Source organism: Coregonus lavaretus (genome assembly GCF_964263955.1).
Source record: "Coregonus lavaretus genome assembly, chromosome: 27".
Classification (NCBI taxonomy): Eukaryota; Metazoa; Chordata; class Actinopteri; order Salmoniformes; family Salmonidae; genus Coregonus; species Coregonus lavaretus.
The window spans coordinates 4,514,129-4,570,478 of record NC_140014.1 but is presented as its reverse complement, the minus strand read 5'-3'; the positions used below and the strand labels follow the sequence as shown (position 1 = coordinate 4,570,478).

The window sequence follows — 56,350 nt, the reverse complement described above, 5'->3', positions numbered from 1 at the left end:
AATGGGTCTTGTTGTGAAATTGAATGAGGATTACGTGATTGTTTTCAGTCCAGGGTAGATGATATAGTGCTGCATGTTGTATGCTATATGCTCCCAATCTTACTAGGAAGTAAGAGACGGTCAAAGATGTTCTGAATCGAGGAGGAAGGAGAGAATGCTAACCAGTGATGTACACAGAGGACAGGAGAATCAGGAAGTAGTCATAGTGGATGTAAATGAGAAGGTTGCTGAGGAGGATTCCTTTCTCTCAAGCAGCATAGCAAAGTAGTTTTACTCCCCGAGATTGCTCTCTTTTTAGTACTTACCTCCACCTGGTGGCCAAAAGCAGTTAGAGACAACCAGGCACTTTGACCATCTGTTGATTTGAATTGGAATTAGGATTTTTGTACATTAATTTCTTGTTGTTTTTTTGTCTTAATATTTATCCTCTGTTTATTGTTGTCTGCATGACAGACTGTAAGGGTAGGTTCATGTTAAAATAAGCTCTTAAAAGTTTAGTTATAACAGTTTGGCTCTGTTATTAGCCGTTGTATCACTTTCATAAGTGGGGTTTTTGCGCATGGAAGGTCACGCTGAAGTTTTATGCCTGAATGGGCATCCTGGTTGGTTTTTCCCAAGTTGGAATCAATTTGGAGCGATTCAAAATGGTGTTTTGTGAGGGTTATTGATATTTTGTTCGTTTTTTATTCTTAAAAAGTGTCTTGTTTTCTTGTTCTGCACTTGGTGCCGGGATATTTTACTACAGCTAATCCATCAATAACAATGCCAATAGGTGCAGCAATAGAAATGCCAAGTATGTGCAATATACCTTTTATCAGTGGGGAGAGAAGCAAAGGGTTTGGAAAGGAAAAGTTAGGGGTTTTGCAGTTCAGAGAATGAGACTTGACTTATTGTGGAGGTGAACTCGAGTAGTGAGATGAAACCAGCTTCATGCCAAATGCACCCTTTCTCGGTGGTGGAGAACACCCCTTTCTCTGCCACAATAACTACAGCCCACTCCCCTAGTGCACATTGAACTGAAGCTCTTGGACTGAACCATATTGTCATAAGGTAGGGTTGACAACTGACAACCTAACCCAGTCTAACCTGTTATTGACAAAATGTCACTGATACCTGTAGTGACTTTTCAGAGTCAGCCAAACGTCACTGCTTCAGGAAGTGCGCTCACTAAACACGCATGGCCTTAACTGTGACGGTGAATCGTGCATAAAGCATGAATTGGCATGGACCCTTTTGTGGCATGGCTTGGCAAATATTTAGTGGCAGTATACAGTATGTATTGTTACACGATGCAACGTGCATCAGTGTATACACAGTACATGGGAGTTAGAGCCACTTGTCACTGCCATATGAATCAATATTATTAGCAGATTCAAATCATTATTTATTTTCTATTTTTTTCTATTACTGTTGCAGAGTTGATTATTGTATTCATTTAGATGTATTATTTAAAGTACCATATGTATTAACTTACTATGGCTGGTGACCATAAGTACATCTCAAATAATAACATAGTTATTTTTGTTTTGAACTACATTATAATCGCAAATTTGTGTTTTTGATAGTGGAGGAAAGAGCCACTACCGTGTCTTCTTGGGAATTGTGTGTTTTTTCTGACGCTTTGTGAATGCTTATTATATCCTGGTTGGCCAAATGACTGAATACTGTATGTGCTCTTTTATAGAAATGTTACCCCTCGATGCCCTGTTTTTGATTGCAAAGTTCACTTTTTGATCCAGCCACCAGCAAAACAAACTGGATAGAGGGTGACAACCCTTTTGAAACATTGCCAAATAGTACAGGCCACGTTAACTCTTGATAGACTGAAATGAAGAGTCATCTGGGGTTATTTGTGTGGGATAAGGCCCTTCCTACTTTGTCAGCTATTAGACTTTGGCTGTGAGCATTGAAGGTCCAGGGCTTGCCATATGGGAATGGTCAACCAGTGCCTACCAAGCTAACCACCACCTGCGTGGTTATTGATGACATCACAGTGGAAGGCTAAGCTAAGTAGCCCATTCATAAGACTAGCAACAACTGCAGGGCAGAGGATCGAGCATGCTAGGGTGGGATGTACACTACTGTATGTGCCTATGAGGCAGTAAACAGAGGCGGTAAATAGAAGGGTCATCAATGTCGTTCATATATTACTGCAGCCATGTGTGAGTAGTAGCCGGATGAGGAGTGGATCAGACTTTGACTCCTCCGGAAGCTGCTCAAAGGGTTTATTTTTTTATTTTCCAAAGTGCATCCAAACTCTATAGGGCTCCACCCCCCCCCCCCCCCCCCCCCTCTGAGATGAGAGAGAGCCGCTGTACACACTGCAGTATTAACAGTTAGATGATAACCTTGATATTCCAAATATATTCTTATTTGTGATTTTAGTGTAAATGAAGACTTTTGATGCTTCTTTTTTTTTACTCATTTTTTTTGGTGATAGACTCTGTTTATTAGTTAAATATTGCTTAATTATTTGATAGCGAGACATTCTTTTTTTTTTTGCAAACTCGAAAGCATCCATACTGTAACAAAAGTTATACCGCGTTACTGTGCTCTTTATTTGTTTTTGTTTTTTTGTTATCAAAGAGCCAATGTCCTGTATTGACTGCAGGCTTACATATATATTTAAAAAATAATAAAGTTTATGTTTAAGAATAAAAACTCAAAAGCCCCCCCAAAAAACACAAGAAAATAAAAATAAAGAGTGGGGGGGGGAGTAATTTTAGAAATGCATGCATAAGGCTGGGAAGTCATATTTTGAATAACAAATGGCAGTGCCTTTTTTGTACTCGAGACATTTGCCCCAAATGTAAATGATTTTATATGGACTTTAGAAAACTGTAATAATATTACATGAAGCAACCCAGTTAGAGCTGTGTTGACAGTTAAAATGGTGGCATCCTCCAAACTGAATTCAAGCTCCATTTTGAAACTTGTCTTGTTGGTGTCGCGTTTTCAGACAAAAACAATATGGAACACTTGTCTTCTTCTGGCTGGCCTTGTGTTGTCAGCATATTTTTTTGTTTCTGTACTCCGTAGGTACTTTTCAATGCTGATATGAAGTTAGGAATTGTACCTGTCTATACAACAAACAGATGTACAGTATATGTTGTGTGTGTGAGAAAGAGAGTGTGTGTGTGTTATGCTGTAACTGTAAAATACGTCTTCTCAAATGTACCAGAAATGCTGCGACATGGCATGGCCCGATCCAATGGAGGCTGTTGTTATTTGGGCTGATACCTGGCCAAAAGCCTGTCTCAGGTTCTGTGTTCCTGTAACTAGGTTACTTGCGTCGGGCAGGGTTTGGGTTTGGCAAGTGATGCTCATCTGTCCTGTTCTACATGGATCTATGGAGACTCCTCTGTGTAAATGTATGTGCGTGTTTGTTTTTGTCAGAATGGGAGAGTGGTTGCCATGTAGTCAGAATGGGAGAGCTGTTAACTGTGTGAGTGAAAGATCCTTAATGAGTCGACTGAATGTTTTGTTTTGTGGGGTCTGTGTTGAAATGCTTGACGTCTTTGTGATAACCACAGACAAAAAAAAAAGTATTAAAGAATAACTAGTAAAATTGTCTGTGGATTTCATAATTTTTTCTAATGAAAGCACATTCATATAACCTGTTGCCAATAGACGGGTTCCAGTCTTGTTTCACAACACCAGGTAAAAAAGCTGAATCATTCTCAAAAATAAATCCCTGCCCCTCCATGTTGTAGTTCCAAAGCAAGTGAACACAATGTTCAGTTATCTGAAATCACAGAGTTGTTCTCTGGGTGTTTTATGCTGCATTCTTAACCAAATGGGAGGTGGGAATTTACTAGTTGGATGCAGATGCGTGCTTTGAACCCGTTGAGAAACGCTGATTGGCTAATGGCCAACAAGCTGTGTAAACCATAAACTAAGGGCTCTATTCAATCAGATCCACTTTAACCGACATCTGCATAGCGGTTGTTTTGACAGTGTCTGAGTGGGAACTGAGAATTAGTGTTCAAAAACCATATGAATATACTGAACCAAAATATAAATGCAACATGCAACAATTTCAACGAGTTACAGTTCATATAAGGAACTCAAGTCAATTGAAATAAATAAATTAGGCCCTAATATATGGATTTCACATGACAGGGCAGGGTCGCAGCCATGGGTGGACCTGGGAGGGCATAGGTCCAACCACTTGAGAGCCAGGCCCACCCGCTGCGGAGCCAGGCCCAGCCAATCAGAATGAGTTTTTCCCCACAAAAGGGCTTTATTACAGACAGAAATAGACCTCATGCTGTTTAATCAGCTTCTTGATATCCCACACCTGTCAGGTGGATGGATTATCTTAAAGGAGAAATGCTCATTAACAGGGATGTAAACAAATGTGTGCACAAAATCTGAGAGAAATAAGCTTTTTGTGCATATGGAACATTTCTGGGATCTTTTATTTCAGCTCATGAAATATGGGACCAACACTTTACATGTTGCATTTATATTTTTGTTCAGTATATAGATTGCTTTTCATAAATGTTTTGTTGCATTTAACTGCCGAAAATGGCGTTAGAGGTAATTTCCTTAGTAGGTGATGACAGAGGTCACCATGTGGGACCACAGGATGATAGACGAGTTCCCCACTAGTAATTATCAGCTGGATGTCCGTTCAAGTGGATTTTTCCCATTCGTATGTTGTAAATTCCCACTTGGTTACGAACACAGCATTAAGCACCGGTTGTAACGATCTCGGTTCGACAGACGCTGGGAGACGGGAAGCAAGTACAGGGTGATGATTTAATAAATAAAAGACATGGAACAAAACACGGACAGCGTCTGGTCAGGGGAAACGAAACAACATCAATGCAGACACGGGGATCAAACTGGGGAACAGACAGATACAGAAGGGGCAATCAACAAAGTGAAGGAGTCCGGGTGAGTCCAATGAGCGCTGATGCGCGTAATGATGGTAACAGGTATGCGTAATGATGGGCAGCCTGGCGCCCTTGAGCGCCAGGGAGGGGGAGCGGGAGCAGGCGTGACAGTACCCCTTCCCTCTAGAGACGCCATCCGGCCTCCCACCTGAGCGAGCCTGACGAGCCAGCCGAGGCGTGGGAGCCTGACGAGCCGGCTGAGGCATGATGTGGGATGGGAGCCTGCCGAGCCAACCGAGGCTAGGAAACCTCTCGAGCAGGCTGAGGCATGGGATGTGAGCCTGATGAACCGGCTGAGGCATGGAAGCCCGGCGAGCCAGCTGAGGCACCCCCGGTTCCTTCGGCCGCGGCACCCGGAACAGTCAAATGTCACCAAAAAAAAAAAAAAAAAAAAAAAAACGTCCTGATGCTTCCAATATTGGTGTCTGCATTCTGTAACGATCTCAGTTCGACAGACGCTGAGAGACAGGACGCAAGTACAGGGTGATGATTTCATAAATAAAAGACATGGAACAAAACACGGACAGCGCCAGGGAGCGGGAGCAGGAGCAGGCGTGACACCGGTTATATTATGCTAGCATCCTGGGATCACAATCAGTTATTTTAATAATTTAGACCCGTCTAAAAATGTGGGCCCAATCAGAATGTGGACAAGATCAGGACAGGCATGTTAGCACCAGGTATAAACAGGGCTTTACAAAGAACAGCACAGTACCCAGGTTCATAGTTCTCACATACAGATTTATTTTCCTTTGTTGAAAACTCTTTCAAATGAACACAGTAAGAAGTGTAATGAAAACGACAGTAGTGAAGAACCCAAAGAACAGATCCTCCTAAAGAAGGTCACAGAGACGATGCAGGAGCTGTCTGACTGACAATAGCGCTCATCTTCTCCAACCCCCGACACACACTCACACCGAACCCCAATGACCAAATCACATTGGTTAAAACCTCCCCATTTAAATCTTAGAGTATTATATATTTCCAATAAATGTAAAAATATACCGCTCGTCAGCATATATGTTCTTTGCTACTATACCTATTTACCCTAACATCATTTTCATATAGGTTACTCTATTTTAATATCCCTAATTTGCTGAGATAATACATGAAATTGGAAATACTGCAGAGAATGCACTCAGACATCATATGCAGATAATGCATACATACAATATACGTGACGTAGCAAAGAGGGATGTACTGTAAAGTGCAGCATATTTTTTACATTTAAAAAAGGTAACAACAATTCTGAAGCATTCATACACCGAAATACAAAGATATTTAGAAGTGTAACAGAATTGACATTAGAAGGGTAAGAGAGTAAAACGGGTTTCTTTACCAAGAGATGAGGGGAGACAGCTGATTCCTTTGCCTCTAGTCTCTCCAAATTCATCAGTCGGAAGTGAACTCTACGTATCACGCGAAAAATCAGAAAGGCTGCTCGCAAATAGAGAGGTCAGCAGAATATATACTGGGCTGGCCATCAACGCACGTACACATATACCCACACACATAGGCCTACACAACTTACAGATAGATTTAAAGTGGTGCCCATTAGAAATCCTCTCTGAATGGTGAAATGCCCGTTTGGGGGATACAGAGAAAGCAGACTATATCAGCCACACGTTTGTGAATCTGAACTATTTGCACTATTGTGACATTTTCAACAAATAACTACAATAGTGTGAGACTATTAGAGAATAATGTAGGGTGTCCATATTAAGACAGCCGCTGACATCAACTCCTTGTGACTCTGAGGCTCCTAATATGGACACTTTTTAGTCCCATCTGATCATCCTTCATTGCACTATCCAGTTATCATCCAGTCACTTTAACTGCACCCTTAGAAACGTTCGTCCTTTAGTTATAGAAAAAATGCTAAACTAACAGCGACATTACCTCACATCATTTGAACACCACAGTTAACATATTCAGTAACCCTTAGAAAGCCATCGTTGGTTCCCCGAAGTTGCAGGGTGGAGTATACTGTTTTTAAAGCGGTAGCTAGCAAATTTGAAAGCGAGCATTTTGCTCTCCTACCTTTACTAGTTAAAGATAATTACAGTAGACCGGGACTGAGCCTTGTAATAGGCTGACAGATTTACCAAAATGTTGATTGTTTGACGAATGGGTTTGAAGCATTTGGCTTGAGCAGGAATACGATGCCATGTGAAAAGGGCACTTGGCACTTTTGAATAGGTTTGGCTCAAGGCAAGTTTAAATGCATACCATTAGTAAAACTGATATATGGTCCTACTGGGCCTAGCTTTGGATAAAGATATCTTGCAAAAATATATCAGGAAAAAAGTAGAGAATAAAACAACTTTTCTAAAACGTTGATTTTAATGTTAGGATGTTTCTACGTAGGTGTAAGTATCTTTACCGAGGGGTGGAGGGATTGACACAAACACACAACTCACATACACCCTGCAAGCCCGGACTCTAGGCTTCGTACCGAGACTGCTGTGTGGATGACTCTAGCTCCAGGCAGGCGACCGGGAGAGGGGTTTGCGCTGGGCTGGGCTGGGCAGCAGGTTTGTGGGCCAGCCGTCCCTCTCAGCTCCTGATTAGGGTGAGGAACTCGTCCCGTGTCTTGGGGTCCTCCCGGAACACCCCCAGCATGGTGCTGGTCACAGTTTTGCTGTTCATCTTCTGCACCCCCCTCATCACCATGCACATGTGACTGTATGCAGGAAGAAGGGAGGAAAAAAGCATAATTTCCATTACTGTTATAGTTATTAGATTTGGGTGTATGGGAAATGTTCTGTTAATGACGCATTGAAGATTGTCTATATATGGCCTCTCTGTCACACCCTGGCTCTGGGACTCATTATGTTGAGCCAGGGTGTGTTCATTCTATGTGTGTATTTCTATGTTGGTAATTCTGTTGTGTTTATTTCTATGTTTGCCTGAGTGACTCCAAATCAGAGGCAACGAGTGTCAGCTGTTGGCTGGTTGTCTCTGATTGGGAGCCATATTTAAACTGTATGTTTTCCCTTTGTGTTTGTGGGTTTTTGTTCCGTGTTCGGTCATTGATACCGTGGACGTCACGAGTCGTTTCTTGTTTTGTATTTGAGTTTAAACTTTAACTAATTAAAGTATGTTTGTTCATCACGCTGCGCCTTGGTCTGTTCCATATGACGATCGTGACACTCTCCCCATATCTTTGGTTTCATTTGTGCGTGTTTGTTTTTTTGACTGCCGTGATTGCGTCGTTTTAAAAAGGCAATAAGGTACTTTTACCTCTGGGGGTACACCTAAATGGACAGAAATATTGTCCAGAAACTACCTCATTGAACGGAATGGCCACAGCTTGTTAGCAAAAGCAAATTGTTTTCCTAAGGATTTGTGAGATAAGAAATGTATTAATATTAATGTATGTGTATGCACCATCCAGCCAACATTCCAGAAAAAAATTGACAGAAGATTAGAAACTAAAATGCCATAGTGTATCTTTAATGTCTGTCTGTATGGGGCTGTTAATATCAGTGGTGAGTGTAAAAACAAAAAAGGGAAAAAGAGACATACGTTGCCTCAATGACGACGCCCACCCCAGCAGGCTGCAGCGCTTCAGTGATTGCCACGGCGATTTGTTTGGTCAACCGCTCTTGAACTGAAAGAGAACACAGATAAACAAGGTCCAAGTCAGAGAAAGTCAAAGAGCAAAGTCAAACGTCTGACATAATCGCCCGTGACATAGTAGGTTCTAGGTTCCAACAACAACACTGTTATCAGTCAACCAACTGACAATCTCCAAGAATTATTCGAATTTTAATGGAATTACTCAAATATGTCGTTACTGTAGTAATTCCAGTGTAAGTGTACGGGTATAAGAACAACTTAATGTAAAGTGTTACCTAAAACAACAATAAAAATACACAAATACAGAAAAGCTCTAGGGGCACCTCACTTTATTGTCCGTCAACTCTTGAGAGTATAAATTGATTATTAAAACGTCTGGAAGTACCTTGCAGTCGACGGCTGTAGATTTCAACAATCCTGGGGAGAGATGAGGGGAAAAGACAGGGGGGAAAATACTTCCATTACATGGGAAAACCCAAGTGGCAGGATTTACAGTGAGCGGCACAGAGAGGCATTGACAAAGAGGGATTACACATTCTTCAGGGACAGAGTGGAGACTTGAGAGAGACATGGGAGCTCTTCACAACAGAGGTCACATTTTACAGTGTCAGTCAAATAGGTTGTTTTGTATAGGTTCGGACCGGTTAAAGTTTCTAAGAGATTACGTCTTTACAGGTGGTTTGGTATGCTGTTGTAATTTGTGTGTTTAAAGAGCATACAATCAAATCCATCACAGCAATGATTATTCAGAATTTGTGCATACACGATGACTTTGTGAAATTGGATGATCTATCTATAATAGGAGTTTATCTGCTACAGTGTTTGTTCAGAACCCATATTCTTCAGAACCGATAATAACTTTGTGATTTTTTATTTATATGGTGTTAAAAACGGTTATTTACATTTTATTGAGAACATTCTGCAATTAGTCTTTGATTTAAATAAGCCCCAAGTCAACATAAACACCACATCCCCTATCTACCCTCTCTTTCTGGTGCTTTTCTAGGAGACCGTGTGGTATTCTGTGGCAAGTAAGCAGGTTTCCATCAAACCTTTTTATAAAGTAGGCCTACAAAATGTAAAATATAAAGAATGTCACGACAGGGCTGTCGGTAAACTTTCCAAATGTCGACAAAACAAAATACGTTAGACAAGGTGGGATCTTTTTGTGTTTGTAAAATTATATTTATGAGCAAATATTGATATAATAACCATCATATCGAAGTAAACCTGGAGTTACGAGATGATATGTTTGTGTGGTCCTCATAGTATGACTCAGGAAAATATGCAGTTTATTAGGCTACAGATGAAATATTTCACTGGGGGTTGAAAGTGCACAGTGATGAGCTTGATGCTCCTTTCCAATAAATATCAAGGGTCTTATTCTGGTAACATGATGATTGAGGCTTGGCTGCCGTTTGACAAATACAAATAATCCATTTTGTCCATAATAATCTCATCATGTAGGCTATATCCGCACTATATCTGTTGGCTGGAGCGCACATGCCAAGACCAGAGTGGGCACAAAATCAGTAGAGTACCGAATATATTAGATTTTTTATTTATAGGAATTTAACAGCAAAAGTTATTATTATAATTTTTTACATTTTAGTCATTCACTTTTTATACTTTTTCCCTTTTATGTGCACTATGTCATCACACGCAACCTTTTATCTGCAACTTGATGGAATTTGATGGAAACATCTCTGGTGGGAAAATGCACATATTGCTTTTATGCAGATTTTTTAATATTTGCATGGAAATCTGTCACCAATTGGATCGAAATTTAGCTACTGACACTGACAACCAGTTGCAAGTTCCAACCGCCTGTGAGTCAACGTGAGTAGGAGAGCGGCGGGTAACGCTAGCCTCGTCATAGTCTGACATCCCTTCCCCTTTGACCCAATGCTCTTTTCCAAACATGACCTCTCCTATCGCTGCAGCTCCGTCACTCCGCGCAGCAAAATGCCACAGAACAAGAGGATTACGAAGACTTTCAAATAGGCGGATGCATCGATATGAAGGTATAAAGGTGTTGCATCCATCTCAAAGAAGCTAATTTGTTTTTTTGGGGATGCAACTCTGAGTTCACTTCATAGAGGCCTATACCTCAAGTGTACTCTACAAAATAAAAGTATTGCAGGTGTAGGACAGCCCAGCCCCAACGTGACTCTTTACACTGTATGCAATAAGTCCCTTGGTGTTGTCTTAGGAAGTCAATCTTCTCTGCATGATCTCACCAACCCCCTCTTGTCTCACCTCTGAGAAGCAGAGGTTCTGCTGTCTTTATACCCTGTAGGTCTGACATCTGATTAGAAGTTAACTCAACAGTAATTATACTGGCCAACTACTCAGATGTTATAAAGGGGTCTCAGATTCATTGTCTCTTTCTCTTTTTTTGTTCCAGACCTGCGCTGGTGAGATACACTGTCTCTTTCTTTCTCTCTCCACCCCAGGGACTTGGGGCATGGCCTTTCAGGCTATGACTTACTGTATCTCTCTCTCGCCCTCTCTGATCATGCCTAGAATAATGCTTTGTAATGCTTGTTAATGCTTTGTAACTTAAGCTTTATGCCTTGTATGTGATTTCAGTCATTTTACAAAGTAATTAAATACACTTGTATTTAGAATTTCATTCTCAGACATTTCTTGATTACCTATTACTATAACTCAACTTTAGTCTCTTGCATATTGCTAAATAATCTTTATGGAGTCAGATAAACATTTTAATAGGCTAATTACATAGTCTTATCATGGGTCGCATGTGAGGTATATATGATATACACATATCAAATATTACCCCACTACAGTGACTTCTGACTTGATATATCTTACGGATACTTTGGACTAAATTTGAGTTTATTCCATTAGAGTCCCCGATACTTAAGTGATAATGCCCGAGAAGCCAGTGTTTGGAGGATATATTGGTACAGGTGTTGTTAGGCCCGAGACGGCATTATCACTTTTATACAACGGGTTACCAACATATTCAAATAATATATACAGTGAGGGAAAAAAGTATTTGATCCCCTGCTGATTTTGTACGTTTGCCCACTGACAAATAAATGATCAGTCTATAATTTTAATGGTATGTATATTTGAACAGTGAGAGACAGAATAACAACTAAAAAATCCAGAAAAACGCATGTCAAAAATATTATACATTGATTTGCATTTTAATGAGGGAAATATGTATTTGACCCCCTCTCAATCAGAAAGATTTCTGGCTCCCAGGTGTCTTTTATATAGGTAACGAGCTGAGATTAGGAGCACACTCTTAAAGGGAGTGCTCCTAAATCTCAGCTTGTTACCTGTATAAACGACACCTGTCAATCAGATTCCATACTCTCCACCATGGCCAAGACCAAAGAGCTCTCCAAAATGTCAGGGACAAGATTGTAGACCTACACAAGGCTGGAATGGGCTACAAGACCATCGCCAAGCAGCTTGGTGAGAAGGTGACAACAGTTGGTGCGATTATTCACAAATGGAAGAAACACAAAAGAACTGTCAATCTCCCTCGGCCTGGGGCTCCATGCAAGATCTCACCTCGTGGAGTTGCAATGATCATGAGAACGGTGAGGAATCAGCCCAGAACTATACGGGAAGATCTTGTCAATGATCTCAAGGCAGCTGGGACCATAGGCACCAAGAAAACAATTGGTAACACACCATGCCATGAAGGACTGAAATCCTGCAGCGCCCGCAAGGTCCCCCTGTTCAAGAAAGCACATATACAGGCCCGTCTCAAGTTTGCCAATGAACATCTGAATGATTCAGAGGAGAACTGGGTGAAAGTGTTGTGGTCAGATGAGACCAAAATCGAGCTCTTTGGCATCAACTCAACTCGCCGTGTTTGGAGGAGGAGGAATGCTGCCTATGACCCCAAGAACACCATCCCCACCGTCAAACATGGAAGTGGAAACATTATGCTTTGGGGGTGTTTTTCTGCTAAGGGGACAGGACAATTTCACCGCATCAAAGGGACGATGGATGGCGCCATGTACCATTAAATCTTGGGTGAGAACCTCCTTCCCTCAGCCAGGGCATTGAAAATGGGTCGTGGATGGGTATTCCAGCATGACAATGACCCAAAACACACGGCCAAGGCAACAAAGGAGTGGTTCAAGAAGAGGCACATTAAGGTCTTGGAGTGGGCTAGCAAGTCTCCAGACCTTACATTTACATTTACATTTTAGTCATTTAGCAGACGCTCTTATCCAGAGCGACTTACAGGAGCAATTAGGGTTAAGTGCCTTGCTCAAGGGCACATTTACGTCATTTAGCAGACGCTCTTATCCAGAGCGACTCACCAATTGGTGCGTTCACCCTATAGCCAGTGGGATAATCACTTTACTTTACACTTTACCTTCATCCCATAGAAAATCTGTGGAGGGAGCTGAAGGTTCGAGTTGCCAAACGTCAGGCTCGAAACCTTAATGACTTGAAGAAGATCTGGAAAGAGGAGTGGGACAAAATCCCTCCTGAGATGTATGCAAACCTGGTGCCCAACTACAAGAAACATCTGACCTCTGTGATTGCCAACAATGGTTTTGCCACCAAGTACTAAGTCATGTTTTGTAGAGGAGTCAAATACTTATTTCCCTCATTAAAATGCAAATAAATTTATACAATTTTTGACATGCATTTTTCTGGATTTTTTTGTTGTTATTCTGTCTCTCATTGTTCAAATAAACCTACCATTAAAGTTATAGACTGATCATTTCTTTGTCAGTGGGCAAACGTACAAAATCAGCAGGGGATCAAATACTTTTTTCCCTCACTGTAGATGTGTGTGTGCTATGAGTAAAGTCATTGCCTTGTTTCTCACAGAATGGCCTTAGAACTTTCACCATCGGTATGTTAGATGTTACTTCAAGAATTGTTCTTGATTATTTCAAAATTCTGGTTCTTTTGTTTATTTTCTAATTTTCAAGGCAAATTCATTTTCTCTCAAGGGGAGGAGAGTTTTTGAGTTTTATTTTCAAATATACTGTCTTTATGATGCAGTGATCTTTCGTATATTTTGCTGTATATTCATCTGTCTGACTTGATAAAACCACATCTGAAGTTGCTATTGACCAATCCAATCAGATCAACAGACTATTTGATGTTCACTGAAATGTGAATTAATGTCTTCGTGTACCTTTTAGTTCTGTGTTTTGCTCTTACAGAAATGAATAGGAGCATTCCTTTCTAGCTTGCTTGCAGGAAGGTGTTACCTAAATACATTTGCATATCTAAAGAAGACAATGCTACCTGCCATAAGGACACTTCTGAAGTGATGCTGCTAGGACCATGAACCCCTGAGTTGAAGATTGTACTCTTCTGTCTGATGCAGAATTAGATATGTTCAAGGGAGGATTATGTAGAGAGGCCCCCAAAGTGACTCTTTACACTGTATGCAAAAAAGTCCTTTGTGTTGTTTTAGGAAGTCAGCCATTTCTGCATAATCTCAGCAACTCCCTCATCTCACCTCTGAGAAGCAGAGGTCCTTTTGTCTTTACATCCTGTAGGTCTGATATCTGATTAGAAGTTAACTCAACAGTAATTCTATTGGCCAACAACTCAGATAATAATAATAATAATAATATGCCATTTAGCAGACGCTTTTATCCAAAGCGACTTACAGTCATGTGCGCATACATTTTTACGTATGGGTGGTCCCGGGGATCGAACCCACTACCCTGGCGTTACAAGCGCCATGCTCTACCAATTGAGCTACAAATATGTTATAAAGGGTGTCAGATTAATTGTCTCTTTCTCTTTTTTGTTCCTGACATGCATTGGTAAAATACACTCTATCTTTCTTTCTCTCTCCGATAAACATTTTAATAGGCTAATTGCATAGTCTTATTATGGATCGCATGTGAGGTAAATACCCTCCTGTAGCTCAGTTGGTAGAGCATGGCGCTTGCAACGCCAGGGTTGTGGGTTCGTTTCCCACGGGGGGCCAGTATGAAAAATGTATGCACTCACTAACTGTAAGTCGCTCTGGATAAGAGCGTCTGCTAAATGACTAAAATGTAAAAAAATATACAGTGCCTTCAGAAAGTATTCACACCTCTTGAGTTATTCCACATTTTTTTTTGTGTTAAAATTGATTGAATTGTCATTTTTTGTCACCAATCTACACAAAATACTCTAATGTCAAAGTGTAAGAAAAATTATAACATTTGTAAAATAAAAAATAAAAAACAGTAATATATCTTGATTAGATAATTATTCAACCCCCTGAGTCAATACATGTTGGAACCACCTTTGGCAGCGATTACAGCTGTGAGACTTTTTCTGGGTAAGTCTCTAAAATCTTTGCACACCTGGATTGTACAACATTTGCCCATTATTATTTTTACAATTCTTCAAGCTCTGTCAAATTGGTTGCTGATCATTGCTAGACAACCATTTTCAGGTCTTGCCATATATTTTCAAACAAATTTAGGTCAAAACTGTAAATCGGCTACTCAGGAACATCCACTGTCTTCTTGGTAAGCAACTCCAGTTTAGATTTGGTCTTGTGTTTTAGGTTATTGTCCTGCTGAAAGGTGAATTCATTAATCTTCCAGTGTCTGGTGGAAAGCAGACTGAGCCAGTTTTTCCTCTAGGATTTTGCCTGTGCTTAGCTCCATTCCGTTTCTTTTTTATCCTGAACTCCCCAGTCCTTAAGGATTACAAGCATACCCATAACATGATGCAACCACCACTATGCTTGGAAATATGGAGAGTGGTACTCAGTAATGTGTTGTATTGGATTTGCCCAAACATAACACTTTGTATTCAGTACAAAAAGTAAATTGCTTTGCCAAAAATTTTTCAGTATTACTTTAGTGCCTTATTACAAACAGGATGCATGTTTTTGAATATTTTTATTCTGTACAGGCTTCCATCTTTTCACTCTGTCAATTAGGTTAGTATTGTGGAGTAACTACAATGTTGTTGATCCAACCTCAGTTTTCTCCTATCACAGTCAAATCCCTACGCGGTTTCCTTGCTCTCTGGCAACTGAGTTAGGAAGGACGCCTGTATCTTTGTAGTGACTGGTACCCTTTACAGACAGACTTTACGGTATTTTGCTTGGAGAAAAAAAATCTGCCAATGTTTTTTCGAGCTTAATTCATACAGTCCCATTTTTACCCCCTTCTTACCGGGATAAGCCTTTTGTATCTCCTGTGCACATGCCGGTAAGTTTAGGAGTGGGAGTAGAGAAAGAAATCCATTATTCATTTGTTTTAGGCAGGTCCTAAGAAACATTATAAGACTAATAAAATGTATTTTCAAAAGAATAGAATGGCATTTTGTGAGTTGAATTATGTTACTGGTCTGTGCAGCCTACATGCTACATGGCAGTGTCATGCACATGAAATCAATAGTTATTATGTTCATTAAAGAGACAAGACACACTTAGGCTACCCTGATCACAGTCAACACACATATATTTTATAGTAGGCTAAGAATGATGAAATATAACAGAATAAAATACAAATAATATTTTTCCCACACAACTTGCGTCACGGCAACGTGTGGAACCGCTGTCATATAAAAAGGTGATATTTTGAAACAAAGCCCAAGGCAAGCCCATACTTTTTAAATCCACGTTTCATCTCTTTCCTACCCTCACTCCGCTGTGTTAGGGAGCAGGCATAGACTGTAAGGTCTGACATTGAGAGTATCTTCATCATACCAATAGAAAATAGTATCGTGTTCACATTTCACAACCTCCGCAGGCTTTTGGAGTTGCCTTTACATGATCTAGCAAAATAATAGGCCTACACTTGATTTAGGCTACATTATTGCATGCTAAATCGTTCTGATCAGTGATGCATGAGCAAACAAATAAGATGAGCTATACCACCTCCACTTATTTGCCCAGCCAGAGAATTAACCAAATATACAAACGGAGATTCAGTGAAAAAAATCACATTAATATGATTAATATGAATCCACTTGTTAAGCTACATAACATGCTGGCAAAATGTTCTGATCAGTGCTACTAAATGAGCCAACTAGACAAGATGATCATTTGCAGCACTCACCTCAACTTCGCTTACATTTCTACAGCCTAAATGTAGCCTAACCAATATCCAAATGGAGATTGAATGAAAAGAAAAATCGGACATTGGTTGATTTATCTAGACGATTTCCCAGCTTGTCTCAAAGCAGCGCGAAATGGTGCAGAAATAGTTGGAACACGCGGGTAAGCTACTGCTTCAAATGTATTATAACAATTGGATGACTTTTTGTCACACTCTGGCTCCGGGACTTTGTGTGTTGAGCCAGGGTATGTTCGTTTCGTGGTGTTTTGTTTGGTTGGGTGGTTCTATGTGTTGTATTTCTTGGTTTGGTTGAGTGACTCCCAATCAGAGGTAACGAGTGTCAGCTGTTGGCTCGTTGTCTCTGATTGGGAGCCATATTTATACTGTCTGTTTTCACCTGGTGTTTGTGGGTTTTTGTTCCTTTTGGTCAGTGTACCGTGGACTTCATTGAGTCGTCTTTTGTTTGTAGTTCGATTACGTTTATTTAATAAAGTCATGTTTCTTGGACACGCTGCGCCTTGGTCATACTTGGACGACATAGACGACCGTGACAGAAAAACCCACCATCAAAGGACCAAGCAGCGTGTCCGGGAGCAAAGAGACTGGACATGGGAGGAGGCGCCTGGTAAGGAGATCGAGAGGCTGGCGATGGCCCAGGTGGGCAAATCGTGGTCCTGGGAGGACATGCTCGGGGGCAAGGGACCTTGGGGGAAGATCAAGGCCCTGGCGAGAGAGGAGCAACAGCGTCAGCAGGGTCATCGTTGGAAGGACGTGAGGCAACCCCAAAAAGTTTTTTGGGGGGGGCACATGGCTTGGGCGGCTGGGCAGCAGGAGGCTGCCACAGGGAGATGTGGAGAGAAGGCTACCGGATTACGGGAGCCATTGGCGAATAGAGGGAGGGAAGCAGTTGAGGCACGGCGTGAGAGACTGAGGTGTGTTACCAGTCCGGACCGGCCCGTTCCTGATCCCCGGTTAAGGCCAGTGGTGTGTGTTCCCAGTACGGACCGGCCTGTTCCTACTCCACGCATCAAGCCCACGGTGTGCGTCGCCAGTCCAGCCCGGCCGGTTCCTGTTCCACGTAGAAAGCCTACGGTGTGCGTGGCCAGCCCAGCCCGACCTGTTCCGACTCCACGCATCAAGCACACGGCATGGACGACGGAGGCAAAGATGGGGCGAATCCAGGAGGCCACCAGGCCAGGGGTACACCGCCCTGTACGTCCTGTGCGGATGCCTCACACAGAGTGTGTGAGGGTAGGCATTCAGCCAGGACGGGTGGTGGCCGCTGTTCACTCCAGGCCTCCTATCCGTCTCCACAGCCCGGTCCGGCATAGTCCTGCTCCCCGCACCAAGTCCACGGTGTGCGTCGCCAGTCCAGCCCGACCTGTTCCTGCGCCACGTACCAGACCCACGGTGTGCGTCGCCAGTCCAGCCCGGCCGGTTCCTACTCCACGCATCAAGCCCACGGTGTGCGTCGCCAGTCCAGCCCGGCCGGTTCCTGCTCCACGTACTAAGCCTACGGTGTACGTCGCCAGCCCGACCCGGCCTGTTCCTGCCACCCACACCAAGTCTACGGTGCGCGTCGCCAGCCCGGTCCGGCCTGTTCCTGCCACCCGCACCAAGTCTATGGTGTGCGTCGCCAGCCCGGTCCGGCCTGTTCCTGCCACCCGCACCAAGTCTACGGTGCGCGTCGCCAGCCCGGTCCGGCCTGTTCCTGCCACCCGCACCAAGTCTACGGTGCGCGTCGCCAGCCCGGTCCGGCCTGTTCCTGCCACCCGCACCAAGTCTACGGTGTGCGTCGCCAGCCCGGTCCGGCCTGTTCCTGCCACCCGCACCAAGTCTACGGTGCGCGTCGCCCGGCCAGAGTCTGCCGTCTGCCCAACGGCGCTTGAACTGCCCGTCTGCCCAACGGCGCTTGAACTGCCCGTCTGCCCAACGGCGCCTGAACTGCCTGTCTGCCCAACGCCGTCTGAACTGTCCGTCTGCCAAGCGCTGCATAAGCCGCCCGTCTGCCATGAGCCTTCAGAGCCGTCCGCCAGACCGGAGCCGCTAGAGCCTTCCGCCAGACAGGATCAGCCAGAGCCTTCCGCCAGACAGGATCAGCCAGAGCCTTCCGCCAGACAGGATCAGCCAGAGCCTTCCGCCAGACAGGATCAGCCAGAGCCTTCCGCCAGACAGGATCAGCCAGAGCCTTCCGCCAGACAGGATCAGCCAGAGCCTTCCGCCAGGCAGGATCAGCCAGAGCCTTCCGCCAGCCAGGATCCGCCAGAGCCAGCCAGCCAGGATCCGCCATTCAGTCCGGTGCTGCCCCTTAGTCCGGTGCTGCCCCTTAGTCCGGTGCTGCCTCTTAGTCCGGTGCTGCCCCTTAATCCGGTGGGGGTCAGTTGGAGGAGGCTACGTAAGCGGGTAGTGACTATGGTGGGGTGGGGACCACGACCAGAGCCAGAACCACCGCCGAAGAGGTATGCCCACCCAGCCCTCCCTTGGTTAGCCCTAGTGGAGGCGCGGTCGCAGTCCGCGCCTTTAGGGGGGGGTACTGTCACACTCTGGCTCCGGGACTTTGTGTGTTGAGCCAGGGTATGTTCGTTTCGTGGTGTTTTGTTTGGTTGGGTGGTTCTATGTGTTGTATTTCTTGGTTTGGTTGAGTGACTCCCAATCAGAGGTAACGAGTGTCAGCTGTTGGCTCGTTGTCTCTGATTGGGAGCCATATTTATACTGTCTGTTTTCACCTGGTGTTTGTGGGTTTTTGTTCCTTTTGGTCAGTGTACCGTGGACTTCATTGAGTCGTCTTTTGTTTGTAGTTCGATTACGTTTATTTAATAAAGTCATGTTTCTTGGACACGCTGCGCCTTGGTCATACTTGGACGACATAGACGACCGTGACACTTTTGGAGTTTTAGTAGGCAACAATTCGATGCCTTCAATTGCATTAGCTTACTTCATTCCAATATCTTCGTCATTGAGTGATATTTATTCATTATTTATGGGTCCATCCAGTTGTGGTTAAGAAAACAGTGCATGTGGTGGGCTATGCGAAGAGATGGATGAAGTGACATGCCTCGCAAAGTTTACAACTGGCAGGAGGATAGTAATAACGGGCACTGTCTAGCAACCATTAAGAGCTTAAGAGTGTAGCGCATGCCAATGCCACCTCAGCATTACAGCTACATTTCATACTAAGCCGTACGCAGAACTTTACCACAATCATGACTAGGTCGGTTGGCGGAAATAAAAGTAGAGGCTTTGTAGCTTTCATATGTAAAGAAAAGTTGGCAGGATGCTTAAGTTAGCAGAAAAACATCTTAGTTTGAAAGGTGTATGGGTGTATTGATACATAATTTGAAGTGTAATTAATATCTTCACCATGCTTAAAGGGATATTCAACGTCAGAATTTGAATTTTTACCCATCTACCTTCTTTGCGAGGCATTGGAAAACTTCCCTGGTCTTTGTGGTTGAATCTGTGTTTGAAATTCCCTGCTTGACTGAGGGACATTCCAGATAATTGTAGGTGTGGGGTACAGAGATGAGGTAGTCATTCAAAAAACACTATTACTGCACACAGAGTGAGTCCATGCATCTTACTATGTGACTTGTTAAGCACATTTTTACACCTGAACTTATTTAGGCTTGCCATAACAAAGGGGTTTAATACTTATTGATTCAAGACATTTCAGCTTTTACATTTTAATGAATTTGTAAACATTTCAAAAAACCTAATTCCACTTTGACATTATGGGTTATTGTGTGTAGGCCAGTGACACAAAATCTAAATTTAATAAATGTAAGATTCAGGCTGTAACACAACAAAATGTGGAAAAAGTCAAGGGGTGTGAATACTTTTTGAAGGCAATGTATAATATGCACATATCAAATATTACTCCACTATACAGGTATTGTCAATCACATCACTTGAAGGTATCTTTGTCGTTTGGAAATATATTGTGTTATGTGGTGTGTGTGGTCTATGTGTTTGTGTAAGCACTGGGGTATCAGCTTGTGTGCTAACAGAGTGTGTGAGACCATGTGCTTAAAGTGTGCATGCGTGACTGTCTGCGTGCGTGCCTGGTGAGATGTCCATGGAAGGGGCTCAGGTATTGGGGTCAGGTGGAATCAGAGTCCTCTCTTGTCACTTACACACTCCTTCTAATGAGCTTACGGCTCCACCGTGAGCAGCCTCTCCACTTAAACAGCCCCACCGTAAACACTAGCGCTATGCTAAAACTAGGCTATTCGAATGCTACACCCTAGAAGCTAATGTACCGCTAACCCACTAAGCCCAGGACCAGCTCACTCTGGGTTACAACATGAGTCAGGCTCTTAGTTCAGACTCATCACCGCTAAGTGTTCTAGTTCCTATTATTTAATAGGTGACCATACTGTACTGCCTGAAGGACTCTTGAGGAACAGGTTACATATTCACACATGATGATACTGCATGAGTCTAGGTAATCCCAATACCTTCAATATCACAATATTCAACCTTCCTGTTATGATTTTTCTGTTATAGGAATTCGGAACCTTGGGTGGTTCCCTGGTGTATTGACAAGAATTTCAATAGCTAACGATACCTACACACTGAAGAAGGATGTTAAGTCGAAACGTCTGGGTATGCTATCCCCGAAGCAGTAAACATTATTTTGAAAAATTGAAAAATTAAGTAAGGTTTTTGCGACATCTTTTTGTGTGCAGAGTGCTGACCCATTAAATGTTTTGTCATATCTCTGACAACAATAGCAAACAAACTGTTAAACTGTCCATACTCTCTTACCTGGCCAGCTTGCTGAGGCCCAGCACCCTTTTGTTGGGGAGGTAGCCTATGTGGACCTGGGGGAGAGAAGAGAGACCATGTCTGTCATTAGTGATGTCCAAGGTCCGCATTATAGCATATCCACAACCACAGACAGCAAATCATGTTGCCCCAAATCCTGCATTTCCCAAGACAGACCCAACTGGTATGTCAATGTACAGTACACACTGAGTGTACAAAACATTAAGAACAGCTTCCTAATATTGAGTTGCACACCCCCTTTTGTCCTCAGAACAGCCTCAATTTGTCGGGGCATGGACTCTACAAAGTGTCGAAAGCATTCCACAGGGATGCTGGCCCATGTTGACTCCAATGCTTCCCACAGTTGTGTCAAGTTGGCTGGATGTCCTTTGGGTGGTGGATCATTCTTGATACACACAGGAAACTGTTGAGCATTAAAAACCCAGCAGCGTTGCAGTTCTTGACACAAACCGGTGCACCTGGCACCTACTACCATACACCGTTTAAAGGCACTTAAATCTTTTGTCTTGCCCATTGATGTTGAGATGTGTCTGTGACTTGAACTCTGTGAAACATTTATTTGGGCTGCAATCTGAGGTGCAGTTAACTCTAATGAACTTATCCTCTGCAGCAGAGGTAACTCTGGGTATTCCATTCCTGTGGTGGTTCCTCATGAGAGCCAGTTTCATCAAAGCGCTTGATGGTTTTTGCGACTGCACTTGAAGAAACTTTCAAAGTTCTTGTCTTAAAGTAATGTCTTAAAGTAATGATGGACTGTCGTTTCTTTTTGCTTATTTGAGCTGTTCTTGCCATAATATGGACTTGGTCTTTTACCAAATAGGGCTATCTTCTGTATACCCCCCTACTTTGTCACACCACAATTGATTGGCTCAAACGCAATTAAGAAGGAAAGAAAATTCCACAAATTAACTTTTAAGATGGCACACTTGTTAATTGAAATGCATTCCAGATGACTACCTCATGAAGCTGGTTGAGATAATGCCAATAGTGTGCAAAGCTGTCATCAAGGCAAAGGGTGGCTATTTGAAGAATCTCAAAAATAAAATATATTTTGATTTGTTTAACAATGTTTTGGTTACTACATGATTCCATATGTGTTACTTCATAATGTTGATGTCTTCACTATTATTCTACAATGTAAAAAACAGTAAAAATAAAGAAAAACATTGAATGAGTAGGTGTGTCCAAACTTTTGACTGGTAGTGTACCATGTCTCAAGGCTTCTTAAATCTGTCTCCGCCCTTCATCTACACTGATTGAAGTGGATTTAACAAGGGACATCAATAAGGGATCATAGCTTCCACCTGGGTTCACCTGGTCAGTCTGTCATAGAAAGAGCAGGTGTTCTTAATGTCTTGTATACTCAGTGTATCTCAGTGGTTGACTGTGGTTGACTGTGTTATCTCGCTAAGCTAAAGCCTAGGCAACACGAGCCTTCAGGTCTCATGCAAGGTTACTCATCACACAAACATTTTGAATTATATTGGGGACCCATCATACAGTATGAAGAAGGCAAGCTAAACATTTGCGTTCCACCTTGACAGGCGTGGTAAAGACATGAATCTTAAGAGGAGAAGACAAAAGGCAACATTATCTAAAGGCCATCGGAGGAGTGCAGGGGAGGTAAGGGAGTCCCGTCTGCACCGTGGATAAATAAGCAGCAGATAAAAGATTTGAAGCGGATCGAGATCTAGACTCTCCTCCACATCCAGCTGGTGAGCCTGCTTCTGCGCATGACTGGAAGGCTAAGTGGCCCACCCCTCACCCTCCATCCTCCATTCAAATGTCAGCAGCAATTTGATGAAATGGGCTGAGTGAAAGGGCATGCATGCAAGGATTTATCCTCCTCTCCTCTTCCCCCCGTCTCTTTCTGCTTGGTTGTGATAAAGACGGCGTCATTGAACTATCTTGGTCCAAGCTCTTCAGCTTCTTCCTTTCAGCTCACTGCTGCACTTTTAAAAAGCGCATTTCTGAACTGGGTAAAAAAAAAAAAAACGTTCACTTCACTTCAAAAAGAGGGGATTTAAGTTTTATTAAAAGTAGGGTTCAGAGATGGGTTTCGTGGTTTTTCAAAGGTATGCCGTGTAAAAGTACGCCTTAAAGCCAATCACAACGAAAAACAATATCAACTTGTCGCGAGGTGATGACAGACACTAAAAGCATTAATAAAAGACAACTGACTGACTGGACACGAGATGAAAATGGAAAAAAAAGAGCACCGAACGGTGAGTCATTATCGCACTCAACGAGCAGCATGGATAGATGTGATAAGCAGCGTGGATAAGAGCTGACTAGCGCTTGTGACAACGACAGGGAGCTATCAGCGGGGGAAGGAGATGAACGGAAACAGAGTGGCCTTCTGACAGCCAGCTGCTGACAAACAAACACACCACAAAGAGAAAAACACCAGTGTGTGTGTGTTTGTCAGTCTGTGTGTGTCTCTTTGTGTGTGTGTGTGTGTAACGATTGTTCCCGCTATCATCATGGCCCATTTGCAGGCGTGAAAGGGATGTGAAAGTATAAACTGCCTCCCTCTTTGTCTTAAATGGCAAACACCTGCAGGGTAAGATGAGGGGAGAATAGAGGGGGAGGATGCTAGGTCTACGGTACTAAATGTCAAACAGGAGAATTTCCAGAGGCAAGCGTGTCTCACTTGAATCCCCGCTAATGGGATTTCAGCTGATTTGCGTGGCGTTCCAAATGGCACCCATTTCCAAATATAGTGCACTACTTTTTACCAGAATTCTATGGGCCTGGTCAAAGGTAGTGCTATAGGGTGCCATTTGGAACACATCCTTGGTCAGTGCTGCAGGCCATTTTTATTTACCAGTTGTTTAATCACAGCTGGGCTCAATTACAGACTCATAAGTGGACAAAGAAAGCCTTTATCAGTAGGTTACTCCTTTCACAATTGTGGTGATTTTAGCATGTAAATCTCCACAAATTGTTAGGGCCTACATAACGCTGTCTTTTCAGCACCATGGAGTGAATCCTTACCACTGCTACACCTGGCTATCAGCGGAGCCTTGTCTGGCAGCGAAACAGTTAATTCAGCCTAATCTACTGCCTCTTTAAAAAACATAGCTGATATGGCTGACTTGCTTAAACAAATGTGGTTTCTACTGACAATTGAGATGTACAAACTATGGCATAAGGGGACGACGAGCGGATAAGAGGCACTCTGTAATTTCGATTAAGATTAATGAGCAAGCTAGGACGGACGTAGTCAATATAACTATTTGTTCAGCACTTTTGAAATGTACAGCGACAGAATTCAGAACATGGGCCATTCTTACAGTATTCTCCCTGTACACCAAGTCAGAACCGTAGGATAAATAAAGGGGGCTTATAAGCAGACAATGAAAGCTCTTCCATCATTCAATGATTACATTTCTCTAAAACAGGCTATTGGCTACATGTGCACCACCAAGTCAGAACTGTAGGCTAAATTATGAGGGGGCAAGGGCACAAATGATTAGGGTGAGGCACATGGGCTATTAACAGCTTACTACACAACATACACTTAGTATTACTTTCTTAGCTACATTATACATATCTCCCTGGCAAATGACATCATTTAAGCAGCAGCCTACAATACATTTTTGGACTCACCTTGTTGTGCTGTGCTCACTTGAACAGGAAGGTGGCGCGGCAGTCCATGTGGGCAAACTTTGTCATCAAACTTTATCATCAAAGTCTGGCATTCTCTGGATTTATGGTGCTTTGAAGACAACTGGGAACTCGGAAAAAAACAAGGTTGAACCATGACGTCAGTGATCTTCAGGTTGGAGCTCTAGAAAGAGGCCTGAGTTTCCAATTTGGAATTCCGAGTTGGATGACCGTTCTAAACATATTTTCCCAGTCGCAGCTAGTTTTTTTCAGAGTTCCCAGTTATCTTGAACTCACTGAAGAACGAGATTTCCCAGTTCCAAGTTTCCAGTTGTTTTGAACGTGGCAGAAGTCATGCTGGATTGACAGCATGGCCAATGCCCATGGTGTTGAATGTTTATCCCTTTAAGTTTGGAAAAGAGACACTTAAACCCAGACTTGGACCACACACCCACTCCACTGAATAGCAGGCTAATGATTACTTTGCAAAGCTTGCAGTTAGCCACTGATTCCTTCCAAGTGATTTCAAACTTGTTGTGTAATGTTTATGTCCAATGGCCGATGAGCACCGACACGTTTTATCTATAATTTCTCTTCATATGACAAGGATTGAAAAGGATTTGCCAGTAGATTGTCCACGTGATTCATGATGATGACTGCTTGTCTAGCTTGCTAGCTAAGATTTTGAAAGTATGATGTTGACATGATCAGTCCAATCAAAGCTATGGTAGATATAACGTGATTTGACGTCATTTTATCTCAAAACTGAATGATGGGTCGCCACTGGGAATCATTAGCCAGTATGAAAATGTATGCACTCACTACTGTAAGTCGCTCTGGATAAGAGCTTCTGCTAAATGACTTAAATGTAATGTAAATGGAGGGGGTTGGATAGAAAATCCACAAACCCTCCTGACTTCCACATGACCACTTTCAATGATTTAACATACAGTATTACCCAGCAGGCAAAACAGGTTCAAAGGACTTAATCATGACATCTTTTATGACGTCATGGTCAGGTTGTTTACTGGTTGTAAAAGGAATTCAAAATAAATTTTTATCTGGTTGTAGCAGAGACCGTTAGGTTGTAATCTCGTTATATGACGTCTTCTTAAAAAACATTTTTATCGCTTTGGTACTATTTTCACAAGTACGTTGTAACATTTCACAACTCTTAGTTCAAAACTCAAAACAGATATCAAAAAGGCTTCTTTTTTTTGGTGACATTTTTTATTGACTAAAGTACAACACACAAAATCACACAGTAACTTTTTCACCAAACCTAATCAGTGTTTCATCTAGAAATACGTTTCATATAAAGTAATTTCCTTTCACAATGCAATGCTCACAATACTTTTCATATGATTCTCTTCTCATATGTTTAAATACATTTGACCATCACCTAATCCTACTGTGCTTAATGGTTAATCACTTAACCATTTGGTAAACCTATAGATGTATTTTGAGAACCACAGATTTTTTGTGTGTGTTTGTAAAGTATAAACATCTAAATTAAATGTATGATACATGATAACCATACATAACGACTACTTGTTATTGCTAATTGATTTCAACATGGAGCAGGATAGACAGCAAGGGAGAGGAAGACATCAAAGAGCTCAAGGTGCCCGTCAGAGAGGTGGGCATGGGCCCCATCAAAGAGGTCAGAGAGGTGGGCATGTGCCCCATCAAAGAGGTCAGAGAGGTGGGCATGGGCCCCATCAAAGAGGTCAAAGAGGTGGGCATGGGCCCCATCAAAGAGGTCAAAGAGGTGGGCATGGGCCCCATCAAAGAGGTCAAAGAGGTGGGCATGGGCCCCATCAAAGAGGTCAAAGAGGTGGGCATGGGCCCCATCAAAGAGGTCAAAGAGGTGGGCATGGGTCCCATCAAATTGGTGGACATCAGAGAGAGGGAGGCAGACGGCAGGGAACTGTTGTCGTTGACCATGTGGTAAACAGAGGACTTACCATGGCAGAGGCTGCCACATTAGTTCACCCCAATCTGAAAATATCAATTGTCAATTCGATCATGAGAACATTTCGCCAAGAAAACGGGTAAGTCTGCAGAATATGCACAATGCTTTACCATTACATATACAGTAAATTACATATTGTAATTCATGTAAATTCACAAAACATGTTACAGTATTCTTACAGTATGATCTATTGACAGCATACTCTGTTCTACCCTCAGAATTGACACCTTTGCCAATGTGGCATCCATCTGCCTACCAACAGTCGCCCGCCTTTTGAAGAGGCACCAGGTATCTATGAAACACATTTACCTGATGCCTTTTGAGAGAAACAACGACTGGGTGAAACAACTGCGGGCCGAGTATGTTCAGGTACAGCACTATATACTAGGGGTGTAACGATCCATCTACTACATCGATGTATCGATTTATATTCCTATGATCCAACTACATCGATCTGTGCTCGGCGAGTTGGCCTTTTGGACAACATATATCAATCTAACATCGTTTTAAAATGTAATAAATCGATTGTATCGATACTAGGAAATAACCCATTGGATTTAAGCACGTCAGACTTTATATTGATGTTTTTTCTTAGCACTTTTAATGATAAAGGCTTTAAACAATACTCGATTCAGTCTGCCTATCCGTGACGTCATCGCCCCGTGGCAGCAGCAGCGCAAAGGCGCAAAGACAACAAAACATAGCATGGCGGACGACAGAGGAGAAGCCGACGAGCGAGAAATTATCAAGCCACCATTGCGGTCCTTACAAGAAACAGGAATCTAGGAAACTTCACCTGCACTGTCCAGTATCCAGGTATTTATTTCAGTCACACTGGTTGAATTTTTGGCTAAAAGGTTACTGAATCGATTTCAAGTCACTGAATCGTTTCGGATCGTATCGTTCTAAATGAACCAATATCGTCCTTGAATCGTATCGACAACCACGAATCGTGATACAAATCGAATCGTTGTTAAAACTAATCGTTACACCCCTACTATATACTGTATTACTGTTACTATTTAATGCACATACTACTTCACAATATCATATTGGAACTATACTGTAAAAATAACTAACCAAAATATATTTTTAGAGGGTGATGGTGCTTGATACTGCTGTGAACCATCACAAGCGTATCTTTGTTGATGAAGCGGGCTTTAACCTGGCCAAAACTCAGCGCTGTGGGCGGACGGGCAACCGTCCAAGTGCCTCGACAACGTCATGCAGCTATCTCTGAAGATGGTGTGGTAGGAAGTAGGCCATTATACAACGCTGCACACCTCATTGTGTTTCTCAATTAAATTGAGCAGGCCTGTCAAGGTGAAGGGGTCACGTCACCTATGTCATTGTGAGGGACAAAGTCAGGTTCCATCATGCAGAGGTGGTTCAGGCATGGTTTCGGCACATCCTCGATTCGTGACCCTATACCTGCCCCAATACTCTCCTTTCCTCAACCCTGTAGAGGATTCTTTGTCAGCATGGTTGGAAGGTGTTCCATCGCCATCCCCAGCATGCCACTCTCCTTCTGGCCATGGATGAGGCATGCAGCGACATCAATGCAGATCAATGTCAATCTTGGATTCGCCATGCCAAAAAGTTTTTCCCGCGGTGCATGAACAATGACAACATTCACTGTGATGTGGATGAGAATTGATGGCCAAATGCTCAAGACAGGCTTGATGCAAATGAATGAATGAATTTAATTTGTTTCATTTAATTTGTTGCAATAATATAAAAAATTTTTTTGCATAAATGATTATAGAGGATGTGTTCATTGATCACACATTGGATAGATATTATGGAAATTATAAATTTTGTTGGTAATGTAAGTGTATTGCCTAATGTGAAAACTGTGTAACCTATTGTAATTTACAGTACTGTAGTATATTACATTCAGCACCTTTTTTTTACCCCTTTTTCGTGATATCCAATTGGTAGTTACAGTCTTGTCCCATTGCTGCAACTCCTGTACGGACTCAGGAGAGGCGAAGGTCGAGAGCCATGCGTCCTCCGAAACACAACCCTGCGAGGCCGCACTGCTTCTTGACACACTGCCCGCTTAACCCGGAAGCCAGCCGCACCAATGTGTCGGAGGAAACACCATACAACTGGCGACCGTGTCAGTGTGCATGCGCCCGGCCCGCCACAGGAGTCACTAGAGCGAGATGGGACAAGGACATCCCGGCCGGCCAAACCGTCCCCTAACCCGGACGACGCTGGGCCAATTGTGCGTCGCTTCATGGGTCTCCCGGTTGCAGCCGGCTGCGACACAGCCCGGGACCGAACCCGGATCTGTAGTGACACCTCAAGCACTGCAGTGCCTTAGACCGCTGCGCCACTCGGGAGGCCCACTTTCAGCACTTCTAAGGGTGATTTGAAACACGTATCTTGCATTGTTTGCTATTGGATTAACTGGTAGTTAAAATGACTAAATTGCAAAAAATATCATTATGTTGTGTTTTGGTGATTAAACCAATGTTCTCATTACATTTCACAATTCACTTATATTTTTAATCAATGGTTGTGTGGTGAGATATTTTTACAATCCAAATGAATGCACAATGACAGGTTTTGAATGAAAGACTGGCTGCGTTATAAGTGTGACCAGTTTGGAGTTTTGTACTAAGAGTTGTGAAAATGTACCACACACTTGTGAAAATAGTACCAAAGCGCAAAAATAAACTGTAATCAGAAAATAACATTATGTGCCAAATGTCTCCCACTGAGGAATGTACCTTTTCGGTTACGTGTGAGGAAGCCAAACTAGAAGAGATTCTCCATAACTGGTGATTAAATTGTACACCTTTGGACTGGTGTGGGTCTGGGGTGCAGATAGGGGCATAGGGGTGTGTGTGTGTATGTGTGTATGTGTGTGTGTGTGTGTGTATGTGTGTGTGTGTGATCTTACCCTGCCAAAGATGGGCACCAGGTGGTGCTCGCACATGGAGAACATGTCGATGTCCTTCACGATCACCATCTCATCGTGGTCCTCGTCGAAGATGGCATCGTTCAGCACGTCTGCGGAAGCAAAAGAAAATGAGAGTGAGACAGATGAGTGCGAGGGCCATCGAGTCGACGCCATACAGCTCCAAGACACTCGACGAGACACTCAACAGACGAGACAGCCCAACCTAATCACTCTCCTTCCATACCATACAATTCTGTGAAAAAATATTTGCCCCCTTTCTGATTTTCTCTATTTTTGCACATTTTGGACACTGAACATTATCAGCTCTTCAACCAAAACCTAATATTAGATAAAGGGAACCTGAGTGAACAAATAACACAACATCTTGATACTTCTTTCATTTATTTAATAAACAAAGTTATTCAACACCCAATGCCGCCGTGTGAAAAAGTAATTGCCCCCTTACACTCAATAACTGGTTGTGCCATCTTTCGTCGCAGCGGGAAAATAATGCTACAGCAGGAGGATTTGAATATCTGAACAAATATTTTGAATCGCCGCCAGGGGGCAGCTGGAAAAGGTGTTTTCAAGGGTTTTTCTTTATATTTACTAATTTCTACATTGTAGAATAATAGTGAAGACATCAAAACAATGAAATAACACATATGGAATCATGTAGTAACCAAATAAGTGTTAAACAGATTCTTCAAATAGCCACCCTTTGCCTTGATGACAGCTTTGCACACTCTTGGCATTCTCTCAACCAGCTTCATGAGGTAGTCCTCTGGAATGCATTTCAATTAACAGGTGTGCCTTGTTAAAAGTTAATATGTGGAATTTATTTCCTTCTTAATGCATTTGAGCCAATCAGATGTGTTGTGACAAGGTATGGTTGGTATACAGAAGATAGCCCTATTTGGTAAAAGACCAAGTCCATATTATGGCAAGAAAAACTCAAATAAGCAAAGAGAAACGACAGCCCATCATTACTTTAAGACATGAAGGTCAGTAAATCCGGAACATTTCAAGAACTTTGAAAGTTTCTTCAAGTGCAGTTGCAAAAACCATCAAGCGCTATGATGAAACTGGCTCTCATGAGGACCGCCACAGGAAAGGAAGACCCAGAGTTACCTCTGCTGCAGAGGATAAGTTCATTAGAGTTAACAGCCTCAGAAATTGCAGCCCAAATAAATGCTTCACAGAGTTCAAGTAACAGACACATCTCAACACCAATTGTTCAGAGAGGACTGTGTGAATCAGGCCTTCACGGTCGAATTAATGCAAAGAAAGCACTACTAAAGGACACCTATAAAAAGAAGAGACTTCTTGGGCCAAGAAACATAAGCAATGGACATTAGACCGGTGGAAATCTGTCCTTTGGTCTGATGAGTCCAAATTTGAGATTTCTGGTTCCAACCCCTGTGTCTTTGTGAGACGCAGAGTAGGTGAACGGATGATCTCCGCATGTGTGGTTCCCACCATGAAGCATGGAGGAGGAGGTGTGATGGTGTGGGGGTGCTTTGCTGGTGACACTGTCGATTATTTATTTAGAATTCAAGGCATACTTAACCAGCATGGCTACCACAGCATTCTGCAGCGATACGCCATCCCATCTGGTATGCGCTTACTGATACTATCATTTGTTTTTCAACAGGACAATGACCCAACACATCTCCAGGCTGTGTAAGGGCTATTTTACCAAGAAGGAGAGTGATGGAGTGCTGCATCAGATGACCTGGCCTCCACAATCACCCGACCTCAACCCAATTGAGATGGTTTGGGATGAGTTGGACCGCAGAGTGAAGGAAAAGCTCAGCATATGTGGGAAATCCTTCAAGACTGTTTGAAAAGCATTCCAGGCGAAGCTGGTTGAGAGAATGCCAAGAGTGTGCAAAGCTGCCATCAAGGCAATGGGTGGCTACTTTGAAGAATCTCAAATATAAAATATATTTGGATTTGTTTAACACTTTTTAATTTACCTCATGATTCCATATGTGTTATTTAATAATGTCTTCACTATTATTCTACAATGTAGAAAATAATCAAAATAAAGAAAAACCCGGTGTGTCCAAACCTTTGACTGGTACTGTATGTTGAAGGGAAGCAATAGGAATATTTTTTTTAAAAATAATTTCTTATTATACCAAATAAGGCAACACTTTACTTGACAGCCAGTGTCATAACATGTCATGATATGTCATAACAGCTGACATTACTTGTCATAACCTGTCATAATATGGTCATAACACTGTCATGACCCATATATTTACACCTGTTGTGACATACACTGCGTTATTTTATGGTTGGTTAAGACACCTACATAAAAGTGTCAAAACCCACATTTATTCAAATGAGTTTTTTCCCTGCTAAGAAGTTTCCTTTTGTTTGAAAGTTTGTTTCTTAAATCGTTTGTTGATGTTGTTGTAATGAATTCTTTACAGTCATGTTTTTTCATCATATTTTAAATAACTTGTCGAAAATACACTTTATGACACTATCAAGAAGCATTATGACCATCATAATCATATAAGCCTGATAGGCCTATCACGTACAGGCCCTTAATTCAGCCATCAGTCAAAAAGAGGGTGTCTTGTCCTGCTCCTGAAATCTGCTCCTGCATTCATCCCAGTCATCAGCAACAGAGCATTGGGGTAGGTGCATGTCTGACATCAATGTGTGCGCAATTACAATGACAATTGAATATGGTCAATAAAAAAAAAACACGATATAACATAAACATACTGTTGACACGTAGGCTTTGGTGCAATGGAATGTTTTGCCTTGTGTGGTAGGTTTTGTGGATTTTGACACTGTTATGTAAGTGTCATAATCAATGAGTGCAAACTTGAACTTTGTGAATATTCTGTGCAATTTCCAGCATGCATTTACTGTGAACTTTGAGGCTGTACCCTCTTTAAGTTACAGTTTTAACAGTGGCCAAGTAGACTACTGTGGCTATTCGATCATCAAAAACAAATTCCATAACATTTTAACATAGAAATACCATCAAAAACAATGGAGAAAAACGCATTCCATAACATTTTAACATGGAAATAGCTGTTCTATCATTCAGCCTACAGTAGCAGCCAATGTGTGGTGTTCAATGCCTACATTCCATGAGACTTTTGAAAATAATCATGCAGGGCTTGACATTAACCTGTTTTATCCACTTGTCTTTCAGACAAGGAGGTGACTGAAAATGTTGTGTTTGATGCAAGAAACCACTTTGCAAAATAAAAATCATTATTATTTCCATACCAGTATTACAGAGAATCAGACAAATTATGCTACGCTCTGCCTACTGGCTACTTAGCTTATTCAAGACGTCTCAAAATACAACACTTGCCCTTAAGACATAAAAAAAGCTTTTCAAAGATGGCTAGAAATGCACACATTTTGTGCTCTTGTTGGAAGCAAACACTCCCCCATTGTCTAGAAATTAGCTATAACTGGGCTAAATGTGCACACGTGGCTACATGCAGCTCTCACTTTGATCTCAAAACAAGCATATCTACTCGTGACCACTGTCGCCTAAACACAGTCCAGTTCAAAATTAATGGCACAGATCCATATATGGCAAAGGCTATTTGCATATAGGCCTACTGCAGCTCTGATTGGTTATGGCGCACAGGTCTGTGTAGGTCTGTGTAGAGTATAGGCCTGAGTCTAGTGGTGCCTGTCAATGCAATAGAATCCCACTCCAATGCACTCTGCCTACAAGAAAATCTCTTGCACAGTTAGTTTTGCATACTAAATCTTGCAATCTTGTTCGTTTTGTTTCTGTATATTCCATTGAAAGTGGCTAATATTGCATTGATTCGATCACAATTCCCACAGTAGAGCGAAATGTCGATAGTGTTAACTAAAGGGAAAACTGTAGAAAGTTTAGTAAAGTTCAATTTCGTGCTTCTCTGCACAGCTCATATTTCTTCTGCAAGGCAGTCCGAGCCCATGCGCAGCTTAGAGGGAACATTGGTCATAAACAGCCATAAAATAACTACTGTGGTAGGTTATGTGGGTTTTTACACTGTTATGTAGGTGTCATAACCAGCCATAAAATAACGCAATATACAGTATGTCACAACAGGTCTAAATATATGTGCCATGACAGTGTTATGACCATATTGTAATAGGTTATGGGTGTCAAGTAAAGTGTTACCCAAAATAATACAAAACAACCCGCCCATGTATCCTCAGTATTCATAGTATTCTTAGTGCTTGCCAGTGCATTGTGAACTGCTGTAGCGCAGTGGTCTAAGCAGCGCGCTCTGGCTCCGAGCCTCATGAATTCGCTCCCAGTGCTGGGCGATAGTGACCAGCCTGAGCCTACATTAGGCCCACAAGTTAATTGCATTTATTTCAAGAAGTAAAATGAATAGTCTGACAATTTACACATCAAACGAAAGTGTCACAGCTCAACGAAACCGTCTTTGGATAGGCTCAAATGCATAAACATCTTGACAGCTTTATGAAATGAAATATTAAAGACAAACTATACAGGTTTTCAATCACACCAAAGACCAGAACTATATTGACATAATGTAGCCTAACTATCAAATGTGGACGAACATCTGTCAATCAACTGATGGCCCAAATGAGCTCATCAACTCAGCCATGGAAACACAGTAGCCTATTATGGGTTTTCACACCTTTCATTATGTGACATTGGATAGGCTAACGGGTAGCCTACAGAATGTAGCCGATTGGAATATAATCAAATAACAAGGGATCTATTGCAGCTATCGATGGCACTAGATTATCACCATCTGATGTCTCGTTAAACCATCAATACGCGCTAAAATCAACTGTACAGCTGATCTCAATTGCAAGCTCATTACCGCTCCCTAAAAGATTATGTCGGTGTTACCCTTAGTTCTGCTTCCAACCAAATTCTTGCAAAATATGTTTGCACTCTGGTTGGTATTTTAATCGCAACAACTTTTTGAACAGACTAAGGGAGATTTATCTATTTGACAAGCATTCCATAAAATAGAAATAAAGTATTTCTGTAGCAATATACCAGACACTAATGTTGGTGTAGCCAAAAGTGCCAAGCATGGTCATTTCTGTCCATATTTGAAATAAACCTAGTTAATCGGGGTGATTTAATAATCAAACCTATGCCAACAGGGTAGGCCTATTTGTGCACAGCCACGCTAAAGGCAGCGGCCCTAACCGCTAGACCACCCCAGGTCACAATTGAACTTAATTTTGACCTTACAATACACTTGACACTTGTACATCGTAGCCCAGTGGAGACCAATATCTATATTGTGTTATTAAGCTATATAAAACAACGGTTGTGGATGTGTATGGCTGCATTTCAGATACATTTTTGTACATTTGAATGTTGCAGTAATAGGACCTAGGCCTAGCATTTGAGCGAGCGAGCGAAATACAAAATAATTTGGATAGCAAGCCCTGATCCCAATGACTCGACTGCCCCCGCATGGAGAGTAAAATAACTGCTCTTTTTAGGGACTCACAAGGCTCATTTGAATTTCTTGATGCAGCAAGAAAATTCTCTGCGACAAAAGATTGATGAAGTTAAGATCCAACATCTGTAGCTGCAATGACTGCGACCAAACGCTTCCTGAAGTAGTTGATCAGTCTCTCACATCACTGTGGAGGAATTTTGGCCCACACTTCCATGCAGAACAGGGCTCTACAGTGCGACCATTTTACTCGCATATGTTCCTACACTACCGTTCAAAAGTTTGGGGTGACTTAGAAATGTCCTTGTTTTTGAAAGAAAATAACATCAAATTGATCAGAAATACAGTGTAGACATTGTTAATGTTGTAAATGGCTATTGTAGCTGGAAACTGCTGATTTTTTATGGAATATTTAATTAGGCGTACAGAGGCCCATTATTAGCAACTATCAGTCCTGTGTTCCAATTGCACGTTGTGTTTGCTAATCCAAGTTTTTCATTTTAAAAGGCTAATTGATCATTCGAAAACCCTTTTGCAATTATGTTAGCACAGCTGAAAACTGTTGTGCTGATTAAAGAAGTAATAAAACTGGCCTTCTTGAGACTAGTTGAGTATCTGGAGCATCAGCAATTGTGGGTTCGATTACAGGCTCAAAATGGCCAGAAACAAATAACTTTCTTCTGAAACTCGTCAGTCTATTCTTGTTCTGAGAAATTAAGGCTATTCCATGCGAGAAATTGCCAAGAAACTGAAGATCTCGTACAACGCTGTGTACTACTCCCTTCACAGAACAGCACAAACTGGCTCTAACCAGAATAGAAAGAGGAGTGGGAGGCCCCGGTGCACAACTGAGCAAGAGGACAAATACATTAGAGTGTCTAGTTTGAGAAACAGACGCCTCACAGGTCCTCGACTGGCAGCTTCATTAAATAGTACCCGCAAAACTCCAGTCTCAACGTCAACAGTGAAGAGGCTACTCCGGGATGCTGACCTTCTAGGCAGAGTTGCAAAGAAAAAGCCATATCTCAGACTGGCCAATAAAAATAAAAGATTAAGATGGGCAGTCTGAGATATGGCTTTTAAAATAGTCCATTAAAAATCAGCCGTTTCCAGCTACAATAGCCATTTACAACATTAACAATGTTTACATTGTATTTCTGATCAATTTGATGTTATTTTAATGGACAAAAAAAATGTTTTTCTTTCGAAAACAAGGACATTTCTAAGTGACCCCAAACTTTTCAACAGTAGTGTAAATATTTTACTGTGCGACCTGGAATTTTAGTTTAGGAGCACCAGTGCGCCTAGAAAAATTAAAGATTCTAGCTTTAATATCACAAATATTTTTTATTGTGATCCTTAATTTCTTTGTGTGCACCTCTATTTTTCATGTGCTCCTTGTAAAAAAGGTCAGCGTAGAGCCCTGCAGAACTTCTTTAACCCTTTACACTCGTGGGAATTGGCCCATATGGATAGGGCTAAATTGAAAGGTTTCTTATAGAAGAAATATGAAAAGCATATGCATAATCATGGTAGCATTTGAAAGGGAATAGTTTGGAGATAATGGGCAAATTATTAAACCAAACAGTTCACCTGACAAGACTGAATCCAAACATTACACTGTTGACTTTATGTGCATTTTATATTTAATGTACTTTTCGCCACATTTGTTGATAAAGAAATCTGAAAATACTCTGGATACATTCAGTACCATGATAAGAATATTCCTGGAAAATGTGGAGTAGGTGCAACATAAGACCAAAACAATTACAAGGGTTTGAGTGAGAGGACTAACTGGTGTCTCCAAGTGGCCACACACATCTCCAAAGTGTGCACAGTCTCTAATCAATTTCAATGCACTTTTATGACTCAAAGAAAAGTCTTCAACTATAAGGTACTTTTTTGAGCTCTCCTAGCTGTGCCGTTGAGGAACTAGAGCAACTACACTTGAAGTTGTGTGGTCCTCTGTAGAGCATGGCGCTTGTAACGCCAGGGTAGTGGGTTCAATCCCCGGGACCACCCATAAGTAAAAATTGATGCACACATGACTGTAAGTCGCTTTGGATAAAGGCGTCTGCTAAATGGCATTTTATTATTATTATATTATTAAGTTGTTTCATTTGGAACACAACCCTACATCAGTGCCATCACACAATTACACAATTAAAAAAATGTCTATTATAAATCGCAATCTGGGTCAGGTGGGCATGATTTGAAAGCGTGTTCTACTGCCAAGATGACTAGCTAAGTAATAAAATACGATCTTACAGTGTTAGGCTTTCACAAGGCAAAACCCCCAATTGTCCCCATGTTGGGGAATAAAATATTTGAAAGTATATGTTTGAAATATGTCACTGTTCCAAAATCTAAATAAATGTACCTAATGGTAGCGCTCTATTTTTATTTTATTTATTTAACCCTTATTTACCAAGTAAGTTGACTGAGAACACATTCTCATATACAGCAATGACCTGGGGAATGGTTACAGGGGAGAGGAGGGGGGATGAATGAGCCAAATGGAAGCCGGGGATGATTAGGTGGCCATGATGGTATGAGGGCCTGATTGGGAATTTAGCCAGGACACCAGGGTTAACACTCCTACTCTTACGATAAGTGCCATGGGATCTTTAGTGACCACAGAGAGTTAGGACATCCGTTTAACGTCCCATCTGAAAGACAGCACCTTACACAGGGCAATGTCCTGGGGCATTGGGATCATTTTTTTAGACCAGAGACATTGGCCCTCCAACACCACTTCCAGCAGCATCTGGTCTCCCATCCAGGGAGAATGTCAGGCCATCCATCCGTGAGCTGAAGCTGAAGCGCAGCTGGGTCATGCAGCAAGACAATGATCCAAAACACAAGCAAGTCTACATTAGAATGGCTGAAAAGCAACAAATTCAAGGTTCTGGAATGGCCAAGTCAAAGCCTAGACCTAAATCCAATTGAGATGTTGCGGCAGGACCTCCTGAAACGAGAGGTTCATGCTCAAAAACCCACAAATGTCGCTGAGTTAAAGCAGTTCAGCGTGGAAGAGTGGGCCAAAATTCCTCCACAGGGATGTGAGAGACTGATCAACATCTACAGTAAGCGTTTGGTTGCAGTCATTGCAGCTAAAGGTGGCACAACCAGTTATTGAGTGTAAGGGGGCAATTGCTTTTTCACACAGTGGCATTGGGTGTTACATAACTTTGTTAAATAAATGAAATAAGTATCAACATTGTCTTATTTGATCACACAGGTTCCATTTATCTAATATTAGGTTTTGGTTGAAAATCTGATAACATTCAGTGTCATAAATATGCAAAACAATTGAAAATAAGAAAAGGGGGCAAATACTTTTTCAAGGCCTGTTGTTTCTCTCTGGCAAACACTGTAATTATGTCTCGACCCCATATAGGCCTACCGCTCTTCCTGTTTGTCATTTTATTTCATTTTCCCTCATAGCGGAGCTCATATCATTGTTCAAATAAATCCAAGGGTTTTTATCCTTTCTCCCTGACGGAGGTTTTTAATTTCCTGGCCGCCTATCTACGGAGGTTGGGGTGGGAGGAAAATTGTCTGTGGTAAGCCAACTGTCTGACTTGTTGCTTCAGGGCCCTGTGTTGTCGTCTCGTTGCCTGAATGAGCAGCAGCTGCCAGGTTTGGGCGCCATGACAATGAGATCACTGGGTAAACTAACAACAACAAGATAAAAACTGTAAGAGGTTCTCCATACATCGTAGGGTGTGATAAGTCAGTCAACACCATCTAACCATTTTTCGATAACAGACTATGCATGTTTAGACCTACAATGCCTTCAGTTTATTCATATACCTTGACTTATTCCACAGTTTGTTGTGTTACAGCCTGAATTCAAAATGGTTTAAATTGTTTTCTTTTCTTTCATCCATCTACACACAATAATGACAAAGTGAACATATGTTTTTAGACATTTCTGCAAATGTATTGAACATGAAATACAGAAGTATCTCATTTACATACAGTGGGGAGAACAAGTATTTGATACACTGCTGATTTTGCAACTTTCCCTACTTACAAAGCATGTAGAGGTCTGTAATTTTTATCATAGGTACACTTCAACTGTGAGAGACGGAATCTAAAACAAACATCCAGAAAATCACATTGTATGATTTTTAAGTAATTAATTTGCATTTTATTGCATGACATAAGTATTTGATACATCAGAAAAGCAGAACTTAATATTTGGTACAGAAACCTTTGTTTGTAATTACAGAGATCATACCTTTCCTGTAGGTCTTGACCAGGTTTGCACACACTGCAGCAGGGATTTTGGCCAATTCCTCCATACAGACCTTCTCCGGATCCTTCAGGTTTCGGGGCTGTCGCTTGGCAATATCGACTTTCAGCTCCCTCCAAAGATTTTCTATTGGGTTCAGGTCTGGAGACTGGCTAGGCCACTCCAGGACCTTGAGATGCTTCTTACGGAGCCACTCCTTAGTTACCCTGGCTGTGTGTTTCAGGTCGTTGTCATGCTGGAAGACCCAGCCACGACCTATCTTCAATGCTCTTACTGAGGGAAGGAGGTTGTTGGCCAAGATCTCGCGATACATGGCCCCATCCATCCTCCCCTCAATACGGTACAGTCGTCCTGTCCCCTTTGCAGAAAAGCATCCCCAAAGAATGATGTTTCCACCTCCATGCTTCACGGTTGGGATGGTGTTCTTGGGGTTGTACTCATCCTTCTTCTTCCTCCAAACACGGCGAGTGGAGTTTAGACCAAAAAGCTCTATTTTTGTCTCATCAGACCACATGACCTTCTCCCATTCCTCCTCTGGATCATCCAGATGGTCATTGGCAAACTTCAGACGGGCCTGGACATGCGCTGGCTTGAGCAGGGGGACCTTGCGTGCGCTGCAGGATTTTAATCCATGACGGCTTTGTGTGTTACTAATGGTTTTCTTTGAGACTGTGGTCCCAGCTCTCTTCAGGTCATTGACCAGGTACTGCTGTGTAGTTCTGGGCTGATCCCTCACCTTCCTCAACATCATTGATGGCCCACGAGGTGAGATCTTGCATGGAGCCCCAGACCGAAGGTGATTGACCGTCATCTTGAACTTCTTCCATTTTCTAATAATTGCACCAACAGTTGTTGCCTTCTCACCAAGCTGCTTGCCTATTGTCCTGTAGCCCATCCCAGCCTTGTGCAGGTCTACAATTTTATCCCTGATGTCCTTACACAGCTCTCTGGTCTTGGCCATTGTGAAGAGGTTGGAGTCTGTTTGATTGAGTGTGTGGACAGGTGTCTTTTATACAGGTAATGAGTTCAAACAGGTGCAGTTAATACAGGTAATGAGTGGAGAACAGGAGGGCTTCTTAAAGAAAAACTAACAGGTCTGTGAGAGCCGGAATTCTTACTGGTTGGTAGGTGATCAAATACTTATGTCATGCAATAAAATGTAAATTCATTACTTAAAAATCATACAATGTGATTTTCTGGATTTTTGTTTTAGATTCCGTCTCTCACAGTTGAAGTGTACCTATGATAAAACTTACAGACCTCTACATGCTTTGTAAGTAGGAAAACCTGCAAAATCGGCAGTGTATCAAATACTTGTTCTCCCCACTGTAAGTATTCACAACGCTGTCAATACTGTGTAGAAGCACCTTTTGCAGCGATGACAGCTGTGAAACTTTCTGGGTAAGTCTCTAAGAGCTTTCCACACCTGGATTGTGCAACATTTGCTGATTATTTTATCAAAATTCTTCAAGCTCTGTCAAATTTGTTGTTGATCATTGCTAGACAACCATTTTCAGGTCTTGCCATAGATTGTCAAGTAGATTTAAGTCAAACCTCTAACTCGGCCACTCAGGATTGTTCACTGTCTTCTTTGTAAGCAACTCCAGTGTAGATTTGGCCTTGTGTTTTAGGTTATAGTCCTGCTGAAAGGTGAATTCATCTCCCAGTGTCTGGTGGAAAGCAGACTGAACCAGGTTTTCCTCTAGGATTTTGTCTGTGCTTAGCTCCATTACATAGATTTTTTATCCTGAAAAGCTCCCCAGTCCTTAATGATTATAAGCATACCCATAACATGATGCAACCACCAAAGTGTAATGAATAACTTCACCATGCTCAATGGGATGTTTAATGTTTTTTATTTATTTTATTTCACCTTTATTTAACCAGGTAAGCCAGTTGAGAACAAGTTCTCATTTACAACTGCGACCTGGCCAAGATAAAGCAAAGCAGTGCGATAAAAACAACAACACAGAGTTACATATGGGGTAAAAAAAACATAAAGTCAAAAAATACAACAGAAAATATATATACAGTGTGTGCAAATGTAGCAAGTTATGGAGGTAAGGCAATAAATAGGCTATAGTGCAAAATAATTACAATTAATATTAACACTGGAATGCTAGATGTGCAAGAGATTATGTGCAAATAGAGATACTGGGGTGCAAAAGAGCAAAATAAATAACAATATAGGGATGAGGTAGTTGGGTGGGCTAATTTCAGATGGGCTGTGTACAGGTGCAGTGATCGGTAAGGTGCGCTGACAACTGATGCTTAAAGTTAGTGAGGGAGATAAGAGTCTCCAGCTTCAGAGATTTTTGCAATTCGTTCCAGTCATTGGCAGCAGAGAACTGGAAGGAATGGCGGCCAAAGGAGGTGTTGGCTTTGGGAATGACCAGTGAGATATACCTGCTGGAGCGCAGACTACGGGTGGGTGCTGCTATGGTGACCAATGAGCTAAGATAAGGCGGGGATTTGCCTAGCAGTGATTTATAGATGGCCTGGAGCCAGTGGGTTTGACGACGAACATGTAGTGAGGACCAGCCAACAAGAGCGTACAGGTCACAGTGGTGGGTAGTGTATGGGGCTTTGGAGACAAAACGGATGGCACTGTGATAGACTACATCCAATTTGCTGAGTAGAGTGTTGGAGGCTATTTTGTAAATGACATTGCCGAAGTCAAGGATCGGTAGGATAGTCAGTTTTACGAGGGCATGTTTGGCAGCATGAGTGAAGGAGGCTTTGTTGCGAAATAGGAAGCCGATTCTAGATTTAACTTTGGATTGGAGATTCTTAATGTGAGTCTGGAAGGAGAGTTTACAGTCTAACCAGACACCTAGGTATTTGTAGTTGTCCACATACTCTAGGTCAGACCCGTCGAGAGTGGTGATTCTAGTCGGGTGGGCGGGTGCCAGCAGCGTTCGATTGAAGAGCATGCATTTAGTTTTACTAGTGTTTAAGAGCAGTTGGAGGCTACTGAAGGAGTGTTGTATGGCATTGAAGCTCGTTTGGAGGTTTGTTAACACAGTGTCCAATGAAGGGCCAGATGTATACAAAATGGTGTCGTCTGCGTAGAGGTGGATCTGAGAGTCACCAGCAGCAAGAGCGACATCATTGATATACACGGAGAAAAGAGTCGGCCCAAGAATTGAACCCTGTGGCACCCCCATAGAGACTGCCATAGGTCCAGACAACAGGCCTTCCGATTTGACATGTCTGTTTTCTTGTTTTGTTTTTTTCATCTACCAATAGGTGCCCTTCTTTGCGAGGCATTGTAAAAACTCCCTGGTCTTTGTGGTTGAATCTATGATAGAAATTCAATACTCAACTGAGTGATCTTACAGATAATTGTATGTGTGGGTAACTTATTATGTGACTTGTTAAGCAAATTTTTACTCCTGAACTTATTTAGGCTTGCCATAACAAAGGGGTTGAATACTTATTGACTCAAGACATTTCAGCTTTTCATTTGTTATTAATTAGTAAAAAATTCTAAAAGCATAATTCCACTTTGACATTATGGGGTATTGTGTATAGGTGTGAAAACTTTCTGAAGGCATTGTATATGCAATCAATAATGGGGCAATAACGATTTATAATGTTTTCCTTCATTGACAATTCAAGTTGAAAAGTTTTAGTTGACTGACACAGGTCTTTGGCATGAATTTAATAGATTTACTGCTCTCTGACACGTACATTCAGTAGATAAGAAGGGAGTCATTAAGTACATTGTTATCAATCGATTATAATCTTTGACAGTGCTTAAAGGAACAGTGCTACTCGAGCAGTTCTACAAATGTCCCTACTGATGAATGGAGCATCTTCCCCAGACCGTCTCTCCAACCTGAGGGCAGCAGCTGTTCAGAGAGCAGTTACCCGTCACCAGTCTGGTCCTCTACAAACACCCCCACCTCACTCAACATACACACATGCGCTCACACACACATACAGTGCCTTCAGAAAGTATTCAGACCCCTTTAGTTTTTCAACATTTTGTTACGTTACAGCCTTATTCTAAAATGGATTAAATAGCTTATTTTCACCTCATCAATTTACACACAATACCCCATAATGACAAAGCAAAAACTGCTTTTTAGAAATCTTTGCTAATTTATTAAAAATAAAAAACTGAAATATCACATTTACATAAGTATTCAGACCCTTTACTCAATACTTTGTTGAAGCACCTTTGGCAGTGATTACCGCATTGTCTTCTTGGGTATGAAGCTTGGCACACCTATATTTGGAGAGTTTCTCCCATTCATCTCTGCAGATCCTCTCAAGCTCTGTCAGGTTGGATGGGGAGCGTTGCTGCACAGCTATTTTCAGGTCTCTCCAGAGATGTTCGATCGGGTTCATGTCCGGGCTCTAGCTGGACCACTCAAGGACATTGAGACTTGTCCCGAAGCCACTCCTGCATTGTAAAGGCTGTGTGCTTAGGGTCGTTGTCCTGTTGGAAGGTGAACCTTTGCCCCCAGTCTGAGGTCCTGAGCGCTCTGGAGCAGGTTTTCATCAAGGATCTCTCTGTACTTTGCTCCGTTCATCTTTGCCTCGATCCTGACTAGTCTCCCAGTCCCTGCCTCTGAAAAACATGCCCACAGCATGATGCTGCCACCACCATGCTTCACCGTAGGGATGGTGCCAGGTTTCCTCCAGACGTGACTCTTGGCATTCAGGCCAAAGAGTTCAATCTTGGTTTCATCAGACCAGAGAATCTTGTTTCTCATGGTCTGAGAGTCCTTTAGGTGCCTTTTGGCAAACTCCAAGCGGCCTTTCATGTGCCTTTTACTGAGGAGTGGCTTCCGTCTGGCCACTCTACCATAAAGGCCTGATTGGTGGAGTGCTGCAGATATGGTTGTCCTTCTGGAAGGTTCTCCCATCTCCACAGAGGAACTCTGGAGCTCTGTTAGAGTGACCATCAGGTTCTTGGTTACCTCCCTGACCAAGGCCATTCTCCCCCGATTGCTCAGTTTGGCCGGGCGGCCAGCTCTAGGAATAATCTTGGTGGTTCCAAACATTTTCCATTTAAGAATAATGAAGGTCACTGTGTTCTTGGGGACCTTTAATGCAGCAGGATTTTTTTGGTACCCTTCCCCAGATCTGTGCCTCGACACAATCCTGTCTCGACCTCATGGCTTTTGTTCTGACATGCACTGTCAACTGTGGGACCTTATATAGACAGGTGTGTGCCTTTCCAAATCATGTCCAATCAATTGAATTTACCACAGGTGGACTCTAATCAAGTTGTAGAAACATCAAGGATGATCAATGGAAACAGGATGCACCTGAGCTCAATTTCGAGTCTCATAGCAAAGGGTCTGAATACTTATATAAAAATTATTATTATTTGTTTTATATACATTTGCAAAAATTTCTAAAAACATGTTTTCGCTTTGTCATTATGGGGTATTGTGTGTAGATTGATGAGGGAAAAAACCTATTTAATCCATTTTAGAATAAGGCTGTAACGTAACAAAATGTGGAAAAAGTCAAGGGGTCTGAATACTTTCCGAATGCACTGTACATGAAGGCAGGGTAAAGTGACTAGGCATCAGGATAGATAATAATAATAAGAGTACAATAAAGAACAGAGTAGCAGCAGCAAATGATGAGTGTAAAAGTGTGTGTGCGTGTCGGTATGCGTGTGTGGGCGAATGTAGTGTATGTGAGTGGGTTCTGTGCAGCTGAGCTCAATTTCGATTCTCATAGCAAAGGGGCTCAATACTTATGTAAATAAGGTTTTCCTTTTTTTTATTTGAATAAATTTGCAAAGATTTCAAAAAACTGTTTTCTCTTTGTTATTATGGGGTATAGTGTGTAGATTGCCGAGGATTTTTTTGTATTTACTCCATTTTAGAATAAGGCAGTAACATAACAAAATGTGGAAAAGGTCAAGGGGTCTGAATACTTTCTTTAGGCACTGTACACGCACGCACACATGCACACACACACACACACACACACACTGCATGTCACGTGACAGGGCCACAGGAAAAGAACAGGAAACCAAATCAGCATCTCCCCAAATCATCTACGACAAACACACACAATCACAAACACACACACGCACGCAGGCACACATGCACACACACAACCACAAACATTATGACACCTACACAAACAACCACATACACACACAATGAGTCTCTATGGTTACCCCTCAAATTGTTCGATGTCAAGCAGAGGGGTTGAGAGAGCTGGTGGCCGTGTTGGCGCGCACTCAGCTTTCTCACGCTCTCCCTTTCCCTCTCATCCTCTCCTCTCCTCTCCGTGCCCATTTCACAGTCTCTCCCTTTCCCTCTCATCCTCTCCTCTCCTCTCCGTGCCCATTTCACAGTCTCTCCCTTTCCCTGTCTTGCTCTCTCCTGTCTATCCGTTTCCCTTTGTCTTTCTCTATCTCAACCCCCTGAAGGAGTGCTGTCCTCCCCCTGCCCCTTCACGTCAACACCTAATGAGGACATGAAAGGCTTGAGGCCACTCTTCCCAAGTGACTGAGATAATGACAGTATTACACATCCTCCCACTCATTCTCAATGAATGGCTCCTAGTCCACATGGAAGGATACCTCCTAATTAGGTGAAAGGAGGGACCATGCATATTGCTTACCGCCTCTGTTCAAATGCAGTTCTGAAGGATCTGTCATTCAGGTTTTTCTTGGAATGTCATGTTTGTTGATAGCATCATACATAAATATAAACGGTAACACTTTCTATGAATAATTTCTAAATAATGCTTTATAAGCGCATAGCATCATACATAAATATGAACAGTAACACATGAATACCATCTTCATAATGCATTATAAGCACATAGCATCACATATAAATATGAACAGTAACACTTCCTATGAATACCCACTTCATAATGTATTATAAGCACATTTATAACACCTTATGAGCTATGCATCATGCATGACATAGGTGCTAATAACTGCTCATAAGCATATAGATAAACAATGAATAAGCAACTAGATTCATAGGGCATTATGACCAGGCCTTATAAACCAAACTGTATAATGCACTATATGAAAAGAATAAGGACAGAGAGCATCATAGGGCTAGATTTTCATTACTTTACACACCCTGTCTTGCACATCAAACATGAGTGAATGTTTTTATTAGCACATGGAAATGACAAGTCTTGGTCAGCATCAAGGGATTTTAATGGAAATTCTGTGACTAAGTGAGAATTTTTACAAAGAGAGTGTGTGTGTGTGTGTCCACTGTAGGAGTAAGAAGACCCAGTCCTGCATTATTCACACTCACTGTATGCCCTGGGCACTCATCCATGAGTCACTCATATGCACACACACAAACACACACAAACACACACATGCACACATGAAGACTAGGGCCGGGACGACACCAGTATCTAAAAAAAAAACATGACCAAAAAAATTACACGAAGCAGACCAAATTCTTTGCTCCTTTAAAAACCTGCTGTATTTTCAATATTGTGTGCTATAGCTTGGAAAATAAATAAATGTGACTCTGGATGACAACATAATGATGTTTGTTTCCCATTACACTGTTTTGTTTCCTTGCCACGATACTAACGCGTATTGCGATACTGGTATAGTCCCGGCCCTATTGAAGACACACATGAAGACACACATGTGCACACACACATACACACGCACGACACGCATGGCATGTGCAAGCTCCCGCATTGCACGCTTAAACAAAGGGGTGGTGCAAAATAAGAGCCAATCAAAAAGGGGGAGAAGACCACAACTGATGTCTGTGCTGAACACACACATTATATCATCATGACTCTTCACGTTTTGCGTGTTTACAGTTTGGTTCGCCCCCTCACGTTCCCATACCACCCCCCACCCAAACAACACATACCTCAAACAAGGGGGAAAGAACATTGAGTACATACATATAGACCAGGCAGGGTCCAAGCATTCTCAAGCTATTCCAGATGCATGTTTTTCAGCTAGGGAGAGTGAGAGAGTGCTACTAACACATTCCTTGTGTGTGTCTCTCTCTCAAAATGTATTACACTGAACCTCAAAGTGCTCCACATGAAACCAACTCCAGATGAGAGGGGGAGGAGGAGGAGGAGGAGGAGGAGGAGGAGGAGGAGGAGGAGGAGGTTGGAGGAGGAGGAGGAATGGAGGGTGAGGGGTAATAATATTGTGAGGGGCAGCTCCCCAGCTCCACCACTAAAACAGTCCCAACTGTGGAAAAAGGAACCAATATGGTTTGGTCAGGATAACCAGGGGATTTGTTGAGCCTGGATGTGCACGTGATTTATTTTGTAAGGATGGGGATATTGCGTAGAAAGGGGGATTTCACAGACGGATGGGGGAAAGTGCATCAATTGAGAATATTAGATACAACACCATATTTCTAGTAGGGTTAGGCTACTTGATGAACATAATAAACTGTGCATCCTTCCTTCTTTATGCACTCTTTTTGTACTTGACTGCCTAAATCACATACAATGGTCATTGGTCAATTTAATATTATTATGATTATTATTTGAGTGAATTCGGTCTCTCCAGTGCCAATAATTATTTACAATTCTGTAGCTCTTATACTGAACATTGTATAGAACATTGTGCAACTCAGCAAAGTTTTGTCCTGTGAGTGTTTATATATATATATATATATATATATATATATATATATATATATATATATATACACTGAACAAAAATATAAACGCAACATGTAAAATGTTGGTCCCATTTTTCATGACCTGAAAAGTTCCCAGAAATGTTCCAATGTGCACAAAAAGTTTATTTCTCAAAAACATTGTGCACAAATTTGATTACATCCCTGTGAGTGAACATTTATCCTTTGCCAAGATAATACATCCACTGTACAGTTGTGCCATATATCAAGAAGCTGATTAAACAGCATGGTCATTATACAGGTGCACCTTGTGCTGGAGACAATAAAAGGCCACTTGAAAATGTGCAGTTTTGTCACACAACACAATGTCACAGATGTCTCAAGTTTTGTGGGAGTGTGCAATTTGCATGCTGACTGCAGGAATTACCACCAGAGTTGTTGCCAGAGAATTGAATATTTATTTCTCTACCATAAGCCACCTCCAACATCGTTTTAGAGAATTTGTCAGTACGTCCAACCGGCCTCACAACCACAGATCACGTGTATGGCGTTGTGTTGGCGAATGGTTTGGGGATGTCAACGTTGTGAACAGAGTGCCCCATGGTGGCGGTGGGGTTATGGTATGGGCAGGCATAACACGGACATCGAACACAATTGCATTTTATCGATGGAAATTTGAATGCACAAAGATACCGTGACAAGATCCTGAGGCCCATTGTCGTGCCATTCATCCTCCACCATCACCTCATGTTTCAGCATGACAATGCACGGCCCCATGTCGCAAGGATCTGTACACAATTCCTGGATGCTGAAGTTTTTCCAGGGCCTGCATACTCATCAGACATGTCACCCATTGAGCATGTTTGGGATGCTCTGGATCCAAGTGTACAACAGCGTGTTCCAGTTCCCGCCAATATACAGCAACTTCGCACAACCATTGAAGAGGAGTGGGACAACATTCCACAGGCCACAATCAACAGCCTGATCAACTCTATGCGAAGGAGATGTGTCGCTCTGCATGAGGCAAATGGTGGTCACAACAGATACTGACTGGTTTTCTGATCCACGCCCCTACCTGTGACCAACAGACGCATATCTGTATTCCCAGTCATGTGAAATCTATAGATTAGGGCCTCATTTATTTATTTCAATTGACTGATTTCCTTATATGAACTGTAACTCAGTAAAATCTTTTAAATGGTTGCATGTTGCGTTTATATTTTTGTTCAGTATATATATATAGATGTGTAATGGTCAGATCAGCACCATAAATGTTATATTAGCATATTTATCCTCTCAAAACAGAGGTCTTAGATGAGAGTTAGGTAACCAAGTCAATGACATCTAAATACCACCTGTAAATCTCAGGTAAATTAAAAGGTGAAATTTATGATCCATGTCACTTTTTTTGACAACATATGAAATTGTTGACAATATTTGAGTGTTGACAACTTAGGAAAAGGGCATTCTGAACTGACTCACCTATTATTTTCTCCTGGTAGCCCTTTGTGAAGAACTGCATCGCAGTCGCGGCTCTCCACGGAGTTTTGAGAAGTCCCTGTCTTTGCGGGTCTTCTCCGAGCCCACGGATAATAGTGGTGTAGGCAGCTGCCAGACTAGGCAAGCTCATCTCGTTGTCTTCTATACTTCGGGTGCGCTCATGCTTCCAGCTTTCCACGACTGACGACCCTGTGTGCGAACTCGACTCACCGGCAGTCCCTTGACATCCCACATTCCGGGTGTCTTTTTTTACCAAGCCGTCAAAGTGTCCGTTTAGAGAACTTTCGTTTGTTGTCGGTCTACTGTCATCTTGATTGTCGTGACTCTGTTTTGAGCGCTCCATAGTTCAGAATTGACGAGAGGTCCCTTCACTTTCACTTTTTCTCTGTCTTGGAGGATGCGCTTTCCAGTGTTCTCGCTTCGCGGACGCCGCTTTGTTTAGGGTGCACCTACCTAGTACACTGCCGGCAGCTGAACTTGTAAAATTACTTGAAGCACACACGCGTTGGTAGTACCGACTGGCATTATAAATATATAATCCTTGTGCATTTCTATTGGTCGACCATTTTGAGTACGTCACGTTCTGTCAGTGGTAAGCGGATGCAGGACACGCACTCTGCTCGAATTCTGTATGGATCCGAATATGCCCATGCCACAGGTAATCATGATATTCAATATTTAGCTACAGTGGGGAAAAAAGTATTTAGTCAGCCACCAATTGTGCAAGTTCTCCCACTTAAAAAGATGAGAGAGGCCTGTAATGTTCATCATAGGTACACGTCAACTATGACAGACAAAATGAGAAAAAATAATCCAGAAAATCACATTGTAGGATTTTTTATGAATTTATTTGCAAATTATGGTGGAAAATAAGTATTGGGTCAATAACAAAAGTTTCTCAATACTTTGTTATATACCCTTTGTTGGCAATGACACAGGTCAAACGTTTTCTGTAAGTCTTCACAAGGTTTTCACACACTGTTGCTGGTATTTTGGCCCATTCCTCCATGCAGATCTCCTCTAGAGCAGTGATGTTTTGGGGCTGTCGCTGGGCAACACGGACTTTCAACTCCCTCCAAAGATGTTCTATGGGGTTGAGAGCTGGAGACTGGCTAGGCCACTCCAGGACCTTGAAATGCTTCTTACGAAGCCACTCCTTCATTGCCCGGGTGGTGTGTTTGGGATCATTGTCATGCTGAAAGACCCAGCCACGGTTCATATTCAATGCCCTTGCTGATGGAAGGAGGTTTTCACTCAAAATCTCACGATACATGGCCCCATTCATTCTTTCCTTTACACGGATCAGTCGTCCTGGTCCCTTTGCAGAAAAACAGCCCCAAGGCATGATGTTTCCACCCCCATGCTTCACAGTAGGTATGGTGTTCTTTGGATGCAACTCAGCATTCTTTGTCCTCCAAACACGACAAGTTGAGTTTTTACCAAAAAGTTCTATTTTGGTTTCATCTGACCATATGACATTCTCCCAATCCTCTTCTGGATCATCCAAATGCACTCTAGCAAACTTCAGACGGGCCTGGACATGTACTGGCTTAAGCAGGGGGACACGTCTTGCACTGCAGGATTTGAGTCCCTGGCGGCGTAGTGTGTTACTGATGGTAGGCTTTGTTACTTTGGTCCCAGCTCTCTGCAGGTCATTCACTAGGTCCCCCCGTGTGGTTCTGGGATTTTTGCTCACCGTTCTTGTGATCATTTTGACCCCACGGGGTGAGATCTTGCGTCAGATCGAGGGAGATTATCAGTGGTCTTGTATGTCTTCCATTTCCTAATAATTGCTCCCACAGTTGATTTCTTCAAACCAAGCTGCTTACCTATTGCAGATTCAGTCTTCCCAGCCTGGTGCAGGTCTACAATTTTGTTTCTGGTGTCCTTTGACAGCTCTTTGGTCTTGGCCATAGTGGAGTTTGGAGTGTGACTGTTTGAGGTTGTGGACAGGTTTCTTTTATACTGATAACAAGTTCAAACAGGTGCCATTAAAACAGGTAATGAGTGGAGGACAGAGGAGCCTCTTAAAGATGAAGTTACAGGTCTGTGAGAGCCAGAAATCTTGCTTGTTTGTAGGTGACCAAATACTTATTTTCCACCATAATCTGCAAATAAATTCATTAAAAATCCTACAATGTGATTTTCTGGAGAGAAAAAATTCTCCATTTGTCTGTCATAGTTGACGTGTACCTATGACGAAAATTACAGGCCTCTCTCATCTTTTTAAGTGGGAGAACTTGCACAATTGGTGGCTGACTAAATACTTTTTCCCCCACTGTAAGTAAAATATATGCCATCATGTATTCATATAATAAACAACGTTGTCAAATGTAGTCCTAACATCACATGATTCACACGTCAATCTTTGGAAAAGGTGTATATTTCAATATTTCAGTGTGTTTTTCAAAAAAATAAAACAACATTATTTACTTATAGTTAGGAAACCACAGTGGATCACAGGCTACCACACAATTTAGTTTTTGCACTCTGACAAAAGGTACAAACGAATTTGTGTTTTTAGGGTAACAAACAGCTCTGTTGTACAACAGATCAATAAATATATATTTGAAGGCAGAGGCGTAGGCAGAAATTGCTGAGTTACTGGGAATAAGTAAAAGTGGCTGAGCCAACAACAAAGATACCCCGACATATTTAAGAGAAAATGTGTGCAATCACATTGCATCATTTAACACATAACACAGGACAAATGTGACCTAAAAACACCACAAATTTACATTGACAAACAAGCCCTTTATTATTTAAGCAATAAGGCACGAGGGGGTGATATTGGCCAAGGGCTGTTCTTAAACACGACACAATGTGGAGTGCCTGGATACAATCCTTAGCCTGGTATATTGGCCATACACCACAAACCCCTGAGGTGCCTTATTGTTATTATAAACGGGTTACCCACGTAATTAGAACAGTAAAAGTACTTTTTTTGTCATACCCATGGTATATGGTCTGATATACCACGGCTTTCAGCTTACAACAACACCGCTGAAAAAACAGGTTGACTGTCTGAGTCCAACAGTAAACAAACACAATGAAAATACACAACATGTCTATCACCTACTTATTCAGAGAGAGAGAGAGAGAGAGAGAGAGAGAGAGAGAGAGAGAGAGAGAGAGAGAAAGAGAGAGAAATAAAGATTCTACACCAGCAGACAAGTGTAGTGATAAAATGAGAAATATTATAATGTCACAAGCAAGGAAGAATAGAAATACAAAGCCCTGAAAGTGTTTTAATTAATGCACACTTTTAACAAATTAAAACAGCCATACACAATACAATACAAACATGAAATCATCATCATAGCCTAATATCACGGTGGGTATGAATATAGTAGCTCACTTTGAATCAAACAAATATAGGCCTGTCCTACCAAGGCTTGCATGAAAACATTAGACTAAATCATAAATAAACAGCGACTAGTTTACATTTGGATTCATCCTTGTACTTGTCTGCCATAATAGCATAGTAGGTGCTTGTATCACGGGTGATTCAAGCCAGAAAAGAGCCTACTGTAGCTACTGTTGCTAAGATACAGTCATGAATGAATAGACTGTCAATGGAGACACATTCATTTTTATTAGACATCAAACAGCCGACACGTTCACGTCAATTGTCAATTTACTTGTAAGTTTACTATTGCATTTCTGACAATGAACGCCTTCATGAACGTCTATATGACATCTACATGTGCATGCTATTTCCATCTTATAAGATGGAAATGTAAGATCTTATAAGACAACCCTATGCTTAGCATGACTGTCATGGGCAGAGTAATTTAATCAATTTCATTTAATTTAGCTCAAATAGGCCTATCACAAAGAACAGTAACAACTTATTTTTCGTATATATGAGAAAACACATTAGGCTAGTTATAATATGCAGCCACCACTCCTGTGGGGACCTATTTCTAAAATCAATATGGACAGCGCCAGGTGCTGAAAGTTGAGTTGGCTAATTTACTAACAACAAGAGGGCTTTGTTGGAGCCCTATTTAAGAAATAAGAGGTAGGCTTACCTTTTTGACAGATGCAATTATGGTATATTTGTCATTATTTCCCACAATCAGTAATTGGCAGACTCCCACCACGGTGAAGGAAGTGCAGCGGTTCTTGGGTTTTGCCAATTACTACCGGAGGTTTATCCGGGGCTTTGGACAGGTAGCAGTTCCCATTACCTCCCTGCTAAAGGGGGGTCCGGTGCGTCTGCAGTGGTCGGCTGAGGCGGACAGGGCTTTTAGACATCTGAAGGACCTGTTTCCCTCGGCTCCAGTGCTGGCACATCCGGATCCCTCTTTGGCGTTCCAAGTGGAAGTGGATGCGTCCGAGGCTGGGATCGGTGCTGTACTGTCTCAGCGCTCGGGTACGCCACCAAAACTCCGCCCCTGTGCTTTCTATTCAAAGAAGCTCAGTCCGGCGGAGCGCAATTATGACGTGGGGGACAGGGAGCTGTTAGCAGTGGTTCAAGCCCTGAAGGTGTGGAGGCATTGGCTTGATGTGGCTAAACACCCTTTTTGTCACGCCCTGGCTCTGGGGACACTGTTATGTTGAGCCAGGGTGTGTAGATTCAATGTGTTTTGTTTCTATGGGTGCTATTTCTATGTTGGCCAGAGTGGCTCGCAATCAGAGGCAACGAGTGTCAGGTGTTGCTGGTTGTCTCTGATTGGGAGCCATATTTTAACAGTCTGTTTTTCATTCGTGTTTGTGGGATTTTGTTTCCAGTCGGTTTGTGTTAGACCGTGAACTGTCACGATATCGTTTTGTTGTTTTGGTCGTTTGACGCTAAATAAAGAGTATGTTTGCCTGCAACGCTGCGCCTTGGTCCTCTCTCACCGACGATCGTGACAGAAAATCCCACCACAACTGGACCAAGCAGCGAGTCGAGGAGCCATCGCCAGGGAAATCCCTAGCAGATCTCCGTGGCAGCCTCGACTGGGTCAAGCCGAGTGAAGAGCAGAGAGAGTGGACTTGGGAACAATGGAGGAAGAGCTTCGACTGGGTCAAGCCAATTGAGGAGCTGAATAGCGGGAGTTGGAGGCAGAAGAGCGAGAGTTGGGCGAGAACTATAGAGGCCTGGCCCACGGGGAGGAGAGACCCCCAGAAAATTTTTAGGGGGGGGGCTCACGACGTCGGGGCAGCAGGAGGCCGCGATAGAGCGGTCCAGCGGGTTGGCAGAGGAGGCCGCCAGGTTACGGGGGCCACTGGTCGAAGAGGGGATGGAAGGTGTAGAGGCACGGCGAGAGGTACTGGGGTGTGTTACCAGTCCGGTCCGGCCCGTTCCAGATCCCGGTGTAGGGCCAGTGGTGTGTGTCCCCAGTACGGTCCGGTCTGTTCCTGCTCCCCGCACCAAGTCAGTGGTGCGCTTCGTCAGCCCGGCTCGGCCCGTTCCTGCTCCCCGCACCAAGTCAGTGGTGCGCTTCGTCAGCCCGGCTCGGCCCGTTCCTGCTCCCCGCACCAAGTCAGTGGTGCGCTTTGTCAGCCCGGCTCGGCCCGTTCCTGCTCCCCGCACCAAGTCAGTGGTGCGCTTCGTCAGCCCGGCTCGGCCCGTTCCTGCTCCCCGCACCAAGTCAGTGGTGCGCTTCGTCAGCCCGGCTCGGCCCGTTCCTGCTCCCCGCACCAAGTCAGTGGTGCGCTTCGTCAGCCCGGCTCGGACCGTTCCTGCTCCCCGCACCAAGTCAGTGGTGCGTTTCGTCAGCCCGGTTCGGCTCACTCCTGCTCCTCACACCAAGCCAGTGGTGTGCGTTGTCAGTCCAGCACGGCCCGTGCCTGTTCTCCACACCAAGCCAGTGGTGGGCGTCGTCAGTCCGGCACGGCCCGTGCCTGTTCCACTGGTGCCTGGTTCGGCACTGGTCAGATGTTTTACGCCGGAGCTAGAGCAATCCGCTCCATCAGTGTGCAGTCCAGCTCCGGCCAGCGGGGCCAGACCGGACCAGGGGTACTTTGGGGGGTTGGAGAGGGAGCGGGGATCAGGCCCGGAGCCGGATCCGCCGCCTAGGCGGAGTGCCCAACCGGTCCCTCCCCTGTGGTATTTGGGTGACGCGGTCGGAGTCCGCGCCTTTAGGGGGGGGTACTGTCACGCCCTGGCTCTGGGGACACTGTTATGTTGAGCCAGGGTGTGTAGATTCAATGTGTTTTGTTTCTATGGGTGCTATTTCTATGTTGGCCAGAGTGGCTCCCAATCAGAGGCAACGAGTGTCAGGTGTTGCTGGTTGTCTCTGATTGGGAGTCATATTTTAACAGTCTGTTTTTCATTCGTGTTTGTGGGATTTTGTTTCCAGTCGGTTTGTGTTAGACCGTGAACTGTCACGATATCGTTTTGTTGTTTTGGTCGTTTGACGCTAAATAAAGAGTATGTTTGCCTGCAACGCTGCGCCTTGGTCCTCTCTCACCGACGATCATGACACTTTTCTCATTCTGACTGACCATCGTAACCTGGAGTACATCCGGGCAGCGAGGAGGCTGAACCCTCGGCAGGCAAGGTGGGCTATGTTTTTTACCCGATTTGTATTTAAGCTCACCTATAGACCAGGGTCACAGAACGGTAAGGCAGATGCCCTGTCCCGACTATATGACACAGAGGAGAGGTCCATTGAGCCCATTCCCATACTTCCGGAGTCTTGTCTGGTGGCACCGGTGGTGTGGGAGGTTGATGCGGACATCGAGCGGGCATTACGTACCGATCCTACTCCCCCACAGTGTCCAGAGGGTCGGAAGTACGTGCCGCTCGAGGTTCATGATCGATTGATATATTGGGCTCA

The 56,350-nt window shown here is 42.7% G+C and overlaps 1 protein-coding gene across 1 annotated transcript; it reads right to left on the bottom strand.

Moving 5' to 3' along the window:
* Positions 1 to 5,621: 5,621 nt before the first annotated feature.
* Positions 5,622 to 50,086, bottom strand: LOC311103150 (GTP cyclohydrolase 1). Its single transcript, XM_084144700.1, has 6 exons — positions 49,560 to 50,086; positions 29,800 to 29,909; positions 21,284 to 21,339; positions 8,869 to 8,900; positions 8,430 to 8,514; positions 5,622 to 7,584 (listed from the first exon to the last, which is right to left on the bottom strand). Exons 1-6 carry the CDS (start codon positions 49,918 to 49,920, stop codon positions 7,458 to 7,460), a joined length of 771 nt encoding a protein of 256 aa, XP_084000826.1. The 5' UTR covers positions 49,921 to 50,086; the 3' UTR covers positions 5,622 to 7,457.
* Positions 50,087 to 56,350: the final 6,264 nt, after the last annotated feature.

Bases quoted from the DNA above. Each gene is read 5' to 3' on its own strand.
- LOC311103150 (XM_084144700.1), bottom strand. From the start codon at position 49,920: ATGGAGCGCTCAAAACAGAGTCACGACAATCAAGATGACAGTAGACCG. The intron at 21,340-29,799 runs GTAAGATCACAC...TCTCTCCCCCAG, and splicing joins TGGTGCCCATCTTTGGCAGG to GTCCACATAGGCTACCTCCC. The intron at 8,515-8,868 runs GTACTTCCAGAC...GTTCTCTTTCAG, and splicing joins CTACAGCCGTCGACTGCAAG to TTCAAGAGCGGTTGACCAAA.